The sequence below is a fragment of the Equus caballus genome, chromosome 6, assembly GCF_041296265.1.
Source record: "Equus caballus isolate H_3958 breed thoroughbred chromosome 6, TB-T2T, whole genome shotgun sequence".
NCBI lineage: Eukaryota > Metazoa > Chordata > Mammalia > Perissodactyla > Equidae > Equus > Equus caballus.
In genome coordinates, this window is record NC_091689.1 from 8,465,060 (window position 1) to 8,535,246 (window position 70,187).

The window sequence follows — 70,187 nt, forward strand, 5'->3', positions numbered from 1 at the left end:
TCTTTACAGTCAACAAACCTGTCAAACGTCTCCCTTCCAGCCCGTCCCCCATTCCTCAGCTCCTCTTCCTTCCCGCTCTTACCCTTCTCCACCCTACTTCCCCGCCCCTCCTTGCCCCCGACTCCGGGCGGCGGCGGGGGGCTCCCAGTCCGCGAGAGGCGAGGTGAGGGGGCGAGGCAGGCGGGTCCCGCAGCCACGAGCGCTCTCGGGCCCCGCCCCGGGACCTCGCTCCCGCCCTCCGCTGAGCTCCGCGCCCGCCGCCCCGGGGCGCACGGCTCCCTCCCGAGAGTCCCGCCGCCTGACTGTCGCAACTGCCACCCCCACGGCCCCCCTGCCCCTCGCCCCCGCTCCCTCCCACCCCCGCCCCCGGCTCTGATTTCTTCTCCCGAGCGAGCTCGGCAGGAGACACAGGCGCTGGCTGCCCCGTCCGCTCTCCGCCTCCGCCGCGCCCTCCTCGCCCGGGATGGGCCCCCCCGCCACCGCCGCCGGAGCCATCGCCTCCCGGCCGCCGCTGCCGTCGCCCCGCGCGCCCTGAAGCCTGGGCCCGCGCGTGCACCGGTTGGCCCCGCAGTCTCGCCCACTGCCCGCACCGGCCGGCCGTAGAGCGGTCACGATGCTGCCGCCCGCGCCCTCCCGCCTCGGGCTGCTGCTGCTGCTGCTCCTGTGTCCGGCGCACGTCGGCGGACTGTGGTGGTGAGTGCTGCACCAGGCTGACCCCGCGCGGCTCCGGACGCTCGAGGGTGGGGACCTCGGGACCCATCGCGGGGCTCCAAACCGCGCTCCACTGCCTCTGAGCTCTACCTGCGCGCGGAGCCCAGCCTCAGGGCAGCTGGAGAGGTGCCCGGGAGGTGCGTGCCGCTCTCCTGCCGGCCTCCGCCAGGGGCACTTCTGATCCGCCACTTAGACGTTCTTAACCCCCCACCCCACCTCGCACATCCTAGCGTATTTCCTCCTCCCGTGTCCCACACCCCCCACCCCACCTTCCCCAGGTTATGCGCTCCATCCAGGTCACCAAGGAATTGGCGGGTGGGTAGGAGAGAGCTACCACGGAGAGAGGGGTAAGATCGGTAGTCTGAGATCCGAAGAAAAGAGTGTGTGATGGGGGCTCTGCATTTAGGGGAGACAGGCTGGACTTGGGGAAAAGAGAGGAGCAAGGTGGGAAGCACAGGCGAGGCAGGGTCAAACGGCTGCCTCTTCCTCGCCCCACTTTACCCACCAGCTTCTCTCTGGGCTCCTTCAGAGTGGGCAGTAGTGGGCAGGAAAGGGGGAGACTGAGTCAGGACCTTGACTTTCTCTACTTCCTCCTCCCCAAGCAAAGAGGAGGAAAGGCAGGAAAGGGACCCAGACACCCGGCCCTTGCAGATTTGGGGGTCGTGGATGAGAAGACGTGCAGCTCAGGAGGTCCTGGGAACCGGGGAGAGTCCTAGGGGAAGGGAGAGAGGCCGGGCCAGCCGAGGGATGGGGACGTCTTCCCAGACCTGGCCTCCAGACCTGGCCCAGCTGGAGCAGACACCTAGGCAGCGAAGGTTGCGAGAACTTTGAGTCTTGGGGAGTGGACAGGGGCTGAGAAGGTTGGGTGCCCGCTCAGAGATCCGAATCCCGTAGCCTTTTTTTTTTTTCCTTCCCAGTCTCCAGAGCAGCAAAGACCCGCCCGGAATAGCTCAGTGTTTAGAGAGGAGGGACTTGGACAATACCGCTGATGCGTCAGCCAATCCTAAGAGGGCAGGGGCTTGTCTATTTGCATATCTCCATGTCATTGGCTGGATTGCTCTACCCCCGGTCCTCCCCCACCGCCGGATTTGGAAGGAGGCGTGGCGCAGGCAGAGCCCTCTCTTCTAGAGGATCCAGAGCAGGATGCCCACACAGGGAGCTGCTGGCCGCGGTCCCTCTCCCATGATGCGGGAGAGACGTCCCTCGGGAGTGTCAGTGAGGGGGCAAATTGAGGATGACCCAGGTCCTGGCTAGGGAACATGCATCTTTTGATCCTGACTTAGCATAAAGCAGTAGCGGCTTTGAAATAGACAGACCTGAGATCTAATCTCGGCCATTTGTTAAGTCTGTGACCTTGGGGCAGTCGCTTCTCCCTGCTCCCCAACGTCTCAACTGTAAAATAAGCAAACAGTCCCCCTACTTGGCAGGCTAGTTAGGAGGATTAGGAGGGATGACCTACAAAATGACCTGACGTTGGAAGGTGCTCCAAAGATTTAAGTTCCCTCCTCCACACCCCATGTTCTCCTGGCTGGAGTCCTCACGTGTGAAAAGGGGGATTAATTTAAATTTAAAATCCAGGGCCCCAAGCAAAACTTTTTAAAGAGCTCTCTCTTGCTCCCCAAACACACATTTCCTAACTTTGCCCTTTCTCAAGTATGGGGACAGGGGTCTCTCCCTGGTGGTTGTCGCTTTCCCTTCCTTCCCACTCCGTTTGTCCAAATCATTCTCATCCTTTCAGTTAAAAATACCACTTCCACCATGAAGCTGTCCCTCTGTCTTTCCTCCCTTGCCTTCTCTGTGCTCCCACTGCACCCCATGCATTGGGAAACTATGCCAGTTACCACAATTTACTGACAACCCTCTCCTCTTGGCTCTCTCTTCCCTGCTCCTGGAAGGGACAGCCTTTGTCTTTAGGGCCCTGGGCTAAATGTGCAGGGGACAGTTTTGTGGAGTGTTGCTGAATTGCTTGATTCAGCTTTCTGGGGTTTGTATCTGTGGGGGTTCCTTTGTTCAGGAGGGGCTGCTGGGTGGGAGCCAAGCCAGAGGGAGAGAGACCTGGTCCCTTGGAGACTGACCCTGAAGCTGAGAAGCAGGGAGTGGGGGAGGAGGTAAGGAGGGCAGGTGTGGGAGAACACAGAGGCCTTCATGGCCACAGCTGCAGGGCGAGGCGGGTGAAGAGTGAGGGGCTAGGGTGATAAGGTGGACTGCCTGGCTCAGATGCTTCTCAGAGAGACCCTGCCTCTCCCCGCTGCCTTGGCCCCCTCCCTCTCTTCTGTCTGTGTCTGACACTTCATTCCTCTGGTCTGAGCCCAGATTCCCTTTCTCAGGATCTCTGAATCTGCTTGGTTACACTCGTGTCCCCACCTCACCCCTTCCTTCCATCATTGGGAGTGGGCTGGTGGGCCAGACCCAGCATCCCAGGTAGCCTGAGGCTCCTGCCACTCATCCCACCACCACCACCCCCCAACCCCGCAGCTTCATTTTGGCTAAGAGCTTTTTCAGACCAGGAGCCTCCGGGCTGTTCTCTGATGTCTAGGACCGCTTGCTGGCTCTCTTTTCCCTGCTTCTCAGAAAATGCTGGCCAGGCCAGAGCTCCAGCGGGAGGGAAGCAGCTGGACCCACAGCAGCTCACTGCAGCCCACTCTGACATTCCAGCAGCAGCCAGGCTGGGAGCAGAGAGGACCCCAGGAACTCTGAGTGGCTTGACAGTACTGGTTAGGAAAGCAGGGTCCTGGAGGGGAGTGGTCCAGGCCCTGGAATAGGCTCAAGGACCTGGCTCCATGTTCCAGAGAAATTTCCTTTCCACCTTCTTCCCCCTCCTCCTTCTTCCCAATGCAATGCATGCTTTCTAAACTCTGCCTCTGGCCTCTCTGTCTGTCTCTCTCCTGTCTGTAACCATATCTTTGTGAATCGCAGAATCCCAGATTCCAGGACATTGGCCAGGCTCCCTTGAGGTCATTTTGTCCAGCCCACTGCCTCCGGGCCACCCAGTCTATGCTCTGGACCTGACAGATACCGTATTGAGAGTGAGCACAGAAGGAGAGGCTATGGCTTCCTGGTCACCAGCTCCCACCCCTCTCACCCTCCCCCAGAAAGTTCTTCTCAATGTTCCACCCATCTTTATTTATACCTTCAATCAATGGATGTAGAAAATAGCCCACTCTCACAGAATAGCCAAATCAATCTCCCTTCTCTCTTCCTCTTTCCTCTGTTTCATATTTTCTATGAACGAAACGAGCCCTTCCCTTGTTCCACTAGGAAAAACACCACCCAGTCTTACTCCCTTCCCCCATCTCATCTTGCAGCCTCATCTCTGGCCCCACAGGGAGGCAGGGAAAGGACCCCAGCTTCTTCCTGATACCCAGGTTTGCAGCTGTGACCCCCACCGCAGGCAGGGCCTGGCCACCCTCTCCCATCCCGGCTTCATCTGAGGCCTCTGACCCTTCATGGGCAGTCCTGTTCCTGGCCCCCGCCAGGCTCAGGGTGGGGTGGGGATGGGGGTGGGGTGGCCATCCAGTCCCCCCCACCTCCAGCCCTCCCGCCTTGGCAGCTTCCCCTGGAGGGAGACAATGAGGCTGTGAGCAGAAAAGGGCAGGGGCAAAGGAGGCTGGCTTGATCTGGCCAGAGCATGCCCTGAGCCCACCAGAGTCCTGGCATGGTGACACTTCCTGGGGGGGCAGCCCCCTCCTGCCCCGTTCTCATCAGAAGCCAGGAGTTGGTGGGGGGAGGTCAGCGGGAGGTTTGATCACCAGGGCCCAGCAAGGGGGATTCCAGAATGTGTACTTTGAGGGAGAAACACAGCTGTGGAGTAGAAGAGGCGAGGGCGGGGCAGTCAGGCTGGCAGCAGGGCGCCCCGCCAGCCAGAGCAGGAGGCTCCTGGGGAACACAGAAGCCTGTCCCTGGAGACTGAGGCCAGTGCCCTCTAGCCTGCCTCCTTCCTGCCCGGGGTGGGGTGGGGCGAGACCTTGGGTGCTTCCCCGGCCTGACTGAGGAGGAGCTGAAGGAAGGAAAGGTCCTTTCCCCTTTCCCACCTGGCTTCTTTGGCTGGTTCCTCCAGCTCTGAGCCCTCCGTTCAATCCAAAAATTAGATCCAGAAAGGTCTTCGAGATCCTCCGGCCCAATCTTCTCACTTATGGTGAGAAGTCCAGCAAAAGCCAGGGACAGAAGGTGACTTGCCTGAGGCCACCCAGAGTGCAGTTAGCTGGGGGCTAGGGCTGGGAGTCCAGCTTCTGCTGAGTACCTCATCCTTGTGTGCAGTAGGGGGTGGGGGTCGGGAAGCGGGTACAGGGCTTTCCACAGGCCCCCTCTGCTCCCCCATCCCCACCCTCACTTGGGTGTTCCCCACCTGAGCATGGGAGAGCAGAAGGCACATGACAGATTCTCCTCAGGACATCCAGTGGATGGTCAATGTGTCTACTCCTTTGCTCCCACGGCTCTGACCAATAAGAAGCCCTCTCGTATGGTGGGATCTGTCAGGGAAGGGCAAGTCCCTGCCTCTCCCCAGAGCAATGAGAAGGACAGAAGTGTAAGGAGCTGGGAAGGGCAGTGTCCAAGACTGGGCAGGAGGCACCAACTGGGGCTGGGGGCAGGGGGGAGCGGTGGAATGGGGTGGCTGGTGGGCGGTGGGGAAGCAGGGGTTAATGGAACCGGGCATCACTGGCTTTGATGTGGTGGTTGGGGTGGGGGCAGGGACTGGGGGAGGGGGAGCAGTAATTACCGAGTTAGGCAGAGCAGGACAGGACAGGCTGGCGGGCACAGGCCCGGGCCCAGCCGCCTCAGCAGCCGTCAGGCAACATTTTTCTGCCCCTTCTCCACCACCCACCTCCCCCACCCCCGTGCAGCCCCCACCCACAGCCCCAGGGCTCACGGCTCCCTCTGCTGGCTCCTGGGAGGTGGGGGTCAGACTAAGGACCCTGGGGATCAATGTGGGGAAATAGAGGGGGCCGGCTATGAGACCTTTTAGAGGAGGCTGGGCATCCAAGGGGTCTGTGATCCCCTTGGCCTCAATCATGCCTCCAGGAGCGCTTGCTGGGGAAGAAGATGGTCATGGAAGGTGCTTCTGGTCCATAGGCAGGGCTGATAGGGGAGGGGGAGACATAGGGGTCCAGGCTGAGAAGTCAGGACAGAGAGTTGGAGAAAAGAGTGTTCTCAGGAACCCACCAACACCATCTGTACTCCGCCTGTTTGCCCCGCGCTGTGCAGGCCCAGGAGAAGGATACGGCTGTGAAGGGGAAGACGAAAAACACTTGTGCAAGCCACTCTCTGGACAGGCTCTTTTCATATGTAACCCGAGAAGGAGGCAGGTATTATTATTTACTTCCATCCTACTGCGGTGGAGACTGAGCCTCAGAAGGTTAAGTTCCATCATTCATTCCCCCAATCCTAAGCGTCGACCTCACGTGCTGGAGACCCAGCATCTCAGAACCAGCAGATAGCAGAGCCCAGATCCACAGTCCCACGGGCCTCCAAGCCCGAGCGTGCTCTGCTGGCGACACTATGCTTCCTTGTGAGATCTTCATCTTTGATGAGTTTTCTAATCGGAGAGATAAGACAAGAAAATATCACAAAATAATTACATCACTGGCAAGAGAACAAGTGTCCCCCAAATGAGTGACACCTGGAGTGAGGCAGCGGGGGGAGGTCAGCCAGGCTCCTTAGGGCAAGTGGAATCCCAGGTGAGCTTCGAGAGACGCTGGGGGGGATTTTGATAACTTAGGGGTTGGCTTAGGGGGTGGCTCTGAGTCCAGAAACGTAGTGATGTAATCTGGGATGGATGCAGAGCTCACCAGCCCTGGTAGGAGTGAGGGCCGTGTGGAGGATGGCGTGTGAGGCCACCTGAGGTCTTCAGATACCGCATGTGGCCATATCCCTCCAGCCTCTTTGGTTTCTAAAAGATTCCCCTAACTTTCTTGCAATAAGGATTCCTCTACTGAGTGGCCAGGGTCGGCCACCTCACTTCTCATATCGCTCACCTGTATACTGGGGGTAAAGTGGGTGGAGTGAATTAATTGGTCACTGGCATTCTCTTTGGCCTTCTAAATCTAGGGGTGGAAAGGTAGGTTAGGCCAGAACCCGGGGCCTCCAGGGCCTAGATCTACGGATGTTGCCAGTAGGATCTGTCTGGCCCCTGATGCCACCTCACTCCACTACTGATTCTACCAACCAAGGTCCCTTCCTGGGAGGAAAATCTTGGCACAGGCCAAGCCAGTTAGGATGGCCAGCCCTAGGCTTGTCCATTCTTGTCTGCATACTGATTTCCTTTGGGGCTAGCCTCCTTTTTTCTATGCCCAGGAATAGCTATTTGATTAGGATCTCTGATCCAACATATTATATATTATATATTTCCTACCACCACTGCGCTCCAGCCCGCAAAACATGCTGATGCTCCCAAATGGGCACATCTTCTCTGGGCTGATCCCAGGCCAGTGCTGACTCAGAGGCCCCAAAAGCAGAGTTCATTCCCTAAGGAAGCAGATGGGAAGGAAGCAGGGTACAGGAAGAGGGGAGATGGGGGAGTTATTTCTTGATGCGGAGTCAAGCATTAAAGTTAGAGGGGATGTGTGAGCCTCTCATGCTAACTCTTCATTTTTCTGAAGCCCAGAGAGGAAACTGACTTGCCCAGAGTGGCTCAGCTCACTCAGTCGACAGAGACCAAAGCTTGGAAGTGAGGCGGTGTTTTACCCAATGCCTCCCTGCCACTCCCCCTCTGGAGTTTCCTTTCCTGGGACTCGAGGATGGGAGCGAGGACAGGAGGGCAGGGAGCAAGCTGGTCTCTTGGGATTCTGGCTGCAATACTGCCCATCCCTCCTCCTGACCAACTCGTAAACAAATCTAGTTCCCAGGCAGCCAGCCAGCTTGAGGAGCCAGACCCAGACCAGGACCCGGCTCTGGGGCAGCCCCTCAACCCTGAGAAGGGCTGGCTCCACCTCCTGAAGGGCCGTGCCCTAATCCCTCCTCTATCTCTAGCCCCTGGGAAGCAGACAAGGGAGGTCGATGGTTTCGCCTTTCGCCCGTGGGTACCCCCACCCTCTCCTCCTTTTCTAGGGCAGTAGAGGGAGAGAAGTGGGATGGGGCAGAGTAACCTTGAGAAGATAAGGCCAGTCAACCTTGGGAAAGTAGGGAGTTAGCAGAGGGCAGGGTTGGGGAGGGGAGACTGGGGAACTTAGCAGCATAGCATAGCGGGGGTGGAAAAGATGAGTTTGCAGAGCCCTAAGCTCCTGGGCGGTGGAGCCGCGGACATGCAGGTGGCAGGGGCGGCGCTGGACAGCTGTGGGGAGGCCTGGTTCCCTGCCTCTGAATCCAGTGGGGAAAAGAAAAGATTCGAGGAAGCTAATTAGGAGTCATGAGTCACCTGTAGACTGGGGCCTGGGCTCAAGTGAGGACCTTCTCCTTAAATGACTCGTTCATCCATTCACTCAAAAAGACGTGTTAAATGGTATTCATTGTAGTACGATGGTAATTGTTCATAATATGCAAATTTCCCTAATTGGGGGGAAATATGAATTAAGCACCTAATAATCTGCCATGGGAGGCAAAAGAAAATGGCAGTCCTAACTCTCAAGGCACTCAAGGTCTTACCTACCGACACTGCACAACCAAACTGGAAGCTGCCCCAAATCCTTTTCGTAATGAAGTGGGATAAGCGGATGGAGAGGGGCCAGATAAATAGATAGACAATGAATGATTTTTGAAGGTCACTGGGCCACTGGGAGCCATCTTGGGCTGCCCTACCCTTGGCCCAGTCCCCACTGCTCCATCTGTCACTTCTCCAGGATTGGGAAGGGATGGGGCTGGACCTTCCCAGGAGACACTTCCAGTGATTGGCAGGTCCTAAGCACGGAGGAAGGAAGGTCTGGACTATAAGCCTCTCCACTGAGGAGAGAACCTTGGCTCCTGTACTACTCGGTAGGGATGACGACCATGACCTGTTAGGGTGGGGGGCTGTGTGTGGTAGGAGACCTTAAAGGACTCAGCTTACACATCTTCCTGCAACCGCCTCTTCCAGCATCTCACTCCTTGGTGTTGAGAAGTTCTACCTTAAGACCTAAATTCCTCTTGCTGTTCTTTAAGCACGTTGCATCTCATGGTTGTGGGGCCAGAACATGCCTGGGCAGCTTGTACTTGTGGAGCCAATGGGGACAGTGGGGTGGATGTGTACCAAAGCCAAACTGAAAAGTAGGCCACTTTGACCTGTGGCACACATCTGCCACCATTTTCTTCTGCATTTTCTATCTCCTGCTGCCATTTCTCCCCTCCCAGAGTCTTTTTCTGCCCTCTGCTGAAAGGTTTTTGAGTGGTCTCAAATTACCCTTGGCTCCCATTCATTCCTACAACACAGGGATCCTAGCCAAGCGTTCGAATGAGAGCAATCTGATTACAGGGGTTCCACGCAGATGTGAATACCCAGCTGACTTTACCTGCAGGGCTCTGGTATATGGAAACCAAACGGCAGCTCTCTCCTCAGGTGGAATGAAGGCCGGAAATGGAGGGATTTCTGAAAGTGGGTGGAACTTCCTGTGAGGTCTTTATTCACCAAGCCAAACAGCACCCCCTTCCCCAGTCAGCTGTGTCATCCCAGGGCACAGCGCTTGGCTTGCTACTGTCCTGCTCTGGAAAGGTCACAGACCCTGGAGCAGAAGAGTCAGTGTCACCTACTTGACAACAATGCTCCAGACACTCAATCCCCAGCCCCTTGCTCCTGCTCTCCAGTTCAGGGAAACAGAGGATGTCAGGGTGGGAGGGCCCACCTTAGAGACCAAAGCCCAGCCGGATTTTACAGACAGACAAACTTGGGCTATAGAGAGGGTGTGTGTGTGACTTTCCTCAGAACCTCCATTCCCTCGCCACTCTACCATCCCGTGGCTATCTAGATCCCCAGGATGGCCCCTGCCTTTCTAGCAACACTTATTAAGCTGACACATATCCAGTTTGTCGTCCACTGAGACCAGATCCTTCTCTGATAGTACCTACTTCTCTTTGCTATCTCTTTATGATACACACTTTCTTTTCTTTGATAGCCTTCTTTATTTCCCTTCTGTTAATTTCTTCCTTGTTTCCCTTTGGGCCAGGCCTGTTGAATTTTAACCTCGGCCTACCTGGTGCCAGCTGCCTTCACCTTGAGTCAAATTCGCATAGGAAATTATTAGTGAAGGTATGCACAGAAGGGTAATACTGAATCCTTGCTCGACATCAATTTCAGTCTAGAATCTAGTTAAGAGGGAACACAGGCATGGAAGAGAACCAGACAGGACAATCTCAATCTCAGTTGGTGGGGGTGGGGTGGGGAGGAGGCACGTGCCAGTTCCTGGCTGTGGGGTGAACAGAGCTCGTCTCCCTCCCCTCACCCCAAACCCTCTGGGTTATACCCTCCTTCTGTTCTTTCCTCCCCAGGGCCGTGGGCAGCCCCTTGGTCATGGACCCTACCAGCATCTGCAGGAAGGCACGGCGGCTGGCAGGTCGGCAGGCTGAGTTGTGCCAGGCCGAGCCAGAAGTGGTGGCTGAGCTGGCCCGGGGCGCCCGACTAGGGGTGCGAGAGTGCCAGTTCCAGTTCCGGTTCCGCCGCTGGAACTGCTCCAGCCACAGCAAGGCCTTCGGGCGCATCCTGCAGCAGGGTCAGTGCGGGGAGGGGAGCTGGGGGACCAGAGAAGAGGGTGGGCGTTTGGGGATGCTTTTCCACAGGTCTCTGGGCACCCTGCCCTGACCTTGTCTCCCAGCCCCAGGTCACACTGCCTCGCCCACCGCAGTCCCCCAGGAGCCAGCTTTGGTCCTGCCGGCTGACTGCTCTCCCTGCCCTCGCAGACATCCGGGAGACGGCCTTCGTGTTCGCCATAACGGCGGCGGGTGCCAGCCACGCGGTCACGCAGGCCTGCTCCATGGGCGAGCTGCTGCAATGCGGCTGCCAGGCGCCCCGGGGGCGCGCCCCACCCCGCCCCCCTGGCCTGCCAGGCACCCCGGGGCCCCCTGGCCCTGCGGGCTCCCCGGATGGCAGCGCCGCCTGGGAGTGGGGAGGCTGCGGCGACGACGTGGACTTCGGGGATGAGAAGTCGAGGCTCTTTATGGATGCGCGGCACAAGCGGGGACGCGGAGACATCCGTGCATTGGTGCAGCTTCACAACAACGAGGCAGGCCGGCTGGTGGGTATGCGCAGGAATGTGTAAGAGTGTGGAAATGTGTGTGTGGAAACGCGTGTGTGTGCAAGTGTGGGAATGTGTGAGTTGGTGTGAGTGGATGTGGGAGAGAGGTATGTGTGTTGGAGTGAGTGAGTGAAAATGTGTGAGGAAGTGAGGTGTGTATGTGTAGGAGTACGTTAATGGGTGTGCAACCAGGAGGTGGGAGGGGACCACTTAGGAAGATTGGCTCCAGGGGTGGACTGGCATGTGGGAGGTGAGGTGGCCAACCTAGAAGAGGGAGTCATTTGGGCCTGGGAGGGCCCGAGGTTGGTGGTCCAGTGGGTAGGGTGGGGAGGGGACACTCAGAGCAGAGGACTCAGGCCCTTTAGGGACCCCAGGTAGGGAGGGCATCCCTCTGAGACAGGACAGGTGGGACAAAGCTGGGAGTGGGTGGAGCTCCGGCTGCCAGGGCAGGGCAGAGGAGGGAGCCAAAGGCTGGGATGGAAGAAAGGAGAGAAGCTGGGGCAAAGGTTTGGGCTCTGGAGGTAGGGGAGCCAGGAGAAGTGAGAGAGGCCTGGAAAGGGGAAGAACAGGCCCAAGGGGCAAAGAGCTTGGAAGGGAGTGAAGGACACAGAGTAGATCCTGGGGGAGGTAGGGGGGGGCCAGGCAGAGGCCAGGAGAGCCGTGACAAAACCTGGGCACTTTGCTGGCTGCCCAGCAACCCCAGAGCAGGCCCTGCCCAGAACCCTGCAGCTTGCCCCTTTTCTCTGCAATGAGGACCCTAGGAGCTCCTGTTTAGGGACAAGAAGCTGTCCCATGAGATGCTTCCAGGAGGCGGTGGAGGGAAGGAGAGGGGCCCTGCAGGGGGAGGGAAACACACAAGTCTGCAGATCAGGTTGGCCCCTGAACTCTGAGCTTCCTGAGATGATCTTCCTGGGTCATCTGACCCCATAAATCTCTGGTCACGTTGTGATTCTTAGACCCCTGCTTCAGACCCAAGTACCAAATAAGGGGCAGGGTTCCTGGGTTCTGGTTCTCGGAAGCGGGTCACCAGGGGCCCTCCTGCACCCTATGCCTCAGTTCTGGAGTGCTCCAGCGACACCCACATACACATCCTGTGTCCTGTAGGGTTCGGGCCTGAGGCATCGGGCAGGGGGGTGCGAGGGACCGGAGAGGAATGTCCGGACAGGCCCACATACCTGTTGGAGAGGGTTGGGGAGGAGTGGCGGAGACAGACGCCCAGGCGGCCAGTTCTGCGTCTCTGCTTAGCGCTGCCTGGGGCCGTGAGGGGCAGGAAAGAGGGGGCCGGGTTGGCAAGAGGAATGGGGCGCGACAGCTGCCACCTCCCCCACTCCTCCAGGAAGACTCTCACCCTTGCCTTCCATTTTCCTTTCTCCCCCATCCCCTGGCTTTGTATCCGGGAATCTCTGCACCACATACTGTCCCCCACTCCCCATTTCTCCCACTCCTCCACCCTTATCATTCTTATTCCTCCTCGGGGCTGTGGCTGCCTTGATTTACTCCTTCCCACCTTGTGCTCTCCTTTTTTCTGGTCTGCTCTTTCCCCTCTTCTGTCCACCGTTCCCATCTTATTTTCTGATGGTCCTCTGGGGCTTTCCGCGCCCTGCGTCCCCCATCTGTCCCCATACGCTGCTCCTCTGCTCCCCGCAGGCTGTGCGGAGCCATACGCGCACCGAGTGCAAGTGCCACGGGCTGTCGGGCTCGTGCGCGCTGCGCACCTGCTGGCAGAAGCTGCCCCCGTTCCGCGAGGTGGGCGCGCGGCTGCTCGAGCGCTTCCACGGTGCCTCGCGTGTCATGGGCACCAACGACGGCAAGGCTCTGCTGCCCGCCGTCCGCACTCTCAAGCCGCCGGGCCGCGCCGACCTGCTCTACGCCGCCGACTCGCCCGACTTCTGCGCCCCCAACCGGCGCACCGGCTCGCCCGGCACGCGCGGCCGCGCCTGCAACAGCAGTGCCCCGGACCTCAGCGGCTGCGACCTGCTGTGCTGCGGCCGCGGGCACCGCCAGGAGAGTGTGCAGCTCGAGGAGAACTGCCTGTGTCGCTTCCACTGGTGCTGCGTAGTGCAGTGCCACCGCTGCCGCGTGCACAAAGAGCTCAGCCTCTGCCTCTGACCCGCCGCGCGGCTCTCCAAACGGCGCGCGCCGCCGCCTCTCGGCACCTGCGGGACCTCTGGTCTCCAGCAGGGGACGCTGTCCCGGCCCAGCTTCCCCTTGCGAAAGTCCCTCTCCCGGGCCTTTGTAAACTGTGAGGCAGTGGGGCTTGAGATACACGCCCCTCTTTGAAGGCCCAGGGCATGGGAGGGACCCCCGAGAGGCGTTCTGGGGGCTCTTAAGGGAGACTATACAGCCCCTGTGTTTCCTTGGCCCTCAGATGGAAACCAAAGAGCCAGTCTCTAGGCCTCTGGATGCCGGATGCCTCAGAACTGCTGGCCACGGGGTGGGTGGGTAAGTTTAGTATCAATAAAGATATTTAAACCAAAAGGACTGGGCCCACAGTTTTGGAGGGGCGCTGGTCTCCTGCGGGCTGCCATGGGGCCAGGCTCTGGAAGGAGTGTGTGAAGGGAGATGGTTTTGATAGAACTAGCATCTCAGGGGTCATCATCTGGAGTCCTTATCTCCCCCCCCCCCCCCCAACTAGATCCAGCTTTCCTGACAACCTTAGTAAAGAGTGCCAAATCTCTCCCTTGGCATTCTTGTTCACTCTTGTCACACATCTCGGGCCTGGATCTGCAAGCTGGGGAAGAACTAGCAACCCTCCTTTAAAGGAGCAGACTGAAAGCGGCCAGGGAGAGAAGACGAGAAGTCTCTGGACGTGCACTCAGCTCTCAGTTCATCCCTCATCTCAATTCCGGGGGAGTGTGACACCTTCATCTGCTCTTCTGTGTCTGTGACCCCTGGAGAATTTGAGGGGGTAGACTTTTAGGGCCACCCAAGCCCATAGGATTAAAGTCCTTTATTAACTATAGAATGGGATGAAAATACGTTATTAGTAACATCAGACTTTGTTACCACTGAAACTAACTTTGCCCCCATTAACATTGAAAAGGCTGCCCAGAACAGCATTTCTAATCACACTTGGAGGAAGACCGTGCAGAGTTGTCCCAAGGTTTGTCTTGGCACCTAACCACAGTTCCTTCCTTCTGGTTCTTTCTCGGGAAGCTGATGGTGAGGATGAAGGGACAGAGAGGAAGAGTTTGGGGTTCTAGGTTCTCCAGAGCTGAACATCATGTCACCATCCTCCTCCAAAGAGAATGGGGGAAGGTGTGGCCACACGGCTGGGTCTCAGAGCCTCCAGTCCTCCCACAGTCTACATCCTGCAGTGGGGAATGCCTCCCCATCAGGCATGGAGGGCAAGGCATCAGCTTTGGATTCAGGAGCTCTGGGTTTGAAGCTGGTGCTACTGCTTAGAGGTTTACAGTATAGGCCGTGTGAGCCTCATTTTTTTAACCTATACAATGGGAATATCATTCCGTTTCAGTTATCCATTGCTGCATAGCAAACAACCCCAAACTAATTACTTCTCATGAGTCCTTCAGCTCAGGAATTTGTCAGAACTCAGCTTGGTGGTTCTGCTCCTTATGGCAGAACTGTTGCCTATGGTCACTCACTTGGCTGCATTCTTCTCGGGGCTGGGCTGGGCTGGACAGGCCAAGGGGCTTCATTCATATGTCTAGTGCCTCAGTTTCTCCGGTGGCCTCCTTCTCTCCACGCGGCTAGCTTGGACCTCCTCACAGTGTGGTGGCCTCGGGGTAGTTGGACTTCTGACATAAGGCTGGCTTTCAAAATAGACTGTGCCAAACCTGAAGGCAGAAGCTGCAAGTCTCCTCTTCAGGTCCAGCCCTGGAAGTTACACGGCATCGCTGTCACTCCCCATGGGTTGACACAAGTCACAGAACCACCCAAAATTCAAGGGAGGGGGAAATAGACTCCACCACTCAGCAGGAGAGTGGCAAAGAATTTGTAGCCATCATAATCATCCCGCATCCTCATAGAATGGTGGGGAGGGCTTTTTTAAGATATGAGAAGCAATAATTTATGTTTAATAAATGGTGGCTACTGTGAGAAAGGGGAGAGAGCTGATGATTTGCAGGTGTTGGGCAGGCCCTGATTGCAAATGAAGATACCCAACTCAAACTAAGTTAGGTCGAAGGAATTAATTAACGCTATTATACCTGGGAAATCCAGGGCTAAGTCTGAATTCAGGCACAGCTGAACCCAGGGACTCAAATCACGCCATAGGTCTCTTTCTCTCTCTCATCTCCTTCCCTCCCCACTCCTCAATCTATTCTTTCTGTGTATCTCTGCCTCTCTTTTCATACAGCCTTCATTCTCTCCTGCTGCAGATAGACTTTCTCTATGTGGCAGCCCTATGCTTACATTCTTAGAGCTAGTGATCCAAAAAAGAACGGCCTTTCCAGCAGAAGTCCTAAGGAAGACCCTGGTTGGGTCAGCCTGGGTCACTTGCCTGAACCAGTAACAGTGTCCAGGGAGATGTACGACCATGCCTGGGATTGCCACCTGCCTAAGACCGCAGGGGATGGGGGCAAGGGAGGAGAGCAGACTTCTTCAAATGAAACAAGGAAGGAGGATGTGACAGACCCTAATCTTGGCTTCCAGTGCATCTGTCCTGCCCCCCACAATCCCCCTGCATCCACCTCTATGACCTAGCCTCAAGGATCATGTCAGAGCCCCAGAGTGAGGCTTGTATGGAGAGGGGGTTCCAGACTGCAGTGGGAAGGAAGTGGCATCTGGGTTTTCCTTCCTGCCTCCTCCTGGCTCCTTCAGGTCACATGCCTGAGCTTCATGGAAGTGTCATGGAGAATTTGGACTCAGAACCTCTCGATCCAAGGGGGCTTGGCTAACTTAGTGGGGGGGGAGGGGTGCTTTTAACTGGCATCGCGGGCCACATGGAGGAGAAATGAAGATCCCTAAGGGAGGGTTTATATTCACATCTTTGCCGTCCCCACAGCTCTGCGCTGGGTACAAGATTTAAAAAAAAAAAAAAACTTCTGCATTCTCCCAGGGACCACCAGAGGGCGCACAGAGTCCAGCTTCCTATTAATAGGATTGACAGGACCTGCAAGACATCTGGCGAACTGAGAGAGTGGCGGGCTGGAGAGGGTGGGATGAAAGGAAGCAGGGAGACCCGGGTGGACAGTTTGGGGCAGGCTGCTAGGGTTCCAGACTGTCTGGGACCTCTGGGCTGGCCCACACCTAGGCTGTGATGCCTGCCTCCTAGTCTCTACTACCAGCTCCTGGGGGTGTGGGATACGGTGGGTGATGCTGGATATATTCTCCCATGATGCCAGAGACAGAAACTGAGGCAGTGGCATGAACTGACACCACTCCAAGCAGGTTAAAAGGATTTCAGAAGAAGTCGTATGATACGGTGAAAAAAGGCCTAGTTTGCAAGCTTGACCTTGGTCAAGTCAGTTAATCTCTCTGAGCCTGTTTCCCTATCATGAAATGGGGGTGCCTGATAGCTTTTTAGTATATTGTAAGAGCACATTGCAATCTGTAAACTGCCAGGCATATGGTGGTGGTCCGTCTTCTGCAGCGAAGTCCATCAGGAGTCTGGGAGCTGCCTTCTGTGAAGGGTCAGAGTGATGACGGCCAGAACACCCCTCTTGACCATTATTCTGGCCCTCATCAAGCTCCAAGATGGCTCTGCACTCCTGCACTGCTGCCTGGGAAGGGGGCTGGAAGCAGAGCTCTGAACTGTACCCTCCCAGCCTGCCCCCCTTGCTCACCCAGCTGCTCAGCCCCAGGCAGTCTAAGCTATCAAGGTCCCCCGCTGGCTGAGTGGTGGGGCACATATGGAACTGGGGAGAGGGGGGAAGAGCACAGAGGCGCCCCAGATGTGTGCGTGACCACATCAGGAACAGCCGGAACTCAAGCAGATGGGTGGGGAGCCTGGCTGGAAGGCCCAGGATCAGCCTGAGGCTGAGGGCTCCGGAAGCATTTCTCCTTCCCTTGGATGACCAAACATATTAGGAGTTCGGGAGGCTGAAGCCCCACGCTATGCCCCCTTACCTTGCTGAGGGGTGCTGGTCCCTGAGACCTGGACAATAGGACAAAGCTCCCTTATCAGTCTGGGCTCCCTCCCTCTCTCCTGGGCTGGGCTGGGGCTGTGAGGGTCCCACCTGTTCTCACCCTGGTGACTCCCCCAGCCCTCCCTGCCCTGCAACGTCCTCCAGAGCTGCCACAGCTGGAACCATTCTCCAAGCAGCCTTTCATCCTTGGTGCTCCCCCCACCTCCAGTGGCCCCTGTAATTGTGGTCTCAGGCGGCGGCTGCGGGGGCTGGGGCTGGGCTGAGGGCCAGAGCCCAGGGCAGGGCCAGGGCGGGGCCTGGGGGCTGCTGATAGGGGCTTGCCCATGGCGTGGGTCATATGGGGCTGGGCCTCATCTCTACCCATGCCAAGGCCCTGTGCCTGTGTCACCTCCCTGGGCTGAGGAGAAGTGCCCCAGACTTGGGCACTCCTGGATCCTCAAGACAGCAGGGCAGACCACGCCTGAGTGCAAGCAAATCTTGGGAATCGTTATTTGCTTCCTGGGGTTTTCAAAGAAAGGGTCTTCTCCCTCTCCTTTACACCTCTACATTTCATGAACAGTGGAGGGTGGGGGAACAAAGGGACCCTCCCTCATGAGAGGGAGGCCAAAGGAAAAAAGCCCAGCCGCTCAACCAGATCAGCAGCATTTCCCAAATGCGGTCCTCATGAAAATCACCTGGGACACTGGTGGGAAATGCAGAGCCCCAGGCCTTTCAGCTGTGGGGGGCCCGGAATCAGTGTTTCCCACAATGGCCTACCCCAGGGGGTACAGATGATGCATGAGCACGGGAACTGCTGCTGCATGCACTAGATGAGGAGGAAGGGGTCCGTGACCTGGGTTACGAACCATTCCCTGTGTCACGTTGGGCCTGTCTCTAATCCTTTCTGTGTCTCAGTTTCCCCAAGAGCTAAGGGGAACATGACTCCCCAGCCCAGCTTGTCCTTGCTGATGCCCTCTCCACCCAGGCTCATGCCTCCTTCCTGTGATGAGTCTGGTCCTGCCCTGTCCCTCCGCATACCCTTCCTAAACTCCAATCCCAAGGTGTCCCTGGCCCTACAGCATGGTGGGAAGAGTGGGGAGGGCAGGGGGTGGCTGGGGTCAAATAAGGCTCTGGCTGACGCAGACTGCTTCCTGCCCCCGGCTGTTTTCCTCCTGTCCGGCCAGACTGCTCCCCCCACTCCCCACCCCCACCCCCAGCAGCCTCAAGCCCTTAATTCCTGGCAGCTGCGGTGGCTGCCGGCAGAGATGGGGGAAAGGAGGGGGACTATGCCGTCAGCCTGCTGTTGCTCAGGCAGCCCCCACCACCTGACAGTCTGGGGACAAGGAAGGCCCCACCCTGCTCCCCCAGTTCCCCAGGGATGGGTAATTCCAGGAATGGGCCCCTTTTGTCTCTGAGCCCAGAGGCTCGGGGAGTTTTGTCCTTAAACCAGGAGGGGCTCTCCTCAGAGAGAGGGGGCAGTGAGGGTGGGAGGGAGGCGTGTATATAGAGGGGGAGACCTGTGCCCATTTTACAGAGGAGGATGCTAAGGCCACAGGGGGAGTAGGATTCACTATCAGGGCCCAAGTTAAAATCAGAAACAGAAGCCAGAGCCTCTGTCCCCTAACCCTCCAGCTCTCAGGCCCTTGCTGGGGTCCAGCACACTCCCCACAGACGGAGGCGGGCCCGGGGTTCGGCTGGGGCAGGGGGACAGAAAGGGAGCCTAGAGAGGCATGGGCCTGAGCCAGGAGGCTGGTGTTGGGGAGTTCCCAGTGGACCAAGTACAGGTGGCAGGGCCCAGGCAAGCCCTGGAGCATCCGCAGGAGGTCCAGAGCAAGTGGTATTCGGAGTTGGGCTCTGCTGTTGTGCTCAGAGAACTCGGTTCAGTTCCAGCTCTTTTGCTAACTGGCTGTGTCACCTTGAGTAAGTCATGACCTTCTCTGAGCCTCAATATTTTCTTGTGAAGTAAAAGGGGGCAAAATAAGATGACCTCAAAGCACAGTTTTAGGATTAAAAGACCCTCTAATCCTTTCTCCCAGAATATGCCACCCCACCGTGCTTTCTCCCAGACAAGCATTTCCTGGAGTCCCAGCACGTCTACCTTCATAGGCTCACTGACGATGAGGTGGGCCTCACTAACCTCCTTCCACAAAGGGCCAGAGGGTGGCACCTGTTTAAGGTCACACTGCAAAGGAGAGCAAGATTCAGAGGCTGGCAAAGCTCTTTGCAGGACCCCACACCTGTCTTACCAGCCAAGCCCGGGAAGTCCCTTCTGAGGTGGGGGAGGCGAGCAGAGGGGCCAACCCCTCCCCTGAGCCCCTGCAGGTGTGTATATTGGGGGGGACGGCTCCCCAGCAGCTGCGTCTCAGCCAGGCACACACACCTCGCAGTAATACAAACCGTCCCACACAGACCAGCGATCCCAGCGCACTGGCACCTCCCCGTGCACGCGCGCACAGACCCCCACACCTCTCCTTCCCCCGCCCTCCGCGCGGCCGCCCCCACCCCGAGTCCAGAGCGGACGCAGTGGCCTCAGGATGCGTCCACGCCTCCACACCCCCCGCGTCGTGACGTCACGTGGGGTAGAGCCCTAAGACACTCTACTGGGGGGGCAGGAAAGGGGAGGCGGCAGAGCTCCCTGAGCCGGGACAGTCACTCTCTCTCTGGGCGGTGGGGCCGGGCACAGACAGCGCGGCCCCCCCCCCACACCCCCTGGCCCGCCTCGCCCGCCCTCGGAAGCGCAGGCTCACGGCGCTGCGCTGGGGGGGGCTCCCTGGCACCCCAGCCTCTCGTTCCCAGCCCGCAGCACCTCCGGGCCCCCCTTACCCTCTAGAGGCACCGGGAGTTGTCGCAGGGGGGGCCTTGGGAAATTCCCCGGACCCCTGTGCCAGGAGGTGCCCGGTGCGCCTGCCCGCCCCCCCACCCCGAGGGCGGTGCCCGGGGGCGCTGCCCCATGGAGCGGGGAGGCGGGCGCCGTCTGCTCTTGGAGCCGTGACCCGAGTCGGAGCTGTGTGTCGCAGCCGCCCCGACCCCCGCGGATCATGCGCCGTCGCCCCTGGCTCGCTGGTCCAGCCGGGCTGTGAGCCCCCCACTCCCGGCCCGTCACGGCCCGCGCGCCATGGGCAGCACCCACCCTTGCCCCAGGCTGCGGCTCCGACCTCGGCCCCAGCCGCGGCCCGCGCTCTGCGCGCTCCTGTTCTTCCTCCTGCTGCTGGCTGCCGCCGTGCCCAGGTGAGCCCTCACCTTATGCCCCGCCCTCCTGGAGAGCTGGGACCCCCAGCTAAAGGAGCCGCTGGCGCTTCTGCTGGGCCAGGGGACCCTGGAAGGAGGGAGGGACAGTGTCGCAGGAGAGTGCTGGTGCCCAGTGAAAGACAGTGCCCTCGTGGGAGGGGGTTGAACTGGTGACAGAATATGGGCATTTCAGGGAGACAGTGCAGTGCCCAGCAGAGTAATGGCTACTAGAAAGGAAAGGTGTGTGTGTGTGGGGAGCACTTGCTGACCTGGAGTCCCTGCCATGCCCGGGGCATGCACTCCCACCCTGGGAGTAAGCTCCCACTACCTTTCTCCCCTTGGTGATCCAGGGGGCAGGGGCAGGGGAGCTGGAAGGGAATAGCCCAGGTGGGGTCAATGAGAGACTGCAGCTGGAGGGTGTGTGTGTGTGTGTGTGTGTGTGTGTGTGTGTGATCAAGGCAGCCCAGTGAGCTGTATTGTAAACAGCAGTCTGTTTGTGCACATGTGTGTGAATGTGAGAGCTCATGGATCAATGTATGATGATCAAGATGAACACGTGTGTGTACCTGTGTCTTTGTGTGTATGTGTAACTATGTGTGACGAAGTGTGCATGTGTGTAAGTGTTCTTAAGGCTGTGTGCACCTCAATGTGTGCAGAAGTGTGTCTGCGAGAATGTGACCGTCTGAGACATGCCTTTGGGAGTGTCTCCTGGGGACACCGCATCTGTGAGCATTGACACCTGGGAATGTGCTTATGGAATACTTTGTGAGTGGGCATCCCGGATGTGTGCGCATTTGCACGTTTACCTGTATAGCTGTGCAGCTGGGTGGGTTGTGTTGGACTGGATGACGGCGAGAAGGTCAAGTTAATGAGAATGCTTTAGGGGTATACTGATGGGCCCAACCTTCGAAAGCAGGGGTTAGCACACAGGGATTATGGCCTTTGGGACAGAGTGTGTATTGTTAGATGGGGCCCTCCTAGCCCCCCAAAACACTCACCCACCCCCACCCCTATCCCCACCCCCACCCCACACACCTGCAGGTCGGCACCCAACGACATCCTGGGCCTCCGCCTTCCCCCGGAGCCCGTGCTCAACGCCAACACGGTGTGCCTGACCCTGCCGGGCCTGAGCAGGCGGCAGATGGAGGTGTGTGTGCGCCACCCTGATGTGGCTGCCTCGGCCATCCAGGGCATCCAGATCGCCATCCATGAGTGCCAGCACCAGTTCCGGGACCAGCGCTGGAACTGCTCTAGTCTCGAGACTCGCAACAAGATCCCCTACGAGAGTCCTATCTTCAGCAGAGGTAGCTGCCCCTCACCCTAGCCCCTGTGCCCGCCTCTTCCAGCACCCCCACCCCAGAACCTATCTGCCAGCCATCCCCAACACACTCCCTCATGCTGGCAACCTCTCCAGGGGCCCATCTGCCAGCCATGTTGCTCTCCTGCCGCTTTCTGGTCTCAGAAAGGCCAAGGGGGTCAAACAGGACAGATGTGGCCCCAGGTTGGGCTGTGTGGGCTGAGGGCGGCAGGTTCTGTGCCTGAGAGCTCGACTCCTGGGTTATCCTGCCCTGTCATCGACACAGCAGATCTCAGGCCCAGGAAATAGGCATATCTGTCACTTGCCTCAGTTTACCCTCTACCTAGTAAACAGCGTTTAGGATGGAAAGCCTATGATAAAGTACCCAGAATCATCATGAAAAGGGGTCAGGGACTTTTGCCAAATGGTATAGGTGACAGAAGGTAAAGCCATCTGTATGTCCTCAGACACTCTTCCCAGTGGGTATACCACCAGCCTCCCTGTCATCCTCGCCACCCGGGAAAACCATCTCTGAATCAGAGGCACTGAGTGTGTGCCTGCCTCCTGCCCAGCAGGCCTGGGGGCCCTGCCAACCCTTCCTCCCCTCACTCAGAGAGGCCCCAGCCCACTCCCTATCCTTCCTCCCCAACTTCTGGGTGACCCAGGGCCCACTCTGACAATCCCTGGAGTGGCTTGGGCTGGAGATGGCAGGAGGTTTTGTCACTCATTTCCGCTCATACCCACCTCCTGCCCTGGTATCCTAGGCCTTGACTTGGGTCTTTTGGGAAAGATGGCGGTCCAGTCTCCTGGCTGGGCCTTAGCTGGGTATCTGTGTTTGCTGCTCTCAGCTGCTTGAGTGGGACAGTGCAGGGACCCGGTGTGGGACAGTGTGGGGACCTGGCTCCTTGGGACTAGTCCAATTCTGAGTTGACAGTGGAGGAGGAAGGAGACCTCTATACTCTGGCATTGGGGCGCGAGGCTTCTGGGAGAGTCAGACTCTAATGTACCCCAACTTCAGAAAGAACTCACAAAGCTGGGGCCTTTCCCTTTTCCCCAGGACCCCTCTTTGCATCCCCCGGGCCCCCAAGTCAGGGGCCAGCCGGCCTCCTGCAGCCCAGCCCTCGGCCGCCCGCCCCGCCCCCGCGCTCCCCCGCCTACCTCCCCCGCGCGCCCGGGGCGCTGTTTCTCCCCGGCCGAGCCCAGCCCGACGCGTGTGGCGGCATGCAGCCGCGAACTAATCCCCGCGGGCCGCGGCAGACGGCTCCCGGCCCCAGCCGCGCGGCTCTCCGAGAGGGCGCCCCCGCCCCGGCCCCGCGCTCCCGCGCCGCCGCATCCCAGCGCGCCAGCGGTGCAAGGGCGGCTGCCTGGGACCCCGGGCGGCCAGCCCCGCTCGCCGACACGCAGTGACAGGCCCCCACATCGTTCATGCCGCGGCCGGGCCGGGCCGGCGCTCGCCGCCGCCGCGCGCCCGCTCCCACGCCGGGTTCCAGGGCGCCCGCGCTCCCCGCAGCCCCATTTTCCCTCCCGCGCTCGGACCCCGGCGCTGACGCCGAAGCCCTTGCTTCGGGGGCGCTCCCTGGGGCTCGGGCAGGCGCTGAGGTTCTCACCCCGGCCGCTTGGGGTGAGGCGAGGCAAGCCAAAGCAAGCTCTTCATCCCTCTCCCCGGCCTCGATGTCCCCTCTTCCCCTCTGGTCCTCCTGTCCCCTATAGACTGAGTGAACCCAGGCGTCCCGATCGCTTCGCCCGCGTGAGGGCCGTGTGGCCTGGTGGAGGACACGGGGACGTTAACTTTGGGGGCGAGCTCCGAGCGGTGGAACCGCGCGGCGTTGGCGAGGCGCCAGGCGCTCCCGGGTTCACCTGCAGTTTAATAAGCGGGAGGTGAGCTGGGGGGACGGGTTGGGGGGAGGTTAGGGATGGAAGGGGGAGACTTGCCGGGGCTAGCCGGCCGGGGCGGCGCCCAGCGCGGGGAGGGGGCGGGACAGATGCTCCTGGGCTCTGGCAGCGGGGCTGGGCTCCTTCCTTTGGCCTCGAAACACCGCCCTACCTCTGTGGCTTCTGTCGCCTCATTGGGACACCTCATTTCTCCTTCTCCCTCCTCGGGGAGCCTCTGGGATTCTGGAAAGAAATTGCCACGCCCTGCTCCACGACCGGCTTCTCCCTCACTCCACATCCGGGTTCACCTTCCTCTAAGGTCATTTCCTGGTCTGTCTTGGCTCATCCCCTGGAGAACTAGCTAAATTTGAATCCCATGGGGCCAGTCTTGGTGGCAGCCAGCCCCTGGACTGGGTCCTTCCCCAAGTCTCCCTTCTTTTCAAGCTATGGTTTGTCCATTGTGAGGTCAAGTGACCTCAGTTTCCCCCATGTGGAATATTAGGGCGCTGACCCCTCTTCTGACCGAGGCTGCCATGGGGTTCTCCTGAAGGCACGTTCTGCCATGTTTAAAATTCAGAGACTGCTGGGAGGATGTGGTCCCTTGGACCTTCCATCTTGATGCCGTTCCTGCCATCTAATTGCCCTGGCGCCTTCCCTGAGATGGGTTGGGCTGCAGGGATGGGGTTCTGATATACAGGGAGAGGGTCGGTGCTTGAGCATCTGGGGTGGACAAGCCTGGGAAGGCAGGGCAGGAAGAGGGCTTTACCCAGCCAAGGAGAGGGCATGGGGGGAAAGGGGGGGCTGGACCTGCGGTTGGAGGGGAGGGAGAGGGGCCTCTAGGGGCCTAGAAAGAGTCAGAAAACAGCTGTGGGAGGACCCCTCAGCCCAGGCTGGCTGCTTTACCCAGACCAGGGGCAGCTGTGATCTAAATGTCAAGGTCACTGGTATCACCAGCTTTTTGTTCTGAGGAACCAGACAGTTGGTACCTGGGTGGGTGGGGTGCTGGGCGGAACATCTGCTAGAGGGGAGGTCTTCATTGTGAGGATTAGAGGACCCCTCCATCTCTCACTCAGGATGCAGGGACCAGAGGGAGATTTGAGGAAGGGGCTGCTTCGGGCCCTGGAGAGAGAGGGATGAGAGAACAGAGAGGGCTGGATGGAGGGGAGTGTAGTAGATTCACAGAGCAGGTCCCGGAGCTCCTGCACAGGTTAGTACTGGCCTCCCTAAGGCCCAGACCCATTCAGGATAGATGGAAAGAGGTACAGGGCCCTGCAGCGGAGGGAGCCAGGCGCCCAGCCCAGGGGAAGCCAGCAGTTTGAGAGTCCAGCCTCTGCTTTCCAAGGCTCTGGCTCCTTCTTCTCCCACCTCCATTTTGCATTCATCCTCTGGGAGTCTTGGTTTTGTGCTGGGCCTCCAGGCCTGGGGTATGTGGTGGCGCTCAGATAGGGAGACAGAGGCACAGGCAATCACGTCTCAGGGTCACCTAAGGTCCTATTCTTCTAATGGTACCCCATAAGTTAGCCAATACATATTAAGTACTTGCTGTGTGTCAGGCACTCTTCTAAAGCACTTTATCTATACTTTAGGAGCCTTGAATTATCCCCATGTGGTGGGTCCCATTATTATTCTCATTTTACAGATGAACTAAGAGAGGTTGGGTAACTTGCCATTAGTCACACAGCTTTAAGTGAGCTGTAGAGCCAGGACTCAAATGCAGGCCAGCTGACTTTAAGAGATTGCCCTCAAGCCCTGCCATACCGCCTCCCAAGCCACAATGCCACCATGATCTTCCACCGTGTGTCCAGAGGTGAGCTGGCCCTTTTGAGGAGTAGTCCAAGAAATGAAACTGACATACACCCACAAATACCTATCCATGTTTGTGCAAACGTGTAGCCATATTTAGTGTCACCCCTAAGTGTTCCCACATGCACACGACTCTCTCCCTTCTCTCTCAGCCCAGGCGCATGAGTGTGCACAGATTAGTTGCGTGGAGGGAACAGAGACCAGACCTCTCCTCTTCCCTCCCTCTTTGACTCAAATGGGTGGGGCTCAAGCTTCTCTAATCCCTCCTGGTTCCCACTGAGCCCTGAATCCTCTCTCCTCCACACTCCCCTGCCCTTCAAACCTCCTCCCCCAGCCCCTTCCTGGCCGTTGGCTGCAGCAGCTGACTCCACTTAGATGCTGGCAGTCCCTGTCCCAGATCAAAGGCAAGGCAGCTAATTGTGCGTCTTAACGAGCCCCCCCAGTGCTCCGGGCAGCCCAGCTGGCCATGGCCCCGCCCCTCTCCTCTTCCAGCTGGCCAGATGGCACAGTGCCTGCGTCTGCCCCAGACAGTTGAGGCCAGGACCGAAACTGGGGCCCTGAATGGGAACTGGGGGCAGACCCAGTGGGCTGGACTTCTCTGAGGCCTGGATGCTTGGAGCAGAGGATGGCCACACAAGCCCTGCCTGGCCATCCCTACACGTGGCTGTGACAACTGCCCGAGGCCCTGGGACCCTGTCTTTCGTGGCCCGGGGTGGGTAGGGTGTTCTCCGCAGGCTGTGGGCTACATTTCTCTAGATTCCTCCAGGCCTGCCCTTGAATGTAACAGAGCCTGGGAGACGGTGGTCGGCCCAGAGCATCCCCTGGACCAGCCTCTTGCTCTTTCCTGGTCCCATGTGTAGACTGGACCTAGGAGCTGGGAATGGGGCTACCTGGGGTTCTTACTCAGCTTCCCTAGAGCCAAATGTCCTCCGGCAGAAAGTTGCCAGGCCTGGGAGCTGGGAGAGCTGGGGCTGAGTCCAGCTCCATAACCCCTGTGACCTTGGCATCCCCCTTTTTCACGGTGTGTGTGTGCTGGGGGCTGATTTCTGAGGCCTCGGCTGCCTCTGGAGACCTGAGTATTGCCATTGTCCAGCAATAAGAGGAGTGCTCAGAGTTCCGCAGAGGAAAGGCAAGAGATGAACACAGGCTGTGCTCCCCAGCTTGAGTCTGCCCTCCTTTCCCTTGGGCCCCACCTCCCAGAGCAGTGTCTACTCCTCGGCCACTCCCACCAATTCTCAGCATCCCCTTTGAGGGCTCCAGCCCAATCGCCATCCCCTCATGTCTGCTCATAGCTGGGCTCCTTATGGGAAAGGTCCTGAGATGCCACAAGCTGGAAGGAGAAGACAGAGAGGGACAGTCTGCTTTGTGGGCTTCTGGTGGTGCAAGTGATTTATTCTCGAGTGGGGCATGAGCTGCTGAGCTCTGTCCCTGATTAGGGGAAACAAGAAGAAATGGCCTGAAACTGCGGCAGTAGTCAGTGAGGTCAGACAGCAGAAAGAACTTCTCAATAGTAGCTAATGTTTATGTAGTACTTACTATGTGAAAAGTACTATGCTGTGTACCTTAAATTTACAAACTCATTTAATTCTTGGAACAATAATGAGGCAGATAATAACAACCCTGTTTTACAGATGAGAAAATTGAGGCACAGAGAGGTCAAGTTATATGGCCAAGGTCACATAGCTATTAACAGCTAGTAAGTGGAAGAGCCAAGATTTTAACCCAGGTAATCTGGCTCCTGAGTGCATACTCTTAACTACTACACATCTTGTCTTTTTTTTTTTTTTTGGCTGCGCAGGGAGAGGAGGACAGAACCCTGTGATGCACAGAGTGAGCTGGCAGATTGGACTAGGGTCTCTGTCCAGTCCTGATTGGCTCCCTGGGATCTGTGAGACCCCTGAGAGTTTGTCCTCCCAGTGTTTGATGCTGGGGTGGGAGGACCCAGAGATTTTTCCTCTGACTCTCTGGCCTCCCCACAGCCATCAGCCTCTGGCCAGGTTCTGAGCTTCCCCTATAGGGCCCATGGCGCAGGTAGATTCTCCTCCTTGTGTGGGGCTATTATTGCCCTTGGCTTCTCCCAGTGCCCACCCTTGCCAGTTCAGACCCTACTCCTAGCTGGTCCTTTCTCAGATGCAGAATAAGCAAGCAGCAGCTTGGAGATCTGGGAGCCAAACCCTCCTCTGCAAGTAAGCCTACCTCAGCCACCCGCCCAGACCTACCAGGGCCTTCCTAGAGGGTGGCTCAGGATGGGAACACCAAGGAGGAAAGCAGTGTGGACAAGTCAGTGGCCAGGCTGGCCCAGCCCTGGGCCCCTCAGTGTGGCTCTTCAGGGAGTCTTTGTGTCCCCTGAGCATCTCGGGGAGGATATCTCCCTTAGCTCGCCCTTCCCTCTCAGTTTTCACCACTCCTATATGCTTGACCCAGTGCAGGGCGCTTGGCTCACCTCCAGCATCCTTTCAACCACCTCGTCAGCTGGCCTCCACCAGCCGCAGGCAGGGCAGCCGGGCAGGGCCCTTTCAGAGCAGCCTTTCAGGGATGTCCGGTGGATAGGCTCTGCTGGCTCATTTCTCTGCCTCTCAAATCTGGCCATCAGAGACTGTTCTATGGTGGTCCTAAGGGGGTGGCACCAGGCAGGCAATCTTGGGGCCCGGAGCTTTAGGGGGACACATCTCCTCTTACTTACCCTTCTGCCCATTAACATCTCCTGAGGCCTGGAATTCCATCCTGGTAATTTATTCTTTTGGTCAAATTTTGCCTTCTTTTTAAAAAATTGCAAATATCACGTGAAAGGTAATTGATTAAGTCTCTGATCTTAAAAAGAATGATTACTAGATACTTTCTGTCGAACAGGAGAGCTATAGACACAAATCGTGAGCTTGCCAAGGGTGATATTAATGAAACGGAAGGGAGTGCAACAAAGGAGGGCTATCCGGGTGACCTCCCCCATCCCATGCTGTGTGCACAACTTTTGGTGTGATTTCTGCCCCTCTTTATGTCCTTGTACCAGACCTTCCCCCCACGCTGGGCCTCCGTTTTCCCTAGGTATGGCGAGAAGGTCGGGCAGGGAGGGCCAAAGGATGGGATGTCAGGCCCATCAGAACCTAGCTTCGTGGATCTCTACCCGCAGGTTTCCGAGAGAGTGCCTTCGCCTACGCCATCGCAGCGGCCGGCGTCGTGCACGCGGTGTCCAACGCGTGTGCCCTGGGGAAGCTGAAGGCGTGTGGCTGCGACGCGTCCCGGCGCGGGGACGAGGAGGCCTTCCGTCGGAAGCTGCATCGCCTGCAGCTGGACGCGCTGCAGCGCGGTAAGGGGCTGAGCCACGGAGTCCCGGAGCACCCAGCCTTGCCCCCCGCCAGCCCCGGCCTGCAGGACTCCTGGGAGTGGGGCGGCTGCAGCCCTGACGTGGGCTTCGGGGAGCGCTTCTCTAAGGACTTTCTGGACTCCCGGGAGCCGCACAGAGACATCCACGCACGCATGAGGCTCCACAACAACCGAGTGGGGAGGCAGGTGAGAGCGGCACCCCCCCCCCCCCCCCCCCCCCCCCCCCCCCGCCTGCTCCGAATCCCTCTGCCTAGGGCTCCTCCCCTCCCCCAGGTTCCCTCTCCCTGAGGACCACACTGCTCCCCCTAACTCAGCAACTTTCTCGTTGCCCCTTGCTAATTCAGTCAACAAACGTGCGTTGGATACCTACTGTGCGCCAGGCCCTGGACTCGCCTGGGGATACAGGGATGAGACAGTCCCTCCCTGGATGAGTTCATGCTCTGCTGAGCCGCCTGCTCCTCCCATTTCCTGTGGTGAGCAGTGGAGGCGCTCTCAGACCTCAGGGGTCTAGGCCTGGCTCCGCCCCTCTGTCTCCTCCCCTATAAAGGGAGAAGGTTGCACTGGATCGTGCAGAAAACCCCTCTTCTGTGGTTCTGTCTTCTTCTGCTGGGACTCCCCTCCTGCGGTACTGGGTTACGGTTGCTTCCTTCTTCTCCTCTGCCCTCAAATGTGCATACTACCTCAAAGGTCACTCATCTGGGAAAAAACAAAAGGAGAAGAAAGAAAGGAAAGCACTATTAGCCTGCCTTTGTTGACTACTGTGTGTTAGGCGCTGTCCAGAGCAGTTAGTGCATATATTAGCCTGGTTATATATATTCGCCTCCTTACAACTACCTTGAAGGTACGGTTATTAACCTCATGTTAAGATATGGAAACTGAGGCACAGGGAGACTAAGCTAGCCCAAGGTGATGTGAGTAGGACAAAGTGGAAGAGGCAGGATTCATCCTGGGCCCTTGAGCTCTGAGCTCCTCTGAGCTCCGTGCTCCTCCGCTCACAGGGTAGTCTCCACTCTGTGCATGCCTGCACTGAGATGCCTCCTTAGCCCTCGTGGTAGCTCAGCTCCCTCCTTTCCAGGCCATTGGGTCCCCTCCCTTCTCCAGTCCTGCCCGGCCTGCCCGGCCTGCTCAGGCCTTGTTTCTGGCTTCTCCTCACTCTGGCTGGCACTGTCTCCATCTCACTTCCCTTTCTCCTGGCCTCTCAGTCCAGGCCGGTTCACCTTCTCTTTCCACAAGGACTCTGAGCTGATTCGGCTCTTCCCATCCTGATGTAGAGGTGAGGTAAACTGCGGCATATACTCCCTCGGGTCACGTCCAGCTCCCACCCAGCCCTGTCCTCTCTGTGCAGCTCTTTTCCCAAGCTTCGATACTATCCCAGCCCAGACCAACAGGCCTCCTCCTCCTCCTCCTCGTTAAACTGGTTAATTAATGGCTGCTGCCTGTGGGAAGCAGATGTTCTGGGGCTGTTGGCTAGAGGAGGCATTGGGCTGGTTCCCACATGGTGCTGACACCACAGGCTGCACACACAAGCTGCGGGGCCCTTTAAGACTTGGAGGGGCAGGCTCCCTGTCTTAGGGCCCTACTGCCCAGGTTTGAGGGCCCCCAGATCATTGCTCTCCCCACCTGGGGGTGTTTTCGCAGTGGAGTAGGGGAAAGGAGGATGTGGCCACTTCCTCTGGGGTCTCTGGTGAGGAGGATGCCAAGGGGTTCTTTGGGAGGTGACTCCAGAGCAGATTGAGAGCTGGGCAGGAGGTGGGTAGGTTGTGTTCCCAGGACTACCTCCCTTGGGGGCCTGGGAACCTCTCCACTTCCATTGGGCCGGGGGACTAGCTCTCTGGGTCCCCTTCTGTATTCAGGTAGAACACTCAGTGCTGGGCAGAATAAGCCCCAGCCCGTATAAAGGGGGTGGGGCAGGAAGTCTCCCCAGCCCCTACCCTCCTCCTTAGGCTCCCTGCAAAGGGCTGCAGGGCCTGGAGGAGGAAAAGGGGCTTTCTCAGACCCTCCACAGCCCCCCAGTCACAGCCTGGAGCGAGGCCAGAGGCTTTGGGGCTGGGATATATTGGGCCAGCACCCTCCAGCTCCTGGCCCCCACCCGAGGGGTGGAAGGAGAGGGAATTTCCCTGAGGATCTGGGATCCCCCCTCAGGAAGCAACAGCCTCCAGCCCCAAGGGCCCCCTGCAGCTGCTGAAAAGGCAGGCGGGAGAGGAGAGGAGCAGGAAGGAGGGAATTCCCCCAGGGCCTGGCCTGGTGGGAGGTGGGTGGGAGCGCAGAAGAGCAGGTAGGGCTCTTCTCCTGCCCGCCTCCCCCCCCTTCCCCCCCCCCCCCCCCCCCCCCGCCCCGCTTCGGGCCTCAGCTTTTGCTGCTGTTCAATGGGAGTTGGTTTCAAAAGCCTCTGAGATTCTCGCAGGCCAGTCGTTGGGAGGAGGGCAGTGGGGCTGGCCGTGGACGTCACCCCTCCCCGTGCCTCCCTCTGCAGGCGGTGATGGAGAACATGCGGCGGAAGTGCAAGTGCCACGGCACGTCAGGCAGCTGCCAGCTCAAGACGTGCTGGCAGGTGACGCCGGAGTTCCGCGCCGTGGGGGCGCTGCTGCGCAGCCGCTTCCACCGCGCCACGCTCATCCGGCCGCACAACCGCAACGGCGGCCAGCTGGAGCCCGGCCCCGCGGGGGCACCGTCGCCCGCCCCGGGCGTCCCGGGGCCGCGGCGCCGCGCCAGCCCCGCCGACCTCGTCTACTTCGAGAAGTCGCCCGACTTCTGCGAGCGCGAGCCGCGCCTGGACTCGGCGGGCACCGTGGGCCGCCTGTGCAACAAGAGCAGCACGGGCCCCGACGGCTGTGGCAGTATGTGCTGCGGCCGAGGCCACAACATCCTGCGCCAGACGCGCAGCGAGCGCTGCCACTGCCGCTTCCACTGGTGCTGCTTCGTGGTCTGCGAGGAGTGCCGCATCACCGAGTGGGTCAGCGTCTGCAAGTGAGCGGAAGGCTCCCCTCCCTGAGCCTGGCCCTCCGCGGCTTGCCATCTTGGCCTGGCAGGGTCGCCCTGGCTCCTGGGGGGGAGGTTGGATCAATGATTTTATAAGAACCTCCCAGCCCCAAGGGTCGTCAAGTCTGCAATCACCTGGAGCCCACCACTCACTTCTGTGGGCTCCCTGCCCCAACTCAGATAGCTCAGTTGGGCTGGAGATTGCTCCACACCCTAGAGCAAGTTTCAGCCCGGCAGCCCCTGGGCCTGTCTCCTTTCATCCCTTCACCCCTTCCCCAGGAGTGGGAGGGAATGAATGGAAGCTGATGGGCAGGAGAAGGAGGATTAAAAAGAAGAAATGGACATCGTTGAGCTGACGTGATTCTGTGGAGGCCTCAGACCCCCACCCCCACCAGCCTCTGCCCCTCATCATTCATTTGACAAATATTTATTTTGCACTCTTTGTGGCCTGGCACTCTGTGGGGGCCGAGGGGTACTGGGGATACAGATGTGAATGAGAGAGACACAGCACATGCTCTCTTGGAGTTTACATTCTGGCTGGGGGAGATGGACAATAAACAAGTAAATACACAAACAAGGTCATTTCAGACAATGCTATGTGCCATGAAGAAAATAAAGCAAGGTGCTGGGTGTAGAGTGATTTGTGGGGAGTGGGGTCCCCTTTTAGATAAAGCCGCTGGTCCGGGAGGGCCTCTCTGAGTTGTGATACTCATACTGAGACCTGCATGATGGGGACAGCCATGCACAGATTGAGGGGAAGGGCTTTCCAGGCAGAGGCCATGCGAATGCAAAAGCTCTGAGGCCAGAATGATGTCCTTCTCAGGAGGAACAGAAAAGAGTGTAACTGGAGTAAAGAAATCGAAGGGCAGATTAGCAGGAGAGGAGCTGGGAGGGGATGGAGGTGGGTTGGGGGTAAGGTCACATCACATGTCCTTCTAGGCCAAGGTAAGGAGTTGGGATTTTATTTAAGAGGAATTGGGGACCTTCAGAGAGTCTTAAGCTGGTGAGTGTCATGGTCTGATTCCCACATGGATTGCTGTATGGGGAATTGAATGAAGGGGGAGAAGATGACAGCGGGGGGGGGGGGGGGGGGGTGCAGCAGGGTGAGGGTAGTTAGGAAACTATGGCCATCTTCCAAACCAGAGATGTGACCTGGACCAGATGGAGGCAGTGGGGATGTTGACAAGGGGCTGGATCAGGAGCCCTTGATGCCAGAGCTGTCCACCTCGTGCCTGAGCCCTCTGCCACAAGCCAGGACGAGTGGCGGTGCAGAGCAGCACCCGTCAGCAGAGACAGGAGGCACTCTGAGAGTAGTAATCCTGGGCAAGACCCAGCTCAACCCAGCCAGCCCAGCGCCCCGGGGGAGCAGGTGGGGCTAGGAGGTGTGGCTGGGAGGAGGGTGGCGGGGGAGGGCCTGGAGACTCACTGTCTGGATTCTGGTCTCTCTGAGTCCAGGCAGGGGAGGTGGGGTATGTAAGTAAGGCTGAGGGTGGGCGGACATCCTTCCTGGGCCTCTTGTGCCGGCAGCTTCCCAGCTCAGGGTGCCCCTTGGGGGGTCAGCAAGCCTCCCCTCCATACCCCCATAGGAACACCGCTGAGCTGGCAGTTTGGGACCAGGATTGCCCTCTCCTTGGCTCTCAGACCTGATTTTTTTCTGGAACAGACCCTCAAGGAGGAGGGCAGTGGAGAGGGAGGTGGGGTCAGGAGGCCTGGGAAAGAACGCCTCACTTACTGCATCCAGGCCTCCTGCTGCTCGCAGTTGAGGATCCTGCTGCCTCATTTTACCCCAGAATGGCACCCTTCTTGATGAACCAAAGATGAAGTCTCATTTCTTTTCCCAATTGCCAGCCTACACGAATCCCCATGTTTCCCCAGCTCTGCCCCACGTCTCCCTGCCCCTGGTAGGGGCGAGAAGGAAAGGAGGCTCTCATGGTGATGCCCTAGCTGGGAGATTTGCCCTCACTAGCTTGCCCTCAGCCCCCTCCCCTCCGACTGCCTGCATCCAGCAGCTCCCAGACATGCCTAAGGCAGCCGGGCCTTCCACAGGCTTAGCTCCGCTGCCTCTGTGGAGGACAGGGTTTCTCTCCCCATCCCCCAAAAGACAGCCCCACTGGCAGGCGGGTGAGAGTCCCCCCGGAGGAGGGGTAGGCAGGAGCAGCCAGACACACCTGCCTCATTCCTTTCCTCTTGTTCACCCAGGAGAGAGCTGTGGGGGCTGGGTTCCTACCCCCTTCCTCCCTCCCATCCAGGGAGGAGGAGGGAAGGGAGGGAATGGAGGCCTGGGGGGGGGGGCACCCCCACCTCCAGCACTGTCCACCTATGGCATTAGCTTTGGCCTCACCCTCCTCTGCCTTCCAGGCTTACGGAGGACAGAGCTGGGGGAGGAGAGACTGAAGATGAGAGCTATAGGATCAGGGCTGGGATGAGGTAGGAGCAGAAACACTGCAGAGCCCGCTGCCTCTAAGAGGGAGGGGTGGGCCGCGGGGTGGGGCACGGGGCTGGACACCCGGTTGTAGGGGAGGGGACAAGTTCCTGTCAAGTCAAGTCGTGGTGATCTGATGCATGATGGCCTGCATAAAGGAAGTGAGGAAAAGTTGGGGAAGGAACAAATAGGGTGTTGCCTACCCTTGTCCTCTCTCTGTGCCAGAAGCTGACCAGAGTCCCGGGACCAGAGCTGGACCTGGCAATTGAAAAGGGGTGTGTGGGACTTGATAAGGGCCCTGAACGTCAGGAAAATGGGGCCCAAGAGGGACTGGGCTTATGCACACTGGCTGAAGGACAAGGCAGGAATCAGTGCGCTGTTCAGAAATAGGGGAAATGGGCTGAAATAAAGTGGGACGGTGGAGGTAGATGGGAGGAAGAACTTGCCCCCAGAGTGGGGAGGACCAGGCTTGAGATTCAGACATGAGAACGGAACGTGGATCAGAGATCATTCAGAGGGGCGGAACGGTCCCGCCCCCAACACCTTTCACCTTGATGGACATTGGCTCACCTCCTTACAGGAGGAAAAAATAATCCCGTCTATTGGAGCCTGGCTGGCCCCGACGGGAGGAGGGGAGGGAACTAACAGAGAAAGAGGGTGGCGGACAGATCAGCAGGCAGTGGTGGGGTTAAGGGTCAGGGAGAGGCAGCCAGACTCAGGTGGGGATCAGAACCCAGGCATCCTGCTTTTCAGCCGCCCAAGGTCGCAGGTCGGAAAAGAGAGGATGGGAAAGGGAAAGGTAGAGGCCTTGGCAGCTGTAGGTAGGAGCGCGCTGGTGGGTGAGAAGCAAGGTCAGGGGCATCCGGGCCCTCCCCGTCCTTGCCCCAAATTAATGCGCCCCCAGCTAGCCCCCGGCAGGGGGCCTTCCACGTTGGAGCCTGGCCAGGCCCTAGTCGCGGCCCCCCTGCTCCCCTCCCACCCCCCTTCTCATGTGGTTGCCGGCAGCTGCCTGCGGTCGCCCCAACCCCTGCGCTCAAGGCACGGGGACTTTCCAACAGGGGAAAAAATGACTTAATGAGAGTGGGAGCCGGGGGCGGGAGGGACAGGTCCCTGTAATCACCGCTCCGCTGTGGGGCCTGCGCGCCTCCGGGCCCTTCCCTGGCTTCCTGCTGCCAGCGCCCCCCTCGGGCTCTGCTGGGGGAGGGGGACGGGCTGGCGACAGGGGGATCCCTTTTCAGGTTCCGGGCTCTCTGGGGCCCTCAGGCTGCCTTTGCTCCCGAGGCTTGCCGCGCGTGGAAGCTGGGACACCCCATGATCCCTCTCTGGACTTTGTCCAACCGGGGGGGGGGGGCAGTCTCTCCCTGGAGCCAGGGTCCTCTGCTGGTGGATTTAGAGGGGTGAGGGATAGTGAGAAGAGCCCTTGGCCACTTAGCGGCTGCGCACTTCGAAACGCCCCCGGTTGCTGCGGCAACCAGGGCAGTCGAGGTGTGTCCCCGGGGCTGGGAGGCGCCCACCCCCCTTTTCTAGCCGCCCTCGGGGCCAGGCCGGGCCGCTGCGGTGCGCGGGGGTGGGGGTGTGCCGTTACCATGGCGAGGGTGCGCTAGGAGGGCACATTCTTCCCCAGGGTGGGAGCGCCCTGGGGATACAGGAAGGGGGGTGACGGGGGCGGCAGAAAGGGGAGCGGGGGGGGGGCGGTCAGGACGAGGGAGGAGTCTTGGACGAGACTAACCAGGGCTTCTGCGGTTGGGGTGGGAGTTTGGAATCTGCCCCTCGCCTAGCTCTCCGGAGACGTCCCGCTCCTCCTCCCGCACTCTAGCTAAGGTTCAAGCCCCCCAACCCCCAGTTTCCGGGGAAGGGATCCCCGACTACCGAGCCGAAGGTCTTTTGGCTTCCCCCGAGGCTGGGCTCGCCGAGCTAAGTGTCCGTCCCCTTCCTCCCAAGCAGAGCTGCTGTCCCGACTGCGACCCGAAGCCCTGCAATTAAGCCCCTCGGCCGCCCTGCGCCGCCCGCCGGTCCGCGGCCAGGCAGGGCCTGCACCGCCAATTACAGCCGCGCGCAGCAGCTGATTACTCCGGACTCCCGGAAGCGGCCGAGGGTGGGGACAGCAGGCAGGTCAAGGGGGCGGGGTCCCTGGGGTTGTCCCCGGCCCGGGGTCCTTAAGTGGAGCTGAAGGCTGCGGCCCTCTAGCTCAGTTTCTCTTCTCCATTCTAGACAGTATGGGGAGGAGGGATCTGCTCAGTGCTCTGTCCTGCTGTGCCTCAGTTTCTCTCTCCTAGAATGCACACCGCACCCAGGGCAGAAAGAATGCAGGGAGGATCTGCGTGTGGATGCTGGGGCGTCTGGAGTCGAGGGCTGGCTGGGTACTCAAGTTCAAAGCCCTTCAGGCCGGCTCTCTTTCCCGCCGCAGACGGTCGCGTGGGTCTGTCTTGGCCTGGCGCCCGGCCCGTGGACCCGGCCATGTCTTGCTGAGCCAGCGCCAGGGCAGCTGCCAGCCTGTACCGCACTTTTGTGGCAATCGGAGAACGGCGCCCCCTCTGGGCGGGAGGCTCCCTCCTTCTGCCCCACAAGGGAAGGCAATCCGGGAGCTTGCAGAGTAAGCGACGGTGGGGTTTTCTGCCACCACTCTTGCCCCCTGCCATCCCTTCTTTGCTCTCCTCCCGCCTGCGGGTCTGCAGGGACTGGGATGGAGCTCGTGTCTCCCGCGGTCCAGCTGTCCACATCTGGCCGGCAGCTGGGACCCGCCCACTGAGAACTGCTGTGGACTCAGCGCCCTCTGTCGATGCAGAGCGGCGGCGCATCAGCTTTCGGGCCTGGACCGCCCGCCGCCACCGGGGGCCTGGGGTCTCGCTCCAGTAGGGTGGGTTTCGGGTTCCACCCATTCGGCGCCCCTTGCCCTTGGGTATGACGCGCCCTCTGCCTCGCGGCGCTCACAAACCCGACTCCTTAGGCTCCTTACTTTCCGTCGGCCGCGGCCTCGCTGACCCTCTTTCCACGGTCCCTGGGTGCTTATAACCTTGTCCAGCCAGCTAGTCATCCCCCAACCTCCGGTCATCTCTAGTCGTCTGGGCATCGTGGGCAAGTGCTTCGGTGCGATCTCTAGGCGCCCAACGTAAAAGTCCACAAATAGAAACATGCTTACATAAATCACCACCCATCTGCTCAATGGAATTCCTCGCTATGGCCTTAAAAATGAAGTGGTTGAAGTATATTTAGTGACTGAGACAGTGTTTGCTCTATACTGTGGGAGGGGGTGCAAGATACAAAATAGTACAGGGCAAGAGTCCTCCTTTGTTACAACAAAAAATTATAGATATGATTTGCATTTTAATAGGCAGCACGATGCTAACAAATTATTTTTGGATGATGGGATTATAGGTGATTTAAAATTTGTCTCCTTTTTAATCTGTATTTTTCATTTGTCTGTAATGAACACGTATTACTTGGGCACATAATAATTCCATATCCAGAATATTTTTGCCCTAAATGTGAGTGTCAAATTATATCATTAGAATATACTAAATTTAAGAAAGAACTCTTTTGAAACCAGGAATTAGAGAGACCTGGCCTCTTGATTAGAGCTCATATGATTAGTCATTGGGATTTTCTTCTGAAAATCATAATGGTTTATAGGGAAAGCAGATTTCCAACCTCTGAATCTCAGAGCCCAAGGTGGCCAAGAAGTTGTTAGAAGGGTCCTCAAATCCATATGTATATCCAGGACTGCTGTGAATGGAAGAGCTGATTTATTCTCCATTGTACTGCATTTGTATGAAGATGGTACCATGATTAACAACATAGAAAAAAATGGACATTTAATACCTTTTTCTCAGTCTTGATACTCTTCAATGTCTTTGCAACACTACACGTCATCAACTGTCTTCTCCTCAGACATGCTCAACCCTTTGGTGCACGTTTGATGTTCCAATGCCTGGTCCTCCTCTCACCCTCCGCTGCCTCAGAGATTTCATTCACTCTTTCCTTGCTTTTTTTCTTTTTCTTTTATTGTAATGGCAAAGTTCCAACAATAGTACAAAGAACTTTCCCCTCCCTGAGCCCCCCGAGAGTAAGTTGCCTACGTGATGCCCCACCACCCCTAATACTTGAGCGGGTATTTCTTACAAATTAGGACATTCGCCTACACAACCTGATAGAATGCTTGCAATCAGGAAATTAACTGATACATTAATACTACCTAAAACCCAGACCTTATTGGACTTGCGTCAGTTGGCCTAATGAGGAAAGGATCCAGTCCAGAACTATTCATTGCATTTAGTTATCATGTCCTTCCAGTCTCCTTCAGTCTGAGATGGTTCCTGAGGTTTCCTTTACTTTCACAACCAGGACAATTTAGAAGACTACAGACCTACAGTATTGTAGAATGTCCCTCAATTTGGGTTTATCGTTGTTTCCTTATGATTAGATTCGGGTTATGAGTCTTTGGCAGCAGTATTACAGATGTGAGTGTTTTACTCATTGCCTCATTATTTATTTTGATGCTCAGATTTCTCAGATTTGGCCAGCTGCCAAGCTGGCTTCTGTCACCATAGCTCTTTGAGTACTTCCTTACTTTCTGGCACAACAAGATGTTCCGGCCTCATCTTGTACTTTCTCTGCTCCAGCCCTGCAAACAGCCATTTCTCCCAGGGACCTTTGTTTCTTTTAATGGAGAATGATATTTAGAAGTCAAGATCTGGGCGCTGTGTGCTCATTGTTCTTGGGGTGTCACTGCTTCCAGTAGTATCAGTGGACAGTGCTAGGAATATATGTATGATTATACACACACATTTATGTCTATCTACCTATCTACCTATCTATCTACCTACCTACCTACCTATCATCATCCATCAATCTCTCTATGTAGAAAACCATGAGTTCACATGATACTTTCAATTCCAATCCAACACCACACGATTTATTTTAATTTTCTCTCTTCCTATCACTGTAACTTCTTTCTCTCCTCTTGTTGGATTAATCCCTTTGTAAGTAACCTATTCCCCACCGCTGCTGCGCCCCCAACTGCCCTTGCAGACATCATCTTCTCCCATCTTGACTTTGGTAACCTGTGCCAGCCCAATGTTCCTTCTGCTTCCGCATGGATGTTTCACTTTGCTTGGCCCCACATCATGGCTTTTGAGCTAAATTATTCAGAAAGGAAGGCAAGCAGAAAGGCTGGAAACAATTTTACTCTCTCTTGAAGCTTCAGATACAATTCTCAATCCTCTTTATTCAGTTAAGTGGCAACTGCTCTTCCTGTGAAAAGCTCTGGAGTCACCAGACTCCTTCATTTCTCTGATACCTCACCTCCATCCATCAGCAGAGCCTGTTGGTTCTCCTTCAGTTGATGTCTAAAGTCTGGTCACATGATACGTCCTCCATCCTTATGATCCTGGTCCAAGCCACCACAGTCTCTTGCCTTGAATGATTGCAGTTGTCTCTTACTTAGTCTCCATGCTTCTGCCCTCACTCCCCCAGACTCTTCTATACAAGCAGCTAGAAGGATCCGTTTAAAGTGTTAGTTATGTACTGTGCCTCCTCCGTTCAAAATTCTCCGAAGTGTTCTAACTCACTCAGAACAAGAGCCAAAGCACTTACAATGACTTACAGGGATCTACAGATCTGGCTCCCACTACCACCTTCGCCTCGCTGCCTCCTCCTCTCACCCTCATCCATTTTGCTTCAGCCACACTGGCCTCCTGGCAGTTCTTTGAATAAACCAAATTGTCCTGCCTCAGGGCCTTTGCACTCACTATTCTCTCTACCTGAAATAGATTTCCCCTAGATAACTACATGGATGTTGCCTCCGTTCATTCAGGGCTTCACTCAAATATCTCCCTAGAAGATGGACCTTCACAGGACATCCTATCTAAAATAGCAGCCTCCTCTTACCTTCACCTTGCTTTATTTTTCTTTGTGGTATATATCACATATTTAACATATTTCTGTATTTGTTTGTTGTCTGCCTCTACACCCTATAAGGGAAGCTCCATGAGAGCTGAGACTCTCTCTCTCTTTCTCTCTTTTTTTTTTTTTTGCTGTATTTCTGTAGCAAGAACCGTATGAGTACATAGTAGATTCGCAATAAATATAAGTGAATGAATGAATGAATGTCTTTGGGAATGACTACCATTCTGTCTTTAGGCCAAGGCTTCCTTCACAGAGTCTTTCTTGAAGTTCCGGCTGCCAGCTAGACACGTTTTGCTGTGTGTCTGTGGCACCACACACTAAAGCTTTATTACAGCAGTTTCATTATCTTTTGTATGTATTTGTTCATTTTGGACTGAGACTTCATTTTGCTCACTGTTGTCTTCTCGATGTCTAGAACAGTGCCTGGCAGACAGCAGGCATTCAATATTTGTCGAATAAATAAATGAATGATTTCTCCCTCCAAATTAGTTCTCCTTCATTTGCTTGTTTCTCTTTGTAACACCATCATTTTTCTAGTTATTAAGGTTCAAAACTCTGGTCAACTTGGACTTTCCCCTTTCTTCTCTTTTCCACATTCAATCAGTGGCCAAAGCCTGCCCATTCTCCCACTCCATCAGCACAAGTCCATATGGTAGTTCATTGCACATCTCAGTCATGACAATGGCCTCCCAGCTGGCCTCTCTCATTCCTGTTTCTCCCTCTTCAATCCATCTCTATCAGATTTTTCCATTTTTCTCTCCCTTAAAGTGCTCTGATCATGTCATTTCCCCTGGCTGAAGCTTTCAATGGGTTTTTGTACCAATTAGTGTTCTTAATTGCAAACAACAGAAATGGACTCTGGCTCACTTAAGTAGAAGAGAAGTTTACCGGAACAATAGCAGGCAGCTCACAGAATTGAGAGGAAGTCTCAAGAATCAGGCTTGGGAAACAGGCAGGAACCAAGAGAAGCTAGGCAGCCAGAACCTCAGCCAGGCCTTGCTCCAGGAGCAGCCTGGTTAAGGCACTGCTGCCCCTGGGCTCTGGAGCCATCTCTCGCATAGCCGCCATCCCCCTGAGAACTGGCCATTGCTGCCTCTAGGATGAATTATTAACAGCTCTCTGCTTCCTTGGGTCACTTACTGAAGAGTCAGAGTACTTAATGAGATCACTGATTTGGTACACTTTTGAGGTCTGTGACCTTCCTGCCAGGGGTCAAGGGAGCAAGTGTCCGACCTCCCACTAAGACTTCCACTAAGGAGGATCCTCCATCACAGGAAAGAGGCTCAGATGCTAAAGACCCCAGTTTGTACCCATACGCAGGTTCCTGAGTGTGTCGTTGAAGGCTTCCACCATCTGCCACATCCTCTGCTCTCCAGTGTTTCTCCCTTGCGCTCCACATTCCACTGAAACAGGACTGCATGCAGCTCCCTGAGCTGGTCCTTCCTGCCTTGCCTCTTGCAGCAGCTGGTCTCCAAAGATGGTTCCCACTGGACCACCTTCCTGACATTCACCCCTATGTGTTTTCCCCTCACCTTGAATCTGGGCTGGCCCTTTAATTCATTTTCACTCATAGCATACTGTGGAAGTGATGCATGACCTGCAAAGAGAAGTAACAAGAAGCCTTGTGGCTTCTGCCTCAGCCTCTTGGAATGTTTCCTCTGGGGGAAGCCAGCCACCATGTATGAGGTCTGTCTACCCTGAGACTGCTATGCTGGGAAGAAACCTAAGCAAGTCATGTGGAAAGACTGTATGGAGAGAGAGAAATGCCTGCCCACCTATCTCCTGCAGTCGTTTTGAGGAGTAGATATAAAATATGTAAAATATCTGTGCATCTGGTCCATTGTAGTCTCATTGAATGGCGGCCTTTAGGAAACATCCAGCCTTCTCGATCTGCATCGAATGGCACTCTTGAAGTTACTTCTCATCACTTGTGAACTATATGGTTTTGGACAAATCTCTGACATTTCCCTGAGCCTTGCTTTCCTTACACGTAACATGGGTTTGATGATACTATCTGTGAAATGGGGTGTCTTGACTGGGCTAAGGAGTGGGCTGTCTGGTGCTGTTGGGCAACACTGCCCCCTCGAGGCAGAATGCCCAGAACCCTTAAGCCATGTCTCTTAACATGCGTGGCTTCAGGAATCCTTTGGAAGGGGACGAAAACCATGCCCACAGTCGGGGTTCGGGCATGAACAGACATGTCTAGTGGGCAGGGGACTGCGGCAGACTGTGAGGAAGAGCAGGGGGCCGGAGAGCTCACCGCCCTAAGTGAGAGAGTTCTTGATGGAGGGGGAAGGGGCACCCTGAACAGAACAGAGGGAGTGTTATTTGGAAGGGTGTGAGGCTGGGCATGACCATCTTGTGACTCAGCACAGCCCCTCCTCCTACTCTCCTAGGGTCTTCCTAGTGGAGAAGCAGAGATCTGGGATATAATGGCAAGGACGGGGTCCCAAGGGGCACACACATCGCTACCATGGGAACGCTTATGAAAGCTGAGAAGAAGCGGAAGATGCTTTCCTGTCTCAGAGAGGGAGAGGCATGCCAAGGGTCCATGGGCACAAGGCTCCATGGGCCAGTGGGGAGGCAGAGAGGCCAGCTGTGAGATGGGTGGCTTCAGGCAGTAGCTCTGACTACGTGGGAGGCAACCCCATTAGGCTTTTTCTTGGACTCCCACTGAAGGAGAGGAGACACGGAGATTTGGGGAGTCACTGAAGACAGTGCTGTATGATTCTAGTTGCACCCTGTGCAAAATCAGGCAAAACTAATTTATGCTTCTAGAAGGCAGGATAGTGGTTACCCTTGCAGGGGACGTAGTCACTAGAAGGAAACATGAGGGACATTCTGGGGGCTGGTGATGTTTTGCTTCTTCATCGGGGTCTGGTTGCACTGGTGTGTTCATTACGTAAAAACTTAAGTGCAATTAAGACTTGTGCACGTCTCTGTACATTACTTCAACAACAAGTTAAAACACACACACACCTGTTTGGGAAAAGGAGGATGAACAGTCATTTCCCACTTCAAGCCCCTTGAGTTGTAGCCTCATCAAGGAATGGGGTAAGATTAGTGGGCTGGAGGCAAGGACCACCTGGTGTCTGGCCAGACTTATTTAATTTCTCCTTCCATTCATTCATTTATGATTTATTGAGCACCTTCTACACATTGAACACCATGCAACATGTAAGGGGATAAAAAGAACATTAATAGCAGTAGCTTCCATTGACTGAGCACTTATTTTGGAGTAGGCGCTGAAGGTATACCCAACCCTCACAACAGTCCCATGATCTATTATCCCATCTAACAGTTGAAGAGTCTCAGACAGGTTAAGCAAGCTGCTCAAGGTCACACAGCATAGAAGTGTCTGGATTTTCATATTGTCTGGATTTTCATATGAACCTGAGTCTGTATGAACCTACAGCTGGACTACCTGTCACTGAGCTACACTGTCGTTTAGGAGTCTGGGGGTCAGAGGGATCTGTTGACAAATTGCTCCACCACAGTAATGAGGCCTTAGAGTTGGAATCGGACTGTTGGGTTCGAGTTTTGGTCACATCCTCTGCTGTGACCCTGGGCAATCTCCTTCACTTTTGGGCCTCAGTTTCCCCATCTGTATAAGGAGGGTAAAAAACGGCGCCTTTCTCTCTGGGTTATTGTGGGGATTAAAAGGGACGAAGCGTGTGGAGCCCCGTGTCCGACTCCCGGTGAGCCCCTGGAACAAGCAGTTATCAACATTTCTGAGTCCTTGTCACCCATACACCGCAGAATGGGACCAGGGCCGCAGTCAGGCATGGACACCGGGCTGCAGGCGGTTCCCCGCCCCCCGCTCCTGATCTGAAGCACTAGGGCCCGGTGGACTTAAGTGAGCCGGTGGGCCATAGGAGCCCAGGCCGTGCTGCTAGAAAAGGGGCCGGGCCGGGCGAGAAGCCCGCGTCCCCAACACCAGCCAGGACAGCCAGCCCCAGCTGACTCGGCGCTGCAGCTGTGCAGGGTCAGCCCGGGCAGCCGAGAAGACGCGATATCGCGAGACCTGGCGGGACCTATACGTTTCCAGGCTGGAAGTGAGGGGCGGGCCCGAGCAAGCGCGCTCTTTTTGAAACCGGAGGAGCCCCGCGGAAGGGAGGGGTGGGCTGGAGGTCACGTCCTTTCTGAGGATCGATCGGGGGCCGCAGGAGGGGAAAGTTGGGTCAGCAGAGAGCTCTGCGTGGCGTTAGGCCGGGCGGGGCCACAGCTTCGGTCACTGGGCAGCCACCGTGAGCCGGCCACGCGCTGTGAACACTGGCGAGACCTCGCTTTGCCCCGCAGAGCTCAGCCCGGCCGCCGCGCCTCCTCCAAAGATGAATAATGTTCCCCCGCTTTGGCCCAGCCTTTTAAAATAGCCTAACGCTGGCGAAACTTCACCTTCGGGACCTTCACTTGCCCCGGCCCCCTCTATGGCCATGGGAGAGGTCTTTGCAACGTGTTCACACGATCATGTTTTTATAAAATTAGCAAAACTAAGATATTCTAACCCTAATCTGTTAAGACCACTGTTTCTTTCCACTGCGACTTCCCTATCTAGGGGCATTGAAGTAGCTGTGAGCATTTTCCGGCATTTTGGAGTAGGGAATACTCTCAGTTTGAATTAAGTGGGATCTATATATCTGTGGTTCGTGTATATACTTAGGTTATTGCTAGCCTTCCAGTGTAGGAGTGGCGTCTAGGAGTGCTCCCAGCCTGCGCTGTACTGATTTACAAGTGCAGTGACCTGACGTGTCCGAGGTCCTTCGGCCCTAGGACGTCCAGCACCAGGAGAATGAGATATAAAAGATGACTGCACAAGCAGATGAGAAATTCCTTGAAATCTTAGCGCTCATAAAAGAAGCTTGATAGAGATTTCCCCAAATTTGACAACCATCCTAAAATAATAAATTGGGAAGCTGAAAGAATCTTTCCTAAACTAGCAGTAATAAAGAACAAATTCTGACCATAGAGAGGAAAGATTGAACTATCTTCCTGTTCTCTCCATAGAAAGGATTATAAAATTGTCTTTGAGGAGGCTGTTAAAGAATATAGAGGGGCCGCCCATGACGTAGTGGTTAAGCTTGGCACGCTCCACTTTGGCAGCTCAGGTTCATGTCCAGGATGCTGGGCACAGACCTACACTTGTCAGCCATGCTGAGGCAGTGACCCACATATAAAGTGGAGGAAGACTGGCACAGATGTTAGTTCAGGGCTAATCTTCCTCAAGAAAAAAAAGGAAGAGGATTGGCAACAGATGCTAGCTCAGGACTAATCTTCCACAAAGGAAAAAAAAAAATATGCAGCCAAAAAACATGGGGAAAAAAGTGTCTATGCCAGGCAGTTGATTTAACAAATATGTTATTTTTAAATTTTTTGTGATTTTTTGCTGTCTATTAACTTTTAAAAATTTGTAGTTGGATGTAATTTCTCATTATAACTATATATTCACATTTGTACCTAATTTTGTATTTGTAATTTTATATTCTTTTTCTTAAAGGGGTCCCGTGAGATGACATAAACTTCAGGCCCCACAGAATCTAGACCTGCCCTCGCACAGTTGTCTCCTAACCCCTCTGATCAGGGCAGGGCTTGTGTTTATTCTCTTAATTTTTGAGATGAGGAGATGGAAGCCCATAGAGGTAAGCTGCTTGCCCTTGGCTTTGCTACTAGTGCTAGAAGCCAGCCCTTTTGGTTCTCACTTCAGACATCTGGTCACACCAGGGGCAAGTGTCCTATTTTAAAACCTTTCACCTTTAGTCTTCAGTGAGTAGGGCCTGAGTGTGTCTTCTTGGCCTGCCTTTGGTTTCTGGGTTGTACACAGTCCAGATGAAAGGCCTGGTAAAGCTAAAAGGGAACAAGTTGTGTTTCTGAAGTGCCCCCAGATGTCAGGTGATGGCAACCTTCTCTGTGTCCTCCCACCCACCCCTCCTGGCAATGAAAGAAGGCCAGCATCTAGTGGGAGAGACCTGCAGCCACGGGTCCTCCCTCTGTGTCAGGGTAAGTGTGGAGTCCTTGAACAGAAACAGAATCAACTGGGGAACCGGCTGTGTGTGAATATGCATGTGAACACGTCTTTTGTTATTTCTCAAGCCAAGTATATTTTCGGTTGGTTTCCCTGGAGACTTGAGAATCTGGAGAGGCCTTCCCAAGTGTAGTATCATTTTGCCAGCTCCACTTCCTTTCCAATTCCCAAAATTAGTCACGCCATCTCTCCACCTGCACTGATTTTGTCCAAGGTCACTAACAATTTCTTTGTTGCTAAATCTAACTTTTCACCCCTTATCTGAATTGACTCTCCCCTGCTACTGGTCGTCTTTTCAAATGTAAATCTGATCCACTTAAAATCCTTCAGTGGCTCCCCACTGCTTTTAGGATTAAGATCCAGATCTGACCTGCACAGTCTGACCCAGTCCTCTCCAGCGTTGCCCCAGTCACACACACTGATCTTTCATTTATTTTCAGTGGGCCATGCTCTTTCCCTGATTACAGAGCTTTGGCATATATATATTTATATAATTTTATTTATACCTGTTATTTTCCAGACATTGTTTTACTGATGGGAATACAACAGCAAACAAAGCAGGCAAAAATTGCTGCCATTCTGGACTCACTTTCTGGTGATTGTTTTTTGCTGGAATGTTCTTCCCCTTCCTTTTTTTTCCATAGTAAGGGGTTTATTATTTATTTCTATTTATTTATTAATTTTTAGAAAATAACAGCTTTATTGAGATATAATTCATGTACTGTAAAATTCGTCCATTAACGAGATTTCTCAAAAAATTAAAAATAGAAATACTATTTGATCCAGCTAGTCCAACACTGGGTATTTGTTCAAAGAACATGAAATCAAGAATTCAAAAAGATTTATGCATCCCTGTGTTCATCGCAGCTTTATTCACAATAGCCGAGGCGTGGAAGCAACCCAAGTGCCCATCAATGGATGAATGGGTAAAGAAGTTGTGGTATATATACACAATGGAATACTACACAGCCATAAAAACGACAGAATTGTGCCATTTTCTACAACATAGATGGCCCTTGAGGGTATTATGCTAAGCGAATAAATCAGAACAGAGAAAGACAAATATCATATGATTTCTCTCATATGTGAAAGATTAAAAAAAAAAACACATAGATAAGGAGAACAGATTGGTGGTTACCAGAGGAGAAGAGGGTAGGGGCAGAGCAAAAGGGGTAAAGGGGCACATATATATGGTGATAGATAAAAACCAGACTAGTGGTGGTGAACACAATCCAGTTTATACAGAAATGGATATATAATAATGTACACCTGAAATTTACACAATGTTACAAGCCAATATGACCTCAATTTAAAAAAGTTCATCCATTTAAAGTCCATAATTCAATTTACTGTATTCAGAGTTGGGCAGCCATCACCACAGTCAATTTTAGAACATTTTTATCACCCCAGAAAGAAAACTTGTACCCATTAGTAGTCACTCTCTTCCCCCCCCCCCCCCCGTCTCTCCAATCTCCTTAGCTCTAGGCAATCAATCTACTTCCTGTCTCTATCAATTTGCTAGATCTTTTGTGACTACCTTTTTTCACTTAGCACAACACTTTCCAGGTTCATCCATGTGTCATGCTGTGACATGTATTCATTTCTCTCTTCTTTTTTTATTGTTTTATAATTGACATATAACATTGTATAAATTTAAGTACTTTGTTTCTTTTTATTGCCAAATAATATTCCATGGTATGATATACCACATTCTGTTTATCCGTTCATCAGTTGAAGGACGTTGGGGTTGTTTCCACTTTTTGGCTGTTGTGAATAATGCTGCTGTGAATATTTGTGTATAATTTTTTGTAAGAACGTATGTTTCTATATTCTTCGGTACATACTTAGGAGTGGAATTGCTAGGTCATGTGACAACTCTATGTTTAACATTTTGAGAAACCGCCAGACTGTTTTTCCAAGTGGCTGCGCCACTTTACACTCCCACCAGCAGTGTCTAAGGGTTCCAATTTCTCCACATCCTGGCTGTTATGGGTTGATTTGTGTCTCTCCAAAATTCATATGTTGAAATCCTAACCCCAAGTACTTCCTACTGTGGACCTATTTGGAAATAGGATCATGGCAGATGTCATTAGTTAAGATGAGGTCATACTGGAGCAGGTTGGGCCCCTAATCCAGTGTGACTGGTGTCCTTTATAAAAGGGAGAAATCTGGACACAGAGACTCACACACAGGGAAGATGCCCTGTGAAGACTGGAGTGATGCTGCCACAAGCCGAGCAACTCCAGAAGCTGGGAGACAGCCCGGAACAGATCCTTCCTTAGGGCCTTCAGAGGGAGCACGGCCCTGCTGACACCTGGCTCTCAGGCTTCTAGCCTTTGTTAAAGACCAGACAAGGGGCCCAAAATGGAGTGACTTATGCTAAGCCCCATGTCACCAGACTGAGACTTAACTTAATTACGGTTTTGGCTCTCCAGAAATGGAACCGCCAGTCAACCAGGACTCGCCTGATCAGCGCTAGTGAGGTCACCTGCCTGAGAGACCCCTGCCACCCCCTAAAGGAAAGTAAGCCTGAAATAACCAACCCGCTTTTTGCCTGGTATGACTTCCTTGTCCCTGCTGCCTTCTGCCTATAAAAGTCTTTCATTTTGTACAGCTCCTCGGAGCTCCTTTTTATCCGCTAGATTGGATGCTGCCCTATTAGAATTGATTTTTGCTCAAATAAACTCTTAACGTTTTTAATATGCCTCATTTGTCTTTTAACACCTCCCAAATTATTAGATCATAAATTTCTGTTGTTTCAGCCACTTAGTTTATGGGACTTTGTTATGGCAGCTTTGGCAGACTAATACGCTCACCAACACTTGTTATTTTCCATTTTAAAAATTATTATTATAAACATCCTTTTGAGCGTGAAGTGGTATCTCATTATAGTTTTGATTTGCATTTCCCTAATGCAAATGATTTTGAGCAGACTTTCACATGCTTATTAGCCATTTGTATGTCTTCTTTGGATAAATGTCTATTCAAATCCTCTGCTCATTTTTAAATTGGGTTATTTGTCTTTTTATTATTGAGTTTTAGGAGTTCTCAATATATTCTAGATAGGAGTCACTTATCAGACATTTGTTTTGCAAACATTTTCCCCTGCGCTCGGGTTGTCTTTTTCAATTTCTTGATGGTGTCTTTTAAAGTTTAAAGTTTTTAAATTTGATGAAGTTCAACTTACCTGTTTTTTCTTTCGTTGCTTGTGCTCCTGGTGCTTCATCTCATGCCCTTCCACCTTGATCCAGCTCAAATGTCACTTCCTCAGGACAGACAACCTTCCTTCGATATACGCTCTCACAAAGCCATCTTTGTAGTTATAAACTTATTGGTGAGATTCATCTTGCTGTCTTCCTTCTGTAAACCCCAGGAACATAGGGACCGAGTCTGCCTTTTCTCTTCCCGTTGTGTCCACAGACCCCTGCATGGTACCTGCGATGTAGTAGGTGCTCAGAGTTGCTGAATGAATAAACTCGGACTTGACTCTGTGGACTACTCCCTGCCTGAAACACTCTCCACGTGGTCTTGATAACGCCCACTCCCCTGCTGCTTCTACTTCTCTGGCTGCTCCTCAGGCTGCTTTGCTGGTTTCTCTCCCTTTACCCATCCTGTAGGCATGGGCTCTCCTTTCTTCTCACCCTCCACACTCTTTGCCTTCACTCCCAAGGCCTTAATTATCATTTTTAAGGTAATGCCTCTCAAGTCTGCTTCCTACCTACGTGACTCCCTTAGCTGCAGAGCTGCATGGCCGACTGAAAAGAGTGTGTATGCTGTAGCCGAGTGGAGTGTTCTGTAAACGTCAGTTGGGTTAAGTTGGTTGACAGTGTTGCTCATGTCTTCTGTATCTTTATGAGTTTCCCTCTGCTTGTTCTATCAATTATTGACAGAGGGATATTGAAATCTCTGAATATAATTGTGGATTATTCCTCGCAGTCTTATCCGTTTCTGCACGATGAATCTTGGAGCTCTGTTTTTAAGTGCATAAACATTTAGGAATGGTATGTCCTTTAGATGAATTGACTCCTTTATCATTATAAAATGAACTTCTTTATTCCTGGTTATAGTTTTTTCTCTGAAATCTGCTTTAATATTAATACAGCCACTTTGGCTGTCTTTAAGGGTTAGCATGGTATGTCTTTTTCTACAACCTATTTGCGTGTTTATATTTAAAGTGCGTTTCTTTTCGGAGGCACATAATTGGGTTTCTTCCTTTTTTAGTCCACATCTCTGACAATCTCTGCTATTTATTTAATTAGTTCAGTTACATTTAATGTGATTTTTGACATGGTTAGGTTGGTTATCACCTTGTTATTTGTTTTCAGTTTGTCCTATCTGTTCTTTGTTCCCTTTCCTTCCTTTTCTGCCTTCTTTTGGATTGAGTGTTTTTGTATCATTCCACTTTATTTGCTTCATTGGCTTATTAGCTCTACCTCTTCATTTTGTCGTTGCAGTGGTTGCTGCAAGGGCTATGGTGCACGTCACCTTAAACTGATCACAGTCTTGGCCTTCAAGTTCACTACTCTCCTGCAATGTTGAATCTGCTAATTCCTCTCAGTTCATTATTCATCTCACACTTTGTAGTTTCATCTCTGGATGATCAGTTTAGTTCTTTTAAAAAATATCTTCCATATGTTCGCTTAAATTTTGAACATATGGAACACAGTTATACTAACTAATCCTAACATCTGCGTCAGTCCTGCGTTGATTTTGATTGATTGAGTTTTCTCCTCCTTATAGCTGGAGTTTTTACGCTTCTTTTGAAGTCAGCTCATCTTTGGGGACCAAACATCGTGAATTTTACTTTTTTGGATGCTGGATTATTTTTTATTCCTTTAATTATGTTTCAGCTTTGTTTTGGGATGCAGTTAAGTTCCTTGGAAACAGTTTGATCCTTTTGAGTCTTGTTTTAATCTGGGCCATAAAGGAAATACCAGCAAAATTTACAGGATTGAAATCCCTGACAAATTAAGCTAGAAGTCAATAATAAAAAAATAACGACTTCCGGGGGCTGGCCCTGTGGCATAGTGGTTAAGCTTGGCATGCTCCACTTCAGCAGCCCAGGTTCCTGGGCACGAACCTACACCACTTGTCAGCCATGCTGAGGCGGCAACCCACATATAAAGTCGAGGAAGACTGACACACATGTTAGCTCAGGGCTAATTTTCCTCAGCAAAAAAAAAAGAAAAGAAAAGAAAAAGAAAACAAAACAAAAACAAGTTCCTGTTTCCAGGCTTGGAAGTCACCACTCTGTCCTAACAACAAATAAAAAGCTGAACAAACTGAAAAATCAACAACTCTTCTTAGATCCATAAGCAAAGTGAGGTCATAGGGCACACCACTGCCCCCCAAATTGGAGAGACCGACAGGCGGATGCTGAGAAAAACAGTTTATAGTAACAGAAACCCCAAAGCTGAAACCTCTGTGGGAACCAGTGCTGGAGTCGGGAACCCTGAACTGTAATTGATGAATTGCTGGAGGTTCAGCATGGACAATTTTGAGAATTAAAAACTCCAAGGGGACCCAGTCATCGAGAGCTTCCCACACTTTTGTGAGTTTTATCTCCTGCGGTTCTCCAAGATTCTCTCAGCGAATAATGAGAAAAGTCCCCATGTGCTTCCAGCAAAGGAGTGGGGAAAAGAACAACTTTGAAATATACCAGAGCATTCTTTTCTTCTTAACAAGATCTGCCCTTATAGAGAAACTATTTAACCAGAACCTAACCTGCCAGGGTTTTATCAGAGCCTAACTGACCTGGAGGAGGGGAAATACCCAAACCCAGCCCCGTCTAGCCATCCCATCCCACCTAAGGGAGGTAGGGGAAACCGAGAAGCATGTGTGAAGTTCACAGTCCAAAGGCATAGACTCGCTGAAAGACTAGCACCTAATCATAAGTCTATAGAATGCTTCCCCTCCCCCATACCTTACCACCACATCACTAAAAGCTATCTACAACAGTTGCTTTTACCTAGTACATAATGCCTGACCATCAAGAAAAAAATCACAAGACATATTAAAAGGCAAAAAACACAGTTTGAAGACACAGAGCAAACATCAGAACCAGACGCAGATATGGCAGGGATGTTGGAATTATCAGACTGGGAATGAAAAACAGCTATGATTAATATGCTAAGAGCTCTAATGGATAAAATAGACAGTATGAAAGAAGAGATGGACAATGTAAGTAGAGTAATGGAAATTCTAAGAAAGAACCAAAAAGAAATGCTAGAGATAAAAAAAAAAAACCCACTGTAACAGAATTGAAGAATGCCATTGCTAGGCTTCTAAGTAGACTGGGCGTGGCTGAGGAGAGACTCTCTGAGCTTGAGGCTATCTCAATATAAAACTGAAAAGCAAATGGAAAAAGGACTGAAAAAAACAGAAAAGACTATCCAAGAACTGCAGGAAAACCATAGAAGATGTAATATACACATAATCAGAATTCCAGAAGGAAAAGAAAGAAAGGAATAGAAGAAATATTTGAAGCCATAATGACTGAGAATTTCCTCAAATTAATGTCAGGCACCAAACCACAGATCCAGGAAGTCCAGAACACAACAAGCAGAATAAATGCCCAAGAAACCCCACTACACTGAGGCATATTATTTTCAAACTAGAGAATCAAAGATAAAGAAAAAATCCTGAAAGAAGCCAGAGTGAAAAGACACCTTACCCATAGAGGAGCAAGGCTAAGAATTACATCCAACTTCTCCTCAGAAACCACGCAAGCGGGAAGAGAGTGAAGTGAAATATTTAAAGTGGTAAGAGAAAAAACTACCAATCTAGAATTCTGTACCCTACAAAACTGTCCTTCAAAAGTGAAGGAGAAGCAAAGAATTTCTCAGACAAACAAAAATTGGAAGAATTTGTTGCCAATAGATCTACCTTACAAGAAATGTTTTTAAAAAGTTCATTGGACAGAAGTAAATGATGTAGATCAGAAACTTGGATCTACATAAAGAAATGGAGAGTGTTGGAGAAGGAATAAGTATAGGTAAAAAAACACTTTTTACTTTTCTTATTCTTAATTGATTGAACAGACAACAATTTGTTTAAAATAATAAGAGCAACAACGTGTTTGATTATGTATTCTTATATATATATTCTTGTGTGTGCTTATATATAAGTTAAATGAATGACAGGATTAGTACAAGGGATGGGAGGGAGGAATTAGGATTATTTTGTCATTATAAGGTACTTGCACTACGTGTGAAGTGGTATAATGTTATTTATAAATGGACTTGGATTAGCTATAAATGTATATTACAAACTCTAGGGCAAACACTAAAAAAAGTAAAAAAAAAAAGCATAATTGATGTACTAAAAAAGGAGATAAAATTGAGTCTTATAAAATGCCCAGTTAAAACCAAGAAAGGCAGAAAAATAGTGGAAGACAAAAAATAGGGACAATGAATAAGGATAACAAATAGAAAACAGTAGCATATATGGTAAATATTAATGCAACTATTATCAATAATCACTTTGAACATTAATGGTCTAAATGCACCAATTAAAAAACAGAGATTGTCAGAGTGGATCAAAAAAACAAGACTCATCTATGTGTTGTAAAGAAACACACTTTAAATATAAAGATACATGTAAATTTAAAGTAAATGGACGGAGGCCGGCCTGGTGGCACAGCGGTTACGTGCACACGTTCCGCTTTGGTGGCCCGGGGTTTGCCGGTTCAGATCCCAGGTGTGGACGTGGCACCACTTGGCATGCCATGCTGTGGTAGGCGTCCCACATGTAAAGTAGAGGACGATGGGCACGGATGTTAGCTTAGGACCAGTCTTCCTCAGCAAAAAGAGGAGGATTGGCCACAGATGTTAGCTCAGTGCTAACCTTCCTCCAATAAATAAATAAATAAGTAGAAGTCTGTGCCTTTAAAAAAAAATAAATAAAGTAAATGGATGGAGAAAGACATGCCTTAGTAACAATAATCAAAAGAAAGTAGGAGTAGCTATATTAATTTCAAATAAGGCAGACTTCAGAGCAAAAAACATTATCAGGGATAAAGAAGGACATTATGTAATAATAAAGGGGTCAATTCTCTAAGAACACATAACAATGCTCAACATATCTGTGCCTAACAACAGAGCACCAAATGACGTAAGGCAAAAGTGGATAGAACTGCAAGGAGAAATAAATGGATCCACTATTATAGTTGGAGACTTCAACACACCTCTATCAGAAATGGACAGATCCAGCAGGCAGAAAATCAGTAAGGATGTAGTTGAGCTCAGCAACAACATCAATCAACTGGAAAAAAATATCAATCAACTTGATATAATGGACATCTATAGACTTCTTTATCCAACAACAGCAGAATACACACTTTCCTCAAGCTAACATGGAATGTTCTGGGCCATAAAATACTAATTTAAAATAATAGAAATCATACAACGTCTGCTCTCAAACCGCAATGGAATTAAACTAGAAATCAGTAACAGAAAGAAAGTTGGAAAATCCCAAAATACTTGGAGATTAAACAACACACTTCTAAATAATACATGAGTCAAAGAAGAAATCTCAGAACAGCCAACACAATATTGAAAGAGAAGAATAAATTTGGAGGACTGACGCTACCCAGCTTCAAGACTTACTACAGAACTATAGTAATCAAGACAGTATAGTATTGGTGATAGACCAGACAAATAGATCAACAGAACAGACTAGAGAGCCCTAATATAGAGCCATGTAAATATAGTCAACTTATCTTTGACAAAAGAGCAAAGGCAATACAATGGACAAAAGACAGCTTTTCAACAAATGGTGCTGGAATAATTGGACAATCCATGTGCCAAAAAATGAATCTAGACGCAGCCCCTGCATCCTTCAAAAAAATTAACTCAAAATGGATCGCAGGTTGTTTTTTGTGTCTTTTTATCCCTTTCTTGCCTTCTTCTGGATCAATCAATATTTTTTCTTATTATTCTATTTCCCTCCTCTGTAACTTGTTAGTTACACATTTATCATTATTATTGTTATTATTTTGTTACCCTAGATATGACAGCATACATCCTTGACTCAATAAAGTCTCCTTTAAATTAGTCCTTTTACCTCTTTCTAGACAATTCAAGGGCTTAATGACACTTTAATTCTGTTTAGCATCCTCGTAGCTTTCATGCTATTGTCATATATTTTATTCTAATACATTATAAACTTCATAATAGGTCACTTTTTTTTTGTTCTGAACTGTCATTATTCAATGAAATTTACCTACAAATTTGCCCTTTCTGCTAATTTTCATTTTTCCTATATTTCGCTTCTCTCTGAGAACTTGGTCCCCCAGGTCCTGGTTGCCTTGGTTGCTCTTTGATGACGTCAAACAGCTCTGGTTTGTATTTTATCTAGCTTTAGTATTTGTTTTCAGTGGTAGAGTTGTCCTGATACTAGCTACTTCATCATAACCTGAAGAACAGTTTCTTTCCTGGTTTCTTAATCTTTCCCTCACTTCTGGCTCTTTCTGCTTAGCATAAAAATCATGCATTCACACTTCCCTAAACACAGCTGGCCATTTCAAACCACTGTTCCTTTGTTTATGCTGTTTATTCCGCCTGTTGTCACCATCCTTCTTGTTTTTATGGCTAAGGGGCTAAAGGGACCCTTAAATCTCAGCTCATATTGACTCCTCTGTTTTCTGGGACCCTTGCATCTTGAGTGAACCTCTGTGGTAACAGTTTCACACTGTGCTGTAACTGTTTCCCATCCTCTACACCAGACTTACAGAGGATACTTTAGGGATTTCCACACCTAGTGCAGTGCCCAATACAGTACAAGAACGTTTTTGGATGAATGAATGACAAGCATATCCTTCAGATGATTCTTCTCAAATCTTGTCTTAGTGAGGCTCCTCTGACTGCAAGGGATGGAGACCCTCCAGCCTCCCCATAGCTTTATTCTGATGATATCAGTTTATTCTAAAGCTACACATGGCAAGAAGGTCAATAAACATTTCATAAGAAACCCAGAACAGCTAATCCTTGTGTAGCCTAGGACATAATTTGAGGACCAGAAGGTGATTTAGGACCTTAAATAAAACTTGTGATTGGGTTATATTATTACGCCCACAACATCAGAAGTGCTTCAATTCTCTGCCATGGTGGAGACGCGCCTTGTTCCTTTCTTTGATTCTCCTACTCCTTCTGCTGGCAGCCAACCTGTTCAGTCTCTTCTCTGAATATGGTTTGTTTGTTCATTGATTTTGCTTACTCGTGGCTTCTGCCTCCGTGTGGCCTCCAGACCTCTGTAACTTGCCGCCTCTTTGTGTTCACTCAGTTTCTCAACCTGTCGTTGACTTTCAACGTCTGTTTCTCAATTTCGCCTCCACAAGAGAGTGAATCTGATTGTTTCAGTTCAGACGTGGTCCATTCTCTTGAGCAAAGCTTTTGTGCCAAACTACATCAGAGTCATCCATTCGTTTGTTTATTTAACGACTATGCACAGGCCACCGGCCCACTTCTAGATTGTCTCTCCATATGGCAGATGCCCAGTCCTGGTCAGTAGCTGTGGTTATTGACAAGCTAGTTAAGGACAAGGTCATAGGGTTGGTAACAACACACAGATAGATATTTAAGAAACTGTCTCAGGCGGGGGCTGTGGACATACCATGCTTTCTAAGCCTTGGCCAGTTCAGGAGAAAAAAAATCATTTGTTTCAGCAAGCCTTTTGGCAGAAAAGATTGAAAATAATTCAAAATTGAGAACCCTGGTGCTGAGGGAGTGATAATTTATGTTACTGGTCAGTAAGAGTATCTTTTGCTTGAGCTGTGAGTACTGAAGGTGATAGAGTTAATTTGGGGGTTGGAGGAGCAGAGATAATTTTAAGATGAAAACTAAAGAGTTCATTTGTATTTTGGCCTAATGTATGGCTGTTCCACCTTTGCTGCAGGAGCACCTACAAGAAGATCAGGATTCCCCAGGAAATTCTGCCCCCTAATCCATGAGATAGATCTTGGTCTGGAAGATATTCTGAGGAAAGAAGCTTAGAACGTTTGATTTTTGAGCATTAATTAACCTCACAGTTCATAAATTAAATAAACTGATCCAGTGAGTAATTGTCAAGATTATCCTCTTGGATGCTGAATAATATCAACCAAAAGTGGAGATTTGATGTTGACATGTTCTTTCCCATTAACAGATCCAACTTCCTCCCTCCCTCTCTCCCTTGCTTCCTTCCTCCCTGCCTCCCTTGCTTCCTCTTTCACAGTGTTTTCCTTTTTAGAAAAAATTATGGGATGCATCACACACACTTAAGTGTATTATATGAATACGTACATTTTAAAGATTAATAGTCCAATGAACATCCATGTACCCAGTACTCAGGTTAAGAAACAGAATATTACAAGGATTTCATATGTTCCCTGTGGGTCCTTCCACAATTATTCTCCCTCCCTCCCCACCAGAGACAACCTCTGCCTGTCTTCTATGTTATTTATTTTCTAGTATCTAGAATTATTGTTGTAATTCCTAATTCCTCTGTATTCCTGTACCACCTATTGTTTTGTTTGGTAAAACAGTAGCATGCACAAAACTGGATTAGTAAGGAAAGCGTGTAGTTGCTACTTGAGATGAAGGTCGTTAGGAGATGGCAAAATGGTGGTCTCTTGGTCAGAGGCGACCTCATTTTCCCTAAAAATTTACAGAGCGAAGTCACACGTGAGTCTATGGGAAGTAGGACTCATCAAACTGGGGCACCTGGCAGAATCAAGTGTCAACCAAACACTGGACATGGGGCAGGGATGTGGTCAAGGAGAGTGAGCAACTCCCTATTTTCTGATTTGAAGTTCCCGCAGCCTCCTTCCAGCTCTCAGTAATGGGTCAGAGCAAAACACTTTTATGAGAGTGAAACAAATATCTTCAAATAACGCAGCCAGGAGAGCATTGAGGGAAGAGCGGGAACTTCACCCAGACATGGTCAAGACAAGCCTCCCGGTGATGCTCCAAACTCCAGAACCAGCTAAAGGTTTACAGTCAACCAGAAGGGCTGGGGGGATGAGCCCCCAGAAAGAAGAGATGAGAGCCCTTCCCCTCTGTGGTGATGATGACGATGAGGAGAAGGCGGTAGCTGAATTCTTCCTCCAAAGCCTGCATGGTGCTAAGCGGTATCCATCATTGTCTCATTTAATTCTCATAACAGTCCAGAGAGGTAGATATTAACATAACGCCTATTGTCCAAATGAAGAAACTGAGCCCCTGACGTCACACAAGCTGGTATATTGAAGCCTGTGCTTTCAATGGAATGTTTTTCAGGGATTGAGGCCACATTATCTGCTGGGACAGAGAGGAAGAGACCAGTACGCGGTGAACTGATGATGGGAGCATGCTTGGGCTAGCAGGAATATTAATAAAAATAATAGTCAGCACTTATTGAACGTGTACGAAGTACGTGACACTGTTCTAAGCACTTTGCATGCATTAACTTGAGGTGAAAGAAAACCCAAACACACAGAACTGGCAGGAGGGACTAAGCTTGAGGCTTTTGGAAAGACTTAGAAATACCCTCTGGCCATATCAAACAGGCGAAAAAGTCCCAGCTGCACTGTATATGTTCCTTCTGATCAGAGATATTCATTCATTCAGAACGTATTTATGAAACCCCTGTTGTCTCCCAGGCACTGTTCCGGGCACTGAGGACATAGCAGAGAACAGAATAGAACAGATTCCAGGAGAAGGAGGAAGTCCAGAAACACAAAAAGAAATAAAGCATATTCAGAAGTGTCTGTCTGTTTGACTCTCTGATCAACACACCAGAAAAGGAAAAAGGGAAGTACTGTTATATTTGCCACTGGGTGCTACGAAACTGTGTCCTTGCCTAATTTCATTTCAGAGAGCATTTACTGTGAACCATTTATGTCCCAGACACCGTGTGTGGAGGGGCTGGCCCAAAGTTAGGGAAGATGAGGTTTCTATCCTTGAGTAGCATAGGGTGAGGGACAGACAGGTAAGCGGATAATTATATTACAGGTGATTCATGCTATGACTGAGTTGTGAACAAAATTCTGTAGAAGCAGAGAAGAGTGACCAAGACTGCCTGGGGGTGTCAGATAATGTTTGATGGAGGAGAGGACCTTTCAGCTGGGTCTGAGAGAGGACTTGAAGATGGCCGGGTGGAGATGGGGAGAAAAGACATCTAGGGAGGAGTCATTTGGATAGAAAGACCAAGTTACAGGTGCTAGTTCTGAAATATGGACTGTGTATGGACAGCCTGGCACCCTCGGACAATGGTGGGGTTGGGGAGTCCACAAGGATTAATGATTTATTGAAAAGGAGGATTGAGGCTTATGTTGCTATCAGTTAAAACAACTGAGATGATAAGCCACTCCACTACTGTTTCTCTATGCGGAAACCATTCAGACATCCGCCGTAGTTTTTCCACTCTATGTTTAAGTCAAGGTGTCAGAAAGACAAAGCGCTGCCGTACACATTTGGGGAGGGAGATGTAAATTGGTACGACCCATGTGGAAGACAGATTGGCAACATCTATCAAAATCACAAATGCCTCACATATCTTGTGACTCAGCAATTTCACTTCCAGGAATTTATCTTCAGATGCACTTACTCACACATGAAATAACTTATGCACAAATATTTATCACATCGTTGTTTGTAATAGCAAAAGACTGGAAACAAGTTAAGTGTTCATCAAGAGGAGACTGGTTAAATAAATTATGATATCTCTTTAAAATGGGATACTATTCAATTAAAAAAGAAAACATCGAATAAGGTAGCTCTTTATGTCCTGTTGGGAACGATATATTATCAAACGAAAAAAGCAAGGGGCAGAACCATTTGTATAAAACGGGGATGGAATGAGTTCAGGCCCTCTCTGGAGTGTTCCAACGGCTGAGTTAAAGAACCCTGGGCTGCCCTGCCTCTAGGCTCCTTGCGATATGTGTCAAGAAACTCCTGGGGCCGGCCCTGTGGCCGAGTGGTAGGGATCGCGTGCTCTGCTCTGGCGGCCCAGGGTTTCACAGGTTCAGACCCTGGGCATGGACCTAGCACTGCTCATCAGGCCACGCTGAGGCGGCATCCCACATAGCAGAAACAGAAGGACCTACAATTAGAATATACAACTATGTACTGGGGGCTTTGGGGAGAAGAAGAAGGGAAAAAACAAAGGTTGTCAATCAATGCTAGTTCAGGTGCCAATCTTCAAAAAAAAAAAAAAGGAAAAAAGATCCATTTCTTTCCTTAAAAAAAAAAAAGAAACTCCTTATTGTTTAAGCCAGCTGAGAAGGAGTCATCTGTAACTTATAGCCAAAAGCATCCAGACACATAACTCTGAGGTCTGCAGAGTTCTTTGTGTTTGGACCAGGAATAATGCAGAAGAAGGAGTCATATCTTTGTCTTGCAGAAATTCCTCACTGTGCTCCATTTTAAGTCCAGTGGGCACTCCCAAGGGCTTCTTCCCTCTAGGTTTTCTGAGCTCTGGACCTCAGAGCAGCCAGTCATTCACACGATACAGCCGTGGGGCGTTCTGTGCAGAGATGCGGTCTGGCAGGATTCAACCTTCCTGGCTTCTTTTTTAATACAACCTCATCAAAGAGAAAAGCTAAAAGTCTGCTTGAATCTATTTGCAGTCAGGGGGCAAGAGGGCAAGGCACAGAATGCTAGACTCAAACCTTACACCGTGGAATTTGAACAACCCATTCTCTGCCCACAGGCGGACCCAGATAACCCATGCTTGACACAGTGACTGTAGAGTGAGAAGTCTCTGGATCAAGCCGTGTGGTCTGAGAACTTGTCCACACAGCCAAAACTGTCCTGTCAGTATCATCCAGACAATTTGAAGGACTCAATGTGACTTATTTGTCCTTTCTTTCAAGAAAAGCAAATATTTGTCCTGCAATCTACTAGGTGCTGAGGATATAACAGTGGGCAGAGATGAAATGGCCTTGCCTTTGTCAACAGAGAGTCTAGAGGAGGGGATGGCAATTAGGTGAATAATTAGCAAATAGGTGTCTAATTACAACTGAGCTAAGTGTTATAGAGGAAGTGTTCATGGTAGATGAGAGGGGCTAAGAAAAATACCCGTATCAGAGTGGAATCAGGAAGGCCTGCCTGAGGAAATGGCATTTGAGTTGACATCTGAAGAATGAGTGGGAGTTACCTAGGCGATGTGGAGAAGGGCATTCCAGGCAGAATGAATAGTTCCTGCAAAGGCCCTGGGGTGGTGGAACACTCAAGGAACTGTAGTGTGGTTGGACGGCAGAGAGTGACGGGGGTGTGCTGGGAGGTGAGGCTGGACCCCAGCAAGGCAAAGCCAAGGGACATATAAAACATTTTTGTAAGAGCAATGGAAAACTATTTGTGGCACGGAGTGCTAGCTGTCCCTCTATATTCATTTCCCCCTCTAGTTCTTTAGTATTTGAACCCCAGAGTTTGGGCTCAGTACATGGCTACCCAATTAAAGACCATTTCTCAGACTCTTTTGTATATAGATTTGCCCATGTGACCAAGTTCTGACCAAGGGGTTGTGAGCAGAAGGGCAGGCTTCTATTTCCTCCTGTTTTCTATTGGCTAGAATGCAGACATGATTGTGGGGGCTGGAGGAGCCATCCTAGACCGTGAGATGGAAGCCATATGCTGAGGATGGCAAAGCAATGAGATGGGGGGAAACTGGATCCTCATCACCATGGAGCAGCCATAGCAGCCCTGGATTGTTCAAGTCGGGCTATATGTGACAAACGACAAACTGCTAACTTATTTAAACTACAGTTTTTAGGGCTTTTTGATAGAAGTTACACCTATATTCTTAGTGACCGTTATGGACTGAATGTTTCTGTCCTTCCAAAATTTATATGTTGAAATCCTAACCCCCAGTGGTATTAGGAGGTGGGGCCCTTGGGAGGTGATTAGGTCATGAGGGTGGAGCCCTCACGGGTGGGATTAGTGCCCTGATAAAAGAGACCCCAGGGAGCTCTGTCACCCTTCCTACCATGTGAGAAGACCAGAAGATGGTCATCTATGAACTAGGCAGTGGGCTCTCACCAGACACGAATCTGCCAGCACCTTGATCTTGAATCTTCTCACCCTCCAGAACTGTGAGAAACAAATGTTTGTTGTTCAAGCCACCAGTCTATGGTATTTTTGTTATAGCAGCCTGAACGACCAAGAGAGTGATACACCACTGAAGTGTTCTAGGTGATGGAATCAGATTTCCGTCTTAAAATGATTGGCCTGGCTGCCAGGTGGAAGGTCAAAGCAGTGAGAACAGTCAGAAGCCATTGCAGCCCCTTATTGAGGAGGCTGCTGTCTTGGACCGGCAAAGTAGCCATGAAGATGGGACCAGCCCATTAGAACACTGTTGCCTGGTATCGTGGAAAGAGCATGGACTCTGGCCTCAGGGAGAGCTAAGTTGTACTTCTGGACCCACTACTCTGTAGCTGTAACCTTGGGCAAGTTACTTAGCATCTCTGAGTCTCATCTATAAATTCAAATTAAGGTTCTTTTAAGGAGGTATATGATTAATTTTAACATGCCCTTTAGACTTGAATTACAACATTGGCTCTTCCCTGGGTCTCCAGACTGTCAGTGCCCCCTGGAGACTTTGGACTTGCCAGCCTCCATAACCACTCTTTCCTTAAGATAAATGAGCCAATTCCTTAAGATAAATCTCCCCCACTCCCATCTCTCTGTATATATGTATATACGTATATAAATATACATATTACATATACTCTCTCTGTATATATACACACGTCCTATTGGTTTTGTTTCTCTGGAGAACCTTGTCTAACACAGCGGTAAACTTTCTATTGATTTATAATACACATACAGCAAAGTGCACAAATATGAAGGGCACAGCTCAATGAATTTTTACAAAGTGACCGCACTCAATTACCGTCCACAAGAAGATACAGAACATTAGAAATCTGTGAAGACAGCTGTGGCAGAGGCATAGTGTTTTACCCTAAATCCCTACATGAAAACAGAACAATTAGATAACAAAACTAAAAACCCGTGGATAACATTTACAACAAAATTAGGTGGCAAGATATCCCCACAAAGCCCAAAATACAAGCGGGCGAGCACAAGGCAACAAGACCTGTGTGGAACCGGCGTCTGTGCAGAATAAAGCAGAGGGAAGCAGTGAGCTTCTGGTGGAAGTGAGAACAGGAGGACACCAAAATAACCAATAGGTGTTCATGGGTCAATTTGAGAAAGATGCAGAAATTGGAAGGGGTTTTGCCTAATTCAACAGTGGGTAAGTGCAAGCAGCCTGCAGCAAGGTCTGAAGAAAAGGAGCCTGTGGGCCTTGTGAACTCTCAAGACTGGCCATCAGGGCTCTCTGCCAGGACAGAATCCCACGTTGAGAAGAAACTGCTAGGGGAAGGATCAAAATTGGGCAGGATAGGGACACCAGAGATAAAGACAAGGCAAGGCTCAGACAAAAATGGGAATGGCAGAAGAGCCCAGAATCTTAGAAAGCCTGCTGCCATATCTTTTATTACTTCGTGAAAATAACAGAAAAGGGAACTGTGAAGTCAGAAGAGCTGCCCTGAGCCGGGCTTCCCCCTAAAAGTTCAGGAAAATTAATTTCATGTAAAAATAAGCAAACAGAAAAGTATTGAGGCCAAATCCCTTACAGAGTTATAAGAAAATAAGAAGCAGAACCACAATTATACCTACAGGCAGACAGCATGCCAGAAAGGCATGCCCACAGAGTAGATCAAAAGTGTAACCTCAGCTATTGAGAAAGAAGATAAAAGACGTTAAAAATAACACGAGACATAAAAGAGCAACAAAAATCAAAGCTAGAGGCACTCTGAAACGAGATGACAGAACTCAGAGAAGAATTAGGAACGAAGGAAAACGTAATTTCAGAAGAGAAGGCTAAATTGGAAAAACGCTAGAGTGAATTAACACAGCGGAGAATGCCTTAAGAGAAACAGAAGGTGAAAAGGAAGAAAAAGTTAAAAATTGGAATGAAATTTTAAAAGAGGTGAAAAGGATTCAAAGAGAGAAACTTACAAATATTGAAGACAGGCAGGTGAGACTCAACACACAGTAAATAGAAATCTCGGAGGAAGAAACTCAACGTAAGAGAGCAGAATAACACTATGCAGAGGACTCAGACCAACCCTCAGCAAGGAGCCGAAGCCTCCTGCCGCCAGCCACGGGAATGAGCATGGGTGTGCGTCTTCCAGCCCCAGTCAAGTCTCCGAATGACTGCGGTCCCCTCTTTGCAACCTTCACTGTAACCTCATGAGAGACCCTGAACCAGAACCCTGTAACTAAGCCACTCCCAAATTCCTGATCTCAGAGGCTGTGAGATAATAAATGTTGAGCATTTTAAGCTACTAAGTTTTGTAGTGATTTCTTATGCAGCAGTAGATAACTAATATGATGGGCATTAAAGTGGCTTCCAGTAGGGGGCTATTTCAAATATTCCTGCTAAGCACATCCTAATATATATCTTATGATGAATATATGTGCATTTCTGTTGGGTATAAACCTAGGAGTGAAAATGCTGGGTCGCAGGATATACATATGTTCAGCTTTAGTAGATACTGCAAAAGTGTTTTTCACAGTGCTGGTGCCAGTTTATGAGTTCTTGTTGCTCATATTCTTACCAACACTTGATATTGTCTGTCTTTTTCATTTTAGTCTTTTTGATAAGGTGTAGTGGAATCTTACTGTGGTTTTAATTTACATTCTTCCTGATGTCTAATGAGGTTTAGCACCTTTTCAAAAGCTTAATGGCCATTTAGACTTATTCCACATATAAAACATGTGTTCAGGGCCAGCCTGGTTGCATAGTGGTTAAGTCCGTGTGCTTTGTTTCAGCTACCTGGGATTTGCAGGTTCGGATCCCAGGCACGAACCTACACACTGCTCATTAAGCCACGCTGTGGGAGCATCCCATATACAAAACAGAGGAAGATTGGCACAGATATTAGCTCCGGGCCAATCTTCCTTACACACAAAACCCAAACCAAAAAAACCACACCTGTTCAACTTTTTTACCTATTTTTAAAGTTGAGTTAATCTTTTTCTGATTGATTTATTCTTTTTATAATTCTGGGATTCTTTTTATATTCTGGAACCAATTCTTTAGCAGATATATAATATTTCTTCTCCCATTCTCTGGGTTTACTTTTCACTCTCCTTAACCCTAACCCTAACCCTAACCCTAACTTTCAATAAACAGAAGTTCTTAATTTTAGGGTAGTCCAACTTATCAATTATTTTTCATTGATGAGTGATTTTATGTCCTATTTAAGAAATCTTTGCCTGCCGTAATCATGAAAATATTTTTCTATGTTATCCTCAAGAAGCTTTATGCGCTCTATGATGCGTGTAGAACGGATTTGGGTGTATAATGTGAAATGGAGATTAAGATTTACAATTTCTCCAGCGCCATTTACTGAAAAAAAATCATCCTTTCCCCAGGGCGTTAGAACAGTACTTCCGTGATAAATCAAGTGACCGTAAATCTTGGGATCTGTTCGTGGACTCTCTATTCTGCTCCATTTGTTTGTCCTTGCACAAATACCATGCTATCTTAATGATTATAGCTTTATGATATGTCTTGAGGGGCCGGCCCAGTGGCGCGGCGGTTAAGTGCGCATGTTCTGCTTTGGTGGCCCAAGGTCTGCAGGCCCGGATCCCGGGTGCGGACATGGCTCAGCTTGGCAAGCAAGGCCGTGGTAGGCATCCCACATATAAAGTGGAGGAAGATGGGCACAGATGTTAGCTCAGGGCTAGTCTTCCTCAGCAAAAAGAGGAGGATTGATGGCTGATGTTAGCTCGTGGCTAATCTTCCTCAAAAAAAAAAAAAAAAAGGTCTTGATATCTGGTTCTCTGGTAGATAAGCCTTCCAACTTCTTTCTCTTCAGTATCGTCTTGCTATTTTGGCTCTTTGATTTCCGTATAAATTTTAGAACCAGCCTGTAAATTTCCATTGAAACATCTCCTGGGATTTTGATTGGGACTGCATTTAATCTATTGATAAATTTGGGGGAAATAGACACACTATTGAGTCTTACAGTCCATTAACATGGTTTCTTTCCACCGTTTATTTGGCTCTTCTTTAATTTTTCTCAGTAATATTTTTGCATGAGCAATCTTGAACATCTTTCATTAGATTCATTCTTTTTTTTTTTAATTGAGTCTTTTTTTTTCTTGAGATTGGCACCTGAGCTAACAACAGTCACCAATCTTTTTTTTTTTTTCTGCTTTATCTCCCCAAATCCCCCCGGTACATAGTTGTATATCTTAGTTGCAGGTCCTTCTAGTTGTGGCATGTGGGATGCTGCCTCAACGTGGCCTGACAAGCGGTGCCATGTCCGCTCCCAGGATCCGAACCAGCGAAACCCCAGGCCGCTGCAGCAGAGCACATGAACTTAACCACTCAACCACAGGGCTGGCCCCAGATTTATTCTTAAGTATTTGATTTCATGTGTGTGTCTGTGTGAGGAAAGTTGGCCCTGAGGTAACATCTATTGCCAATCTTCCTCTTTTTGCTTGAGGAAGATTGTCGCTAAGCTAAATCTGTGCCAACTTTCTACTGTTTCATGTGGGATGCCACCACAGCATGGCTTGATGAGCAGTGCTAGGTCTGTGCCTGAGATCCAAACCTGCGAACCCCAGGCTGCTGAAGCAGAGCACATGAACTTAACCACTATGTCACAGGCTGGTGCTGGTATTTGATGGTTTTTGATGGTATTATAAACGACATCACTTTTAAATTTTCAATTTGAATTGTGATTGCGTGTATGTAGACATACAATTGATTTTTTTAATGCTGACCCTTATATCTAGTGACCCTGATAAACTCTTTGGTTAACTCTGTACATTCTTTTTTACTTTCTTCATGCACAGTCATGTAGTGTCTGAATAATGAAACAGTTTTATTTTTTTGCTTTCTATCCTTATACCATTTCTTTCTTTTCAGCTCAGATCTCCTGTATAATGTTGAATAGAAGTAATGATAATGACATTCTCATCTTGGTCTTAATGTCAGGGGGAAGTCTTACCCTATTTCACTAGTAATTGTGATACTTGATGTGGAGGTGGCCCTGCACAGGCGTCCAAGCCTGAGTGGGGGTGAGATGGGTATCTGCATAAGACAGTGATCTGACCTGGGGTATAAGGACCTGAATGGGGTGAGGGGGGTATCCCCATGGAAGGAAGGTACAGTACAAGGTGTCAGAGTTCAGGGAGACTGAGGATGGCATCTACACGTTAGGCACCCTGGTGTCGTGTGTTGGTGCTCCAACAGGATGAGGAAAACAGCCACGCGTGGCATGAGGTGTTAGACCCCAAGAAGAGTGAGAAGAGCTTTCACATAACTGGTGGCCTTGCACAGGGTATCAGAACCCAAGTGAAGTTAGAAGGACATTTATAGAAGATTTGGGGAAGAGGGAAAGTAGGGGTGACGGGAGATTGGTACCATACAAAGGGATGGATACAGTCAGGAAATATATGGAGGAAAATGGAAGCCAGGTTTCTCACTGTTGAAGAAAGGAGTTACAAATATGGAAAGAGGTACAACTGGAATGACCACTGCAGTGTTGGATTAGAATTGGAGGTACTAGTGTGAACCTAAAGTTTTCAATATGCGTAGGTTGATACGGAAGTGTGTATGTGTATGTGTGTATGTGTGTGTGTACATATGCATATACTTCTTAGCTCTGTCCACTGAGAAGGTCTAGGAGTAGCCACACCCCAACAGCAATTAGTACATCTAGCATCCAGTTCTAAATGCCTTTCTTTGCTAAAAGGAACCAGAGGTCCTCAGAGAAATGGTTGATTCCAGGCCTGAGGCGAGAAAAGTACAAGATAAGACTGGAATATCTCCTTGTGCCAAAAAATAAGAAGTGCTCAAAGAATAATATCCATTCTGTCAAAGAGACAGAGAAACTAGCTTGAAGGGGCTCCCACTGGCCAAATCTGGGACAATTTGAACATCAAAATAAATGACAATTACAACACATTGAATGAAAGAGGAATCCATGAATCCATATGATCTATATTAATTAATTCAAAATGTCATGGGGAATGGGATATTTACATACTCTCAAAGTACCTTGACAAGAGGAGAAGAGTAACTTTACAGTTGAGGAGCTGGCAGATACCATCTTAATCAAATGATCAAGGTTAAAATCACCAGTAAAGAGGCATAAGAACTAAATGCAACGTGGGATCCTGGATTGGTTTCTGGAAGGGAAAAAGGACCTTAGCGGGACAACTGGTGAAATTTGAATAAGATGTTGAATGTGTCCATTATTTAGTAATGATGCATCCATGTTAACATCCTGATTTTGACAGTCGCCTTGTGGTTTGTAGGAGAACGCCATTGTGACACGAAATGCACACTGAAGTGTTCGTGGGTGATGGGCAATGTGTTGGCAACTTACTCTCAAACAGGTCAAGAAAAAAACTTCTTTGTACTGTAAAAAGAAAAAAGGAAGCTATAATTATTCTGGACTTGTGGGAGTGTTCATCTGGAGTCCTGATACATGAAGCTGGGAGGGCAACATCACTTCCCAGAGGAGTGAAGTCTTACCCAGAATGAGTGCCTCGTTGTAATCTGTGCAGGATCCAACCGTGAATTCCTTGAGGGTGGGGCCTGCGTCTTATTTAAGGGGCAAGGGTAGATTTTGAGGAGCCTTAAGTTATATAATCTCGGAGTCCTTCTTAAGAAAGAAATTATAAAATTATAACATTAGGCAGAAAAGAGAATTGTTATTTAGAATGAAGAAAGAAAACATAACAAATTCTATATTCTAAAAAGTTGACAAATATCATAAAAATTCAGAAAAAATAACATAATGGTTTTTATTAGTTAACTTCTTGACATACCCCTCTATAACACTTTTGTACAATGTTTCTTGCCTGCATACTCTATGATCACCTCTTTATATGACAACGATTTTATATCAGTGTCTAAGAAAGAATAGAAAGATAGGCTTTCCTCTAGCATAGGTGAGCAAAATCATTTTTAATTATTCATAGCTTTAAAAAGTTTGTTTTGGCTTCAAAACTCATTGATAATGTGATGTCAATTTTTAAGATTGTTGTCTAACTTGGAAAAACCACTACCAAGTTTCCTTCTTATATGAGTTGTATGATTTCACTGCATAATCAAATATATTGCCAAGAGAGAGAAGCTCCATCTTGGGTCTGTGAGAACTGAATCCTCCATTTACAAATTTCACACACGTGACGACTGGAAGACTCTTCCCCAGACAAGCTTCTGACAGCCCCATTTCAAACCTTCTTTGTCTTTCTTGCTCATTCACTTCTGGTTCTAGGTGCTGTAGGACATGTCCTTTTTGCAATATAACCTCTGATCTCACTTCTGTATCATGATGCTCAGCCCGTTGGCACAGTGAGTGGGTGCTAGTCAAAGTTCTGCAAGATATTCTCACACAAGGATGTGAGATAGTTAGTAATTAACTACACATAGAAAATGCCTGCAGATTACACAGCCATGGCCCACTGTATAGGTTGAATGGTGCTCCCCTGCAACAAAAGATATATCCATGTCCGAACCCACAGAACCTGCAAATGTGAACTTACTGGGTATAAGGGTCTTTGTGGATGTAATTAAGTTAAGGATCTCAAGACAAGATCATCCTGGATTTTGCATGGGCCCCAAATCCGATGACAGATGTCCTCATAAGGGAAAGGCAGAAGGAGTCTAGAGAGACACAGAGGAGAGGGTGATGTGAAGACAGAAGCCGAGACTGGAGTGATGTGTCTACAAGCCAAGGAAAGCAAAGGATTGCCAGCAGCCACCAGAAGCCAGGAGAGAGGCATGGTTCTCCATAACAGCCTCCGGAATGAGCCACAACCTTGCCCACGTTTTGATTCTGGACTATGAGAGAGAAATCTCTGTTGTTTGAAGCCACCAAGTTTATGGCAATTTGTTGCAGCAGTCCCAGGAAACTAATACAGTCACTAACCCCAAATAAATATTACCCCACCTTTACCCTGACCCCAGAAACTGTCATAGAGTTTGAACACCCTCTGCATAAGGAGACGTGTAAGGGAGGGGAAGTTGGGGTAGAAAGAGACAGCAGTCTTAACCAATTTTGGTTTAAAATATCAGTTTTACAAATATTAGAAAAAGCATGTAACTCTCTGAACACACTACTAGGGTGCCTCCCAGGACCTTGGAAGCGATCTGGCCAACTGAGAGTCCCTGAAGCTTACAATTAATAAGTTTTACAGACGAGCCACCTCTGTGTAGGAGTGTAGCGTCGTAAAGACAAGCGCTGGAACCAAACGACCTAGGTTCAAATCCCAACTTCATGACTGTCTAGCTGTTGACTTCATACAAATAACTTAACCTTTCTGTGCCCCAATTTCCTCCTCTGTAAAATACGGATGATGAAAGCAATATCTACCTCATAGGGTTATTGACCTGGCTAAGTGACGTGATACATATAAAGTGCATGACACATACAACACACATGGAACAGAACATGTTCTATGTAAGTACTCAATACACA

The 70,187-nt window shown here is 51.1% G+C and overlaps 2 protein-coding genes and 1 long non-coding RNA gene across 3 annotated transcripts; 2 read left to right on the forward strand and 1 right to left on the reverse strand.

Moving 5' to 3' along the window:
• The first annotated feature begins 227 nt into the window (after window positions 1-227).
• Window positions 228-13,322, forward strand: WNT6 (Wnt family member 6). Its single transcript, XM_023642352.2, has 4 exons — window positions 228-693; window positions 10,102-10,322; window positions 10,510-10,844; window positions 12,492-13,322. Exons 1-4 carry the CDS (start codon window positions 614-616, stop codon window positions 12,951-12,953), a joined length of 1,098 nt encoding a protein of 365 aa, XP_023498120.1. The 5' UTR covers window positions 228-613; the 3' UTR covers window positions 12,954-13,322.
• On the reverse strand, window positions 5,972-10,264 carry LOC138924555 (uncharacterized). Its single transcript, XR_011439491.1, has 3 exons — window positions 10,135-10,264; window positions 9,129-9,205; window positions 5,972-6,244 (listed from the first exon to the last, which is right to left on the reverse strand). It is a non-coding gene; the product is annotated as an uncharacterized lncRNA (long non-coding RNA).
• Window positions 13,323-19,450: 6,128 nt separating the features above from the next.
• WNT10A (Wnt family member 10A) lies at window positions 19,451-31,947 on the forward strand. Its single transcript, XM_023642354.2, has 4 exons — window positions 19,451-20,101; window positions 21,143-21,405; window positions 28,201-28,580; window positions 30,868-31,947. Exons 1-4 carry the CDS (start codon window positions 19,989-19,991, stop codon window positions 31,363-31,365), a joined length of 1,254 nt encoding a protein of 417 aa, XP_023498122.1. The 5' UTR covers window positions 19,451-19,988; the 3' UTR covers window positions 31,366-31,947.
• Window positions 31,948-70,187: the final 38,240 nt, after the last annotated feature.

Excerpts from the sequence above, each read along its gene's own strand:
- WNT6 (XM_023642352.2), top strand. The coding sequence starts at position 614 with ATGCTGCCGCCCGCGCCCTCCCGCCTCGGGCTGCTGCTGCTGCTGCTC. Across the intron at positions 694-10,101 it reads CACGTCGGCGGACTGTGGTG|GGCCGTGGGCAGCCCCTTGG; the intron begins GTGAGTGCTGCA and ends TTTCCTCCCCAG. Across the intron at positions 10,323-10,509 it reads CGGGCGCATCCTGCAGCAGG|ACATCCGGGAGACGGCCTTC; the intron begins GTCAGTGCGGGG and ends CTGCCCTCGCAG.
- WNT10A (XM_023642354.2), top strand. The coding sequence starts at position 19,989 with ATGGGCAGCACCCACCCTTGCCCCAGGCTGCGGCTCCGACCTCGGCCC. Across the intron at positions 21,406-28,200 it reads GAGTCCTATCTTCAGCAGAG|GTTTCCGAGAGAGTGCCTTC; the intron begins GTAGCTGCCCCT and ends CTCTACCCGCAG. Across the intron at positions 28,581-30,867 it reads ACAACCGAGTGGGGAGGCAG|GCGGTGATGGAGAACATGCG; the intron begins GTGAGAGCGGCA and ends CTCCCTCTGCAG.